The sequence below is a fragment of the Falco cherrug genome, chromosome 9 (assembly GCF_023634085.1).
Source record: "Falco cherrug isolate bFalChe1 chromosome 9, bFalChe1.pri, whole genome shotgun sequence".
In the NCBI taxonomy this organism is placed as follows: Eukaryota; Metazoa; Chordata; class Aves; order Falconiformes; family Falconidae; genus Falco; species Falco cherrug.
The window spans coordinates 10,410,537-10,480,376 of NC_073705.1; the positions used below are offsets into that span (position 1 = coordinate 10,410,537).

At 45.8% G+C, this 69,840-nt stretch overlaps 2 protein-coding genes across 13 annotated transcripts in view; one reads left to right on the forward strand and one right to left on the reverse strand.

Annotated features, from left to right (window-relative positions):
* The first annotated feature begins 8,154 nt into the window (after positions 1-8,154).
* CAMSAP1 (calmodulin regulated spectrin associated protein 1) lies at positions 8,155-36,847 on the forward strand. 5 transcript variants are annotated; one of them, XM_055720194.1, is made up of 20 exons: positions 8,155-8,287; positions 9,133-9,295; positions 18,873-19,135; positions 19,328-19,489; positions 20,366-20,446; positions 21,420-21,452; positions 23,508-23,567; positions 24,950-25,091; positions 26,058-26,197; positions 26,300-26,396; positions 26,825-27,002; positions 27,741-27,835; positions 28,626-28,710; positions 29,083-31,519; positions 32,888-33,024; positions 33,112-33,320; positions 33,402-33,504; positions 33,890-34,005; positions 34,246-34,364; positions 34,680-36,847. In XM_055720194.1, the coding sequence occupies exons 2-20, from the start codon at positions 9,133-9,135 to the stop codon at positions 34,980-34,982; spliced, it is 4,923 nt and encodes a 1,640-aa protein (XP_055576169.1). In that variant the 5' UTR covers positions 8,155-8,287; the 3' UTR covers positions 34,983-36,847. The 5 variants fall into 5 exon arrangements, with proteins under 5 accessions (XP_055576169.1, XP_055576166.1, XP_055576168.1 ...); XM_055720191.1 differs by lacking the exon at positions 8,155-8,287 and adding an exon at positions 8,520-8,608; XM_055720193.1 differs by lacking the exons at positions 8,155-8,287; positions 23,508-23,567 and adding an exon at positions 8,520-8,608.
* A 9,978-nt stretch (positions 36,848-46,825) lies between these two features.
* Positions 46,826-69,840, reverse strand: part of KCNT1 (potassium sodium-activated channel subfamily T member 1) — a 90,624-nt gene continuing 67,609 nt past the window's right edge. For 3 of the 8 annotated variants that reach the window (XM_055720196.1, XM_055720202.1, XM_055720200.1), the window contains exons 8-32: positions 69,378-69,452; positions 68,961-69,044; positions 68,357-68,451; positions 66,357-66,537; positions 66,097-66,261; positions 65,068-65,204; positions 64,764-64,827; positions 63,835-63,943; positions 62,560-62,668; positions 61,576-61,725; positions 61,167-61,405; positions 59,359-59,575; positions 58,379-58,484; positions 58,081-58,253; positions 57,787-57,858; positions 57,361-57,495; positions 56,985-57,096; positions 56,219-56,320; positions 56,015-56,098; positions 55,502-55,630; positions 55,118-55,138; positions 54,043-54,346; positions 51,975-52,037; positions 48,925-49,009; positions 46,826-48,482 (exon numbers count right to left, since the gene is read on the reverse strand). In XM_055720196.1, the coding sequence (XP_055576171.1) occupies positions 48,362-48,482; positions 48,925-49,009; positions 51,975-52,037; positions 54,043-54,346; positions 55,118-55,138; positions 55,502-55,630; positions 56,015-56,098; positions 56,219-56,320; positions 56,985-57,096; positions 57,361-57,495; positions 57,787-57,858; positions 58,081-58,253; positions 58,379-58,484; positions 59,359-59,575; positions 61,167-61,405; positions 61,576-61,725; positions 62,560-62,668; positions 63,835-63,943; positions 64,764-64,827; positions 65,068-65,204; positions 66,097-66,261; positions 66,357-66,537; positions 68,357-68,451; positions 68,961-69,044; positions 69,378-69,452 (3,132 nt within the window). In that variant the 3' untranslated portion in view covers positions 46,826-48,361. Of the gene's footprint in view, positions 48,483-48,924; positions 49,010-49,325; positions 52,038-54,042; positions 54,347-55,117; positions 55,139-55,501; positions 55,631-56,014; positions 56,099-56,218; positions 56,321-56,984; positions 57,097-57,360; positions 57,496-57,786; positions 57,859-58,080; positions 58,254-58,378; positions 58,485-59,358; positions 59,576-61,166; positions 61,406-61,575; positions 61,726-62,559; positions 62,669-63,834; positions 63,944-64,763; positions 64,828-65,067; positions 65,205-66,096; positions 66,262-66,356; positions 66,538-68,356; positions 68,452-68,960; positions 69,045-69,377; positions 69,453-69,840 lie in introns of all 8 variants that reach the window. The other 5 variants (XM_055720199.1, XM_055720201.1, XM_055720198.1 and 2 more) reach the window with 4 other exon arrangements.

Below are 69,840 nucleotides of genomic sequence, written 5' to 3' on the forward strand. Positions count from 1 at the left end.
ATCTTCTCCCCTCCTGACTCCGTGGGTCTCCTGCAAAATAACCCTGGGACCCCAGCAAGACGCTGCCCGGGGGTGTGTGGGGGGGTGTCTGGGTCTGGATCTTGATGTTTTTCCTGCACAAAACCTTTCAGTTTTAAGCAACAAAACCAAACCACGAATATCTGCACCCTCAGCCCCCAGCCCCCTCCTCCACATCTCTGATGTCACTCATAAATGAGTGTGAGTCATCCTGCAGTTGCCGTGGCAACGGCAGCGATGCTGGGGAGCACAGTACTGCCCTGCTCCCCCCGGCCCTTTCTGGGGAGCAGAGGGGACTGAGCCCCTCGGTGCTGAGCCCCCAGGATGTGCCATGGGCTCCCACGCCACAGGCTGCTGCCCGGAGCCCCCTGTGACCCCTAAGGCTGCGGGGATGTCAACAGCTGCCACCAGTAAGTCAGCGCTGTCGGGGAATTTACCTGTCTGGGGGGTGATGGGGGGGTGTCTGCTGAGGGTCTTACAGCGTCTGTGTGTCTTGGCCAGCAGGACAGGCAGCAGCACCCAGTGCCCCAGCCCCACAGATATGGGTGTCCTTTGCAGCATCCCCTCTCTGTGCGCTCCTGGCAGTCCCAGGGGTCTCGGTACCCGAGTTCCCATGGCCAGCGGGGGGGTACAGGCTACTCTCAGCCAGCTCTGAACCCCAGGGGGTGCGGGGAGCCTGGGGCAGAGTGGTGCTGGGCAGGCACCAGCCTCAGCATGCGTGGGGACTGGGGTGCTCTAGCACTGTACATGAGGGACCCCCCATGTGTGGGTAGTACACACATGTACAGCCCCACATGTGTGGGTAGTATCCATGCCTGATGGCCCAAGTCACCAGCACCGTGCCTGCTTCGACCAGGACAGCCGCAGTCACCCCTGTCACAGCAGGATGGGACCACTATGAGCCACGTTGCGTTTCAGCCCTGGGTGCTGGCGGTGTCATGGCCTCTCTCCTCATTCGGATCCATCCTGGCACAGAGCCACCAGCTGCCGCCACCAACCTTGGCGTGTGCCAAAGCCTTTGGGAGGGATTAGAGGCGATACCTCGTGCTGGGTACCCTGGGGTGTGCAGGGAGCCCCTGTGTGCCAAGCTTTGCAGCAGGGAGGGACATGCCGTGTGCTCCAGGGCATCAGCACACCTGGGGAGCGTGGGGACCAGGCTGGCCCTTGCCCTCTCCCCTGCTTGCTCCTGCCAGCTGGAGGCATCTGCTTGGAGGTCCATCAGCCAGAGCTTGCTGCTGGTGGCTCAGAAGTGCTTGATTTTCCTGTTCCTGCCTGTTTCACAGTCAAGTTTTTGCTGTAAATAGGACCTGGACAAGCAGGATTGAGATGTTTCAATTACTCTGACTAATTTGTACATTGACATATTTCTCTGGCTACAGATTTAAGAGCGTTCAAGCTGGCAGGGAGCCAAGGGAGTGAGGAAGGCAGTGGTTGTTTTGCACCTCTCTAGAGGCAGGGCAAGAGGGGACGGGGCTGCCAGGTAAAGGGCTCAGCTGTAGCACAGAGCTGGCAGCGAGGTGAACCGGGAGCTGCATCCCACCAGAACAGCAGGAGCTAAAAATACTGAATGAGAATGAGTTGAAATGTAGTGGGAAGCTACTGCCCACCCCATGCCAGACCCCGCTGTGGTGGAATTAGAGGAGCTTTAGTTTGCTTTTGAGGGAGTTTCTGCTCTCTAGAAGCTCTCTGAGCTGAAGCCTTGCACATCAAAATCACCTGGAGCAAGTTGCAGTGCTGTTCGCTCAGCCCAGGGCTGCCTGGTTTGTATTGATGGAGGAAGACTTAAACCCCAGAAACGACAGCTCTTTCCTCAAAATACCCCCTGTATCTCGAAATCATAATGCAAACCTGCCACAGCAAAAGGGAAACGCCTGGGTCAGGAGGCAAGGATGTCCCCCTGTGTCTGGAAGAGGTGATTTTCCAGGAGCCGGCAGGCAGCTTTTGCCTTTGTGCATCCCCTGGGGGACCTGGAACAAGGCGGCCCCGGTTTTGTTCCCACGCAAGCACCTCCCTCCATGCAACAAATGTAAAATGTTCTGGTGAAATAACAATGTTGTAACACATTTTTGGAAAGGGTTGGCTAGAGTCTGCTGCAAATTCCCAAAGGTAACACTTCATGTTGGTTCAGGACATTGCTTTTGAGCGTAACCACGCACCGGCTCATGGGGAGAGAGGAGGGTCGTGTGCCATTTTGCTGGAAGTCAGGTTATCGGCGTGCCAGGGCTTTGTACTGCTCTGGCCACAAACCCAACAGCATTTATTGGGCTGCAGATGCTGAGTACGTTCAGCCTTGCTCTTGGCTATTGTACCTTGCAAAGTGCAGCCGGGAGCGGCAGGCAGATGTTGCATTTTGGAATTCAGTTAGATAATTTTTTTTCTTATTCATTTCTTCTGTCTTTCAATTATTCATTGCTTTCCAATAATGTTTAAGTAGTGGTGAAAAAGTTGGAGATAAGTCATTCACTCTTTGCGTAGTTATACATTTGTGGCAAATACAGTTTTACTTTCCAAAGTGTCTGTAGGAAAAAAGTGCGTTTTAGAAAGAAATCATCTCAGTAAAGCAAATTAACAGTTCCCATTGAGATTGATTTCTGCCTGAACACCACCCAAATATGACTGCAAAAAAGCATTTAATGAATATAAAGATACACAGAAATATCGAAAAATCTCATTTGCTCATTAATTAGATCATGACAACACTACAAAGCCTTTCAGCACTCACCCAGCTAGTCCCTAGGGTCTCCCTGGCTGGGGTTGCTCAAGGAAGGACAAGGCATAGGGAAGGTACACCCAGACCAAACCTCTTGGTGTGCAAGTCTCTCTGGAAAACTTGGCGGGCTGTAAACGTTATTGACCCATCACCCTCCTAAACACAGTCCAGGGACTTTAAAACTAAATAATCTCACAGATGAAAATATCTTACATGCTAAACCCCCTCCTATTATTAATGCAGGCACTTAAAACCCACCACCAGCGCCTCCAGAGCTGTAATCGCTGCAGATAACCACAAACCTGGTGAGAAAGCATCCCAGGAGCCAGGCAGGCAGGGCAAGCTGTCACCCCTCTCCTGCCAGCTCTTCCCCCTGGCAACCACACAGCCATTAATGAATGTTTGTACAGCACTTTGAAGGTAAGTGCTGAAGAGATGTATTATTTTAAATGCCATGGGGATTGCCTTCACACGGTGGGCGCCAGCCGGGGAGAAGCCCCTCTGTGCAAGGTGCAGAGCTGCCACCAGCTCGCGTGCCTCCTGGAGCAGGGTGGGCCCCGGGTCTGGAGGGGCAGGGGTATCCCTGGAGCAGCCCTCTGGGCTGCCAGGGAAAGTTCAGGCAAGGCCCAAACGGCAGGCAGAGGTGTGAAGTGGTGCTTCCCCTGGCATCGTGTGATATACATCAAATGTTTTAAGCAAGGGGAAAAGAAATAAATCTGAATAACTTGTTGTGCTCATCAGCATAATAGCTGAATTGCATGCATATTACCCTTAAAATAATACGACTGCATGAATTAAATAGTCCTACTATCTGTACTTAATTTGCATTCTTTATTTACATGGAAAATATTGCTTGTTGCATGCGGTTCCTCGATGCATAAGGCCATGCCACTGTATTTACAGAACTGGATATAAGTAATTACTGGCAACAGCATTATGCCTTCAACACCATTCCCGTGGTGTTGGGAATCGTGCTGAAGTGACTGTTCTATTACTAAGAATAATTCTGCTCCTTCTTCCTTAAGGCTGGCTGCACGATGAACTGCCTTAGGAAACTATTTTGTACAAGGGAGAAAAAAAACACCACATTTTGAGCTGTCAGGGCAGCAACTGAACGAGGAGTCTGCCAGCCTCCCCTTCACCCTGGCATTACAGTACCCTGGCTGCGTTCATCCAGGTGACACTTTAGATGTCTTTTTGACCCCGTCTCTTTTTCTTTAGTGAATTTCTAGTAAGACATAACTTTTTTTGAGCTTTGTAGTATGTGCTGGGGGTTACTAAAACCTACCAGCACAGAGATGTCTCTGCCTCGCGGAGAGCCTGCAGCGGTGGTACCAGCGTTCACCCCATGCAGTGACCTCTAGAAGCTCCCGGGCTCTGAGTTGATCCCAGCTGGGGATATTAAGTGCTCAGCACTGGGGCAGATGAGGCCTTGTAGAACTAAGCACAGGGAAGCAGATACAGCCGTGTTCAAAATTAGTTGAGAGCTGAAAATAGAGCTGTAAGGAGAGGGCTGCAGGCAGCCTGAGCTGCAAGAGTGCACGAGCTTCTCCGCACTGTTCTGCCAGGGGCGTCCTCAGCACTTTTAACCATCAAGGAAATTCTGCAAGGATAAAAGGAAAAAAATCCTGTTCATTCATATGACTGTCTGCTCCTGAAAGCACAGGCAGGAGCTGTTGAGCAAGACCAAAGGCAAAGAACCTCTCCCCAGGTAGAGCCACCCGCCGGTACTCGCTGCTGAAGGGCAGTGGAACGGCGAGCATCCCCTGCAGTACCGAGGGGCAGCGCTGGCAGCCCCAAGGAGGGGGGTTATAAACTCGGAGGGACGAGGAGCGCAGAATGCACCAGGCCAGAGCGGTTCCTTCTCGTTTGCTCCATCAGCAAACCTGCCTGCAGTGTTGGGGCCGGGGGTCCGGCCGGCCTCGCCTGGCCGCGGGCAGCGTTCGAGGAGCCGGGGGAGGGAAAGGCGCTTCCTCCTGCGAGTGACTGCTCTTTGCCTGGCAAGAGAGAAAGGAGGTGAAAGATGGGAAATCACCACTTTGGAAAGTGCAGCGAGTTCTAATGGAGGAAAGTAAACGAAGCAGAAATCAGGCGGCCCAGCGCGCCATAATTCCCAAGTCGTAGCCCCCCTCGCCCCCGCCCCCGTCCTGCTTTTTTTGCTGATTTTAGCACTAAGAGCATTATGTGATGGGTAGAGACATCGCATGGAGACCTCCCTCTCCATAAATAGCTACAGGGAGACAGTGAAGCATGGGCTTCATGCAGTCTCCAGCAGATACGCTTTTTCCTTTGTCTGAAGGTGCTTTTTGTCGTGCTGAGGGAGCATCCCAATTCCCTGATGGCTTTTCCGACTGGAATGTGCCACTGACGGGTCAGCTCTCGCTTCCTCTGCATACCCGGGAAGTATCTCCACCCTGTATGATCCCAGCGCACATCACATTTGTATCGCTACAGACTATGCATCTTTTTACAGGTATTCTTACTCCACATGCAGCCTCCCATGTTGATAAATGAAATGTGGTGGAAGAAACTGAAATTCCAGGCGTTCTTCCAGGATGGCAGAAAACAAGCACGTGGGTTTAGCTTTGTTAGATGTCATAGGTGTCGTGTTTGAATGTGGTAATTTCTCAAAGGTATTGCCTCCTAGTAATTAATCTCAGAGTTCTGCTGGAAGACAGGTTGCGCAGTATTTGTCAGTTCACATGTACACCCACTTTGGTTAAGGAATCCAGGAGACTAATAGGAAAATTATTTCATATAGAAAAGCAATGTATTAACATTTTTCAGTAGAAAAGCCTTGAAGTGCATTTAGTAGTGGAGTGCAGGAAAGAAATAAGTGCTATGCAAATTAAAGATGAATTTGCTGCTACTGAATATGGAAGTCATTTATTTTCTCATGGAAAAAGCAAACACGTTTAGCAATCCACTGATGACCTTCCCATTTTAAAAGCAGGCTTTTTATCTCCAGGACAATTTTGAGGATGCTGGTGTGGGATGGTGCTGAGTTCTTGACAAATCACTTCATCACCACCTACAAATTTTCCTGAAACATTAATTCCAGCTTCCACTTAAGGACATGCAAATGCCCTAAGTCACAGAGTTTCAGGGTATTTCCATTGCGGAAGAAGCAGCAGCACATTTCACATCAGACTGGAAGACAGCAATACATAAATGGAGGCTAGTGCAGTGAAAGGGGTAGGACGGGAGGTAATTCTCAGGTCAGGATCCTAAGTGCAGCAGAAGCCTGTAAAAGGAGAGCACTCTCCTCACCACTACTCCTCTGCGTATGTTTTTGCTCCACAATGTTCACTTTCTTGAGCTAAACTTTCCCACTTTTTAATGCTGAGAGTTTCAGGGATCCAGGTAATACTGGTTCAGTTTTGCGGGGCTATTCTGCCACCCTCTTAAAACACATTTTGTTCCTAAGTGTTTCTGATAAGTTTAACAGCTGGATGCATTCTTTACCTCTAGAAAAAATACGTCAGAGGAAGAAGCGGGTCAGTTTTCTCCTGGCTGCACCTTCACCCTCACATACAGGTCACCTGCTCTAAGAGTCCAAGGGACATTCTGTTTCTGCAGTCTTTAATGCTCGATCCACCACGTAAATGAAAACATTCTTCTTGAATTTAAGGGGATTTGGATTTGGCCTTAATGCTTAATCTAAAAACAAGAGCAGCTTGTTATAACGATAACGTCACAAAACAAAGGTTGGTAAAAACTGTATTGAGAACCAAGCTCTTCGAATGGAGATTATAAAACAACTAGAACGTTGTTTGCAAAGGACATGTACTTTAATTGCGTACATTCCTGCAATATGGAAGAGTGATAGAGGCTGGAATAACCTTTGAACGCCAGACTGTATTTCCTGATGACATGAAGCAGAATGCTCTCCGCTTGCACTTTGGAAAGACACAGGGAAATAAGTGTTGCATCTTAAGACAGACCCAAATTAATCTTTAATGATGTTGAAACATTTATATAATCCACCAGTTACATGCAGCAAAAAAATAATTTATGAGAATCATAACAAAATTAGCTAGAATAAGGTCAGTCTGCTATTGCTGTTGTGCAGCTAAACTTATAATCACATTTTCAGTAGATGGATATTAAGATAATTCATCCATCCTGCAGAGGCATTAAAAGCTCGAACCCCTCCTCATCTAATCATGCAGCTTCACTTTTCAGATGAGCCCTGAAACTCACTTGTCAAGTGAGTTAATCTGCAGGATCTAGTTTTGATCACAAGGCCAGAAACGTCAGACATTTCTCCCTGTTGTCTATGGCTCATGACCTAAACCAGGGGAAGAAATTCTGTTTGCTAAGAAACACACAAGATGTGCAAGCCAGGCTTCTGCCTGAAAACCATCTTTGACGTCGTTTGATCGTGAACAGACACTAACGCACCTGGTCTTGAGGGAGATTCTTTGTAATAAGTCGAAGGAAAGTACCGCTGATTGTCAGCCCATGTTTTGCTGCGTGTGGCTGGCAGCAGAGAGAGATCTCAACCCTTTGTGCGATGAAGCAAACACCTGATTTTACTACAGCGGCGTTCGCAGTGCCCTAAAGGTTTCCATGGCTAGCCATTTTCGTCAGGAGGCAAAGGCCCCTGGGGAATCGTGCACCCTGCACTCGGTGGGAGCCCAGGTGTAGGTGACAACAGTGGTGACAGGGCCGGATAGGGCACACCAGGGCGAGGAAGCGAACAAGCGGCTGGCGGTGGCGCAGCCCAGCCAGGTGGCTGGTCCCCGCGAAGCCCCCGGTCCCCTGACCCCGTGCAGTCCCCAGCCTGCGGGCCACCGGGCCCGGGGCCCACCCGGCGGCGCCTCAGCAACACGGAGCTGCTCAGGCCGCTCGCTCCCGGCGTTCTCGCCGCCGTTCACCAGCAGGGCTCCCGCACGGCGGGCCCCGCGCCGCAGCCCGGGGTCACCACCCGGCCTCCCTCCCCCCCTCACAGCGGGGAGGCGCTGCGGCCTCAGCAGGCCGGGCCCGCCGCGACCCTCGGGTGTGAGGGCTCCCCCGGCACCCCGCAGCCCCGGGGGCCGGCCCAGGGCCCGCGCCGCCGCGGAAGGGCCCGCCGGGGCCCTGGGGGAGGCCGAGCAGCGCGGCCCCTCTTCGCCGTCCCCGCGGCAACGGTTGCCTAGCGAGGGCGGCGGACGGCCGGGCCCCGCGCCTGCGCACTGCGGCGGCCCCGGCCCCGGCGGCGCGCGCGGGAGCAAGCCCCGCCCCCCTTCCCGCCGAGCGCGCGCCGCCCCGGCCGGCCGGCAGAGGAGGAGGACGGGGAGGGGGGGGGGGGGAGAGGGCGCGCGCGCGCGCGGGGCGGGCGCATGCGCGTGCGCGCGGTCCCGAGCGCTGATAGCCCCGGCCCGACGGCGGCGGCTCTCTCCGTCCCTCCCGGCCGCCCCCCCCCCGCACCGGCCCCTGCCCGCCGGGCCTCCTTCTCGCCTCTCGGCGCGCCGCCGGGGCCACGGGCGTGGCGGCGGTGCTTCCCCCTTCCCGCCCACCCCCCCCCACCCCCCCTCCATCCCCGCCCCGGGGATGAGGCAGCGGTAGCGCGGCAAGGTGAGGCGGCGGGGCCTGTAGGCCGCGGCGGGCGGGCGTGAGGGGGCAGCGGCGGCGGGGGCGCGGCGGGCTGCCGTGTGCCGAGCAGCCTCCCGGCGCCGGGTGGGCTGCGCTCCTCTCCCTCCTCCTCCTCCTCCTCCCTCTCCTCCTCCTCCCGGGTGGGGGCGGGGATGCGGGCAGGGCCGCGGCGGGGTGGGGGCGCCGCGTCCCCCCTGCCCTGCTCGGCGCGGCGCGGCCTCCCGGCGGGGCGGCACGGGGATGGGGGTGCGGGCCAGGACCCTCTGCTGCTTCTCCCGGGCCAGGCGGGGGAAGGAGCCGCAGGTGCTGCCCCAGGCCTGGCCCCGCGGGGCGGGGGCGGGCGGGGGCCGCGGTACCTGCCCGCATTGTTCGGCTGCCAGGCGGCCGGGGGGGCCGGCGGTACGGGGGCTGCGGAGGGCGTGCGGAGGGGCCCAGCCCGCCTTTCTTCCCGCGGTCGGGCAGGTGCTGGGGCCGCTCCTTTCTTCTCCCGCCAGCTCCAGCCCGTAGCCCTGGCCAGGGGCTCCCTGCCAGCGGATCTGCCGCCCTCCTGGAAAAGGGATGCTCTTGGAAAAGGATGCTCCTGGGAAAGGGATGCTCGCTCGGGGCTCGGATGGCCCTTGATTTCCGAGTGGATTTGCAATGGCTAAAGAAGCCTTGCCGATGGCAATCCTGAAGGATGGTGGGCCTGGGGGGTTCAGCCCCACCGTGTTGTGCCCGCCGTGATGCACGCTGGCCAGCCATTCAGCCAACTCCTCCAGTGCACTGTTGAAAAGGCGGTGGGAGTGATTGCGTGTGTAAAAGTCCGCTGTCTTTTGTTTTTCTTTTAGATGGTGGATGTTGATATTTGTGCGGGTGGAGACAGTACCAGAAGAAAAATGGATGCCCTGACAGATAGCGCGGTTGAGATTGTCCCTTTGGAGCTCTATGATTCAGCCCGAGCCAAAATAGCTGCTAATCTACAATGGATCTGTGCTAAAGCCTACGGAATAGGTAAGATCACTTTTAGCAGGAAGCCCTCCTTGGTTTTTTGTTCTTGCTTTTTCTGCCTTCCCCTGCCATTCCAGCAGTAATTAAATTGAGCTTAAATCACCTTTGTTTTAAATATCAATAATATGGCAGTATGTTCTCTTGTAATATTATATGTTTCCTGGTGCCTTTGACAGGAGTAATGGAACTGTAGGAGATGCCCTGAATCAGCAAACATAAAGGTGAACGCTCACAGATTGCACTTGTGAAGAATGCATACCTAAAAATGTATAAATTCTCATTTTAGTTAAGTAGGCTTTCTTCCACAGAACTGTATGTGAACTTGCAGGCCTCGAGCAGGACAAGCTTTTGTGTCCACTTGGGACTCTAATTTTTTTTGTCAGGTTGTGGTTTTGGTTTCAAAATGATCTAAAAAGCAGTTATTTTATGATCAACATTCCTTTATGTAAAAGAAAGGCTGAATGAGCAGGTACATTTTGTGTCCTGTGACATTAAACAGCAAGTTGTAGGTGACGGAGGAGTTCTTTGCCTTATGTTGCCATTAACCATTACAGACAAACATGGGAAAATAAAGATTCTTGCAGTATCATTTGTATGGTATTTTCCTCACATCTATTGGCATTTGTTTTTTCATTTTGAACTATATCTATCCGTGTGTTCTAAATTATTGTTACTGGATACGTCTTAAGTCTAAATAGCTTAATTATGAAGAAATATGATGGAATACTTGCGTTTTTTTGCTTATCCAGAACAAAACATATAATAAAAACATGTAAGAATCTTGTTTTGGAAAATGAGGTAGCCCTGTTAATCTAAGTCTTAATTTGCCAAACTCATAATATGCTTAATGGATTAACACTAGCTTACTTGGTGACAAGGCTGAAGAAAAGCAGTCCATTCCTGCAGTTAAATATTAATCCTTTTGGAATATTTTTAAAAATTATTCTTCTTTTTTAGTATTTCCAACTCTGTCAGTGTGCTCGTCATCTTAACGATTGCAGGGAAAATGGAAAATCATGGGTTTATAATCAATATTAGCAAAGATATTTCATTACAAGAGACAAAAAAAACCCCATTTATCAGATGATGGTTTAAAAATATGGGAATTTGGGGAGAGTGTTAGTGAAACATTGGTAACTTAAAAGAACTGAAAAGGCATTTCCTCATGTAAATATTTTTTAGTTGCTGGAATTGTTTGTAGCGTTCCTGAAGACTTTTCAGTGATCAGAGATAAACTGGATATTCCAGACATGGAAATGCACTATTTATATTATGGCTTTGTTTCAGAAGAAACCTAATCCTAAATTAGAATTGGCTGGCATGGATCCTGTGCTGCAGAGGAAGCTTTATGGCCTTGTGTTTCTTGGTAGTGTCTTTCGGGGCTCCAAAACTCAGGGTTATGTCTGTATGTCTTGGACCAGTTAACTTTTGGTTAACAGTAAGTCTGTCTATGCACTTGACGATGCAGACTTATATTGAAAGTATTTGGGTTTTCTTTGACTACAAAGAAATACAACTTCCATAATGACAATGATGTGATCTCTAGCGTAGAGAAGGCTGTAGCAGCATTTGCCAGTTTTTCTGCTTGCATTTAGGCTTGTTCAGATTACATTGTAATAGAAGCTAATTGCCATGAACAGCAGGAAAAAATATTTTTTGCTGGGGCTTTTGGTGTTGCGTTGCTGGTCAGCTCCAGTGAGTATGGGTTCTTTTGTGCGCGTATCTTTGCAGGACCATGGCCCATGGAAGTTCAGTTTGATTTTTGAAATGGCTTCTGCAAGGCGTTGTCTCGTACTAACCATTACTTCTGGAGTAGCATTGCAAAATACTTAGAAATTTATAAGCCTCTTTATTTTGTAGAGAGATGTTTTAAAAGGTTTCCTATGTGATTATAATTGTGAATAATATTTGAATGCAATACATTAATTTTTCTCTCTCGGGGTTATGTTTTTGGTTTAAGATACTGGATGTTGTTCAGTGAGTCTTGGGCGGCTACCACGTGATTGTGAATTCTATGTAAAATATCACTATGCAGATGGAAGTTTTAGGGGGGCTTTTTCATTATTTTATGCTTAGTTCTGTTCAACTTGGTGGAAAAAAAATACTTTTCCGGTTATAATATTAAAACACACTTAATGTTCTGAAGTAATTCTTATCTGATAGGGTTTCCATAATTGCCTTTGAATGGCTAAGTGAAGAGTGGTTTTCTGAAATGTTAATTTGGAATTGATGGATGTGGTTTGACATAATTTTGTGCCTTAATCTTTCAAATGATGGTGCATATCCTGGATTTCATTTTTATCTGAGTAAGGCTAAGTTCATAGTGAAGTGTGAGAATGGTCAAGAGCAGGAATTTGATTCTAGTGTAGGCTGTTACTGCAGGTCATTCATCACTGCAGGTTTTACCTGAAACTGTATTTTCTATTTAGTGTTAAAGGATATTTTAATTCTCAACGTATAAGTTGGCGTCTAAATAGGAAAGTTCTTTATTCTGTTCCTTTTTTTTCTCAAGGGCAAATTACTGAGAGCGCTCATGACAAGTAATTTGAAGTCGTAGTTTGGGCTTTGTTTCATTTGATGATGCATTCCTCCTTTTTTCTCTTCTGGCCATGAAAAGAGAATTTTGAGTGCCGAACAACTGGGCACAGCTACCTCCTCTCTTCAACACAAGTGCTGCTAGTGAGACAAGGCCTTTTCTTGCAAGGGAATTGGGCTGAAAGATTTGTTCCGGTTTGTTCCTGTCTGTCTGTGGTGGATGCTTGGTTGTCAGAGATGGACTCTGGAGGGAGGTCTTACAATTGTCAGAATAGAGGGGAAGGGTGCTGTGAAGGAAGGTGTTTCCCTATTCAGTGTCATCAATCTCCCCAGATAAATCTGGGAGTACTGACATGGATTGCTCTAAAAGTCTGTGTGCAAACATCTGGAAACTATGCACTTGAAAGATTATGAAGTTCATGTAGCTGAGACAGTAGTTTGAGGGAATGGGGTTTGATTAGAACAGAATTATCAGCAAACCTTTATTTAGAATCAAACATGCACTTTAGGAATTCTAGTAGCAGTGTGAAAATACAATTCATAACATGTAAGTGGCCGAGCAGCAAGGGTGCCGCAGAGTTTCACAGGAGGCAAGTGTGGGAGGTTTAGAGAGGCTTTGCAAGCCATCCACAGGAGACATCGCTTTCACAGTCAGTGCAATGAACCAGATAGCCCAGCGGTAACAGGGCCACATGCTGCACAAAGCTGAGCAGAGGGAAGCGGACCTGGTCCTTCAGTGCCACTGTCCCCTCCGGCACTGAGCAGTGGCAGCAGTCAGAATGAACACCTAGTATGTTTTTGTTTGGTACAACTTGGGAAAGTAGGCAATGACAACAAAAATTTTTGATTTCTCAGCAGATTTAGTTAGTATAGTGTTAATTTGTGTGTAGAAATTGTTTTCTGTCATCACTGTTACAATGTTAAAATTTAGATAGGGAAGGGGTATATGGAAGTTTCTTTGTGTTGCAGCTTGCTGTGGGCTTTCCATAACAAATGTTGTTGCGTCTTTAAAAGTGTTTAAAATTTGGATTTTTCCAAAATGAACTTGGTCAGTTTTACTTACTTACTAGGGCTAGGAGCTTTACATAGTTTCCAGAATCTCTGCTAACATTTGCCTTAGACATTTGGCAAGAAAGTCAAGGACTAATGTTAATGCATTGTAGGGGAAATGCTAGTGTGGCTTTTTTTGGTCTTTGAAGTATTTGCTGCTTACCTGTTAAATAATTTTTACAGTACGGTAATGGCTACCCACAGTTACTAGCTGGTAGAGGCAGTGTGAGCATGCTTCCAGGGCTAAATCTCCTAAATACCTGCGTTCCCTGCTTCTGTTCCTTGTCAGCTTTCTTCTCAGGCCCATAGTAAAAATATTCTTAAGAAAGCTGTTGTGTTTTGCAGATCTTCAATCATTAAACATCTGTTTCTTTTATAATGCCTGTTTCATAAACACTTACTTGTGTGAAGTTTACAGGGGTGAAGAATTCCATAATTATTATTTTCTCTCCTCCATTCAGGTTTGTGGCTTTGTGCTTGATCAAAAGATATGATAATGAGAGCGCGGTCACTCTCACCAGCTGTATACAAAGTCTTTAGCATGTTTTTTTCCTGCCTGTTGTATGTAAATTTCATTGTGTAATATTATAGATCACTTACGGACTTTATAATACAGTTCTGTAATGAGAGGCAACAAAGAATGTTTTTATTATAACACAGATTGGCTTAGTTCCTGAGAACATGCAGTTTCTGCTCATGGTCTGCAGCATAGAACACTTCCATACAGCACTAAATAATTCCGTGAACAGATACGGATACTAATGAAATCCTGCTCAGAATTTGAGTAACCTTCGTTCTGTTTACCATGATGCTTTGGCTCTCTTTCCATGTGAAACCAGTTCTTCGTGCTTCTGGAGGTAAAAAAAAAATCTGGGGTGTATCCACTTCTGCAGTTCAAGGGATAAGTCAAATTTTGTTCAGATTGCTGTATTTTGCTTTATCACATCATTATCAGGTAGTCCTCCTTGAACAGATGTTTGTAGGTGAGATGACAAAGAAATGATCCCTACCCTAAAGTGATGAGTGTGATAGTAATTGTGTCTCTGATGGTTGCTACAAGTGAAGTTACTTCTGTAATCCTGTACGCTATGGTGTACACAATGATCTATGCTTGGAACTCTCAGGTTTTTTGAGAGATTAGACCATTGATGTGACTGAACAGACCTAAAGAATTGCTTCATGAGAAACTATGACCGTTTATTTTTGAGCCCTTCATCTCATAAAAATAGCTGGTAAGAGGTATCTCTCCAGTGGGGCAAGAATGCTTGAGTCTATGCTGCTGAAACGTGGAACAAAATAAATTATTACTTTGGTTTTGTAAGCTTGGCAAACAGCAAAAATGAGCATTTTTAGTAATAAGCTGACTACATGCAACGAAGTAACATGGTATAAAATTTATGTGTGAAAGAGATCTGGTCAACTGTGATAGTGAGTGTAGCCATGGTAAATTCTTCGACAATTCTGAACAGAGAACTTAGGACAAATTGATTTAATGATGTATGCCTTCACAGATCTGATTTATCAAGTTATGTGCCATTGTTTTTAAGTTCCTATAAAACCACTGGTAGGTTTTTAAGCTTTGTCTTTTGAGCACCTGTTTGTCTAAAACTGGCAACTTTAAAGCTTGCATTGAAGTTGATGCTAACATTTTCCTGGGTCAACAACTTGGAAAGCACATTAGGGAAAACAGAAGGTGTTTGCAAGCTTCTTGATAGCATGCAACAGTAACATAAAAGTGGCTTACTTTTAGAACGAAGATGGTATTGGGAGATGTTTTTATAAGCAAAAAAAAAAGACAGTTTAATTGCTTTTGGTTTGCTTTGGTACGATTTGTTAAACTGTGCGAGTAAGCATGTTTGTAGCTATAGCTTACAAGTTAATTGCTCAGAAGATAATTATTCATGTTGATTTTTCAAAATTCCCAAGCATAAATATGTAAAAGTACAAGTTTTAATGAAGAGAATTTTTCTAACATGTAAGTTTAGTTTTAGGTCATGAAAGTAAGGTGTTGAAAAAGGTACTTATAGAAACTGGGACTTGGAAAGACTGGGACATTTTCTTCTTTTGACACATTCTGTAGTGAGGCAAGCAAAAAGTGTATGACATTTGGAGTTTGCCTGATCCATGAAAACCAGGGAGAAAAGCTATCCGTAATAGGGGTGGTTAGTTGTGTATCCATAGTGTTATTTAAATTAGCATTAGGTTGACTCTGATGGTGTATAATTGTCCCAAAACTAGCAGTGTATTTCTGAGATTTTTGGCAATGTGGGAATTTTGACTTTTTTTAAGGGGGTTTTGGAGAATGAGCAGACCTGGCTGCTGCAGGTATTCTGTGTGGTTTTATACTGCAGATAAGAATAATTAGCAGAGATATGAAAGATAAGATAGGTCTTTTATGTGGCACTTTCAGATGCGGATTTAAAGTATTGAAGATACCTCACAAACAGAGCACTTCTTTTGTCTGTGGCTACCTAGGAAGGCTGTTACCCTGCTTGAGATAATCGCATTGTGTACAGGACATCTACAACTCATGATATTTGGAAGTTTCTCAGCTCAGTTCTATACATACTTACAGCATCCTTTTTGCATTACATTTTTTCCTGCCACTTTCTCATTTATTTGTGCCCGATTATGTTCAGCATGAAATACATTTGAATTAAATAGTAAAGTTAATATTACCACTCTTGAGCTTTGACATGGTTCTTATATCTTTAAAATTTCTGTGGGCCTTTAGTCAGGACATCAAATTAGTTCCTTTGTCACAGATGGGCAAATTTACCCAGCAGAAGTGTTGTATACAGTAATGTAGGAAATAAAACTGAGCAAGTGTTCACAGTGAAATAAGTTGCAATGGATTAATGTTTCTGAATAACTTTTTATGATAGCATTCACATTATTAATCCTGGCACTAGAAGTTATCCCTGCCCACAGCCGTCTTTAATCCTGGTCAATCCAAATCCATTCAGTCCTTAGGCAGTTGTATGGAGATCAGAAACATGATGTTAGAGGGTTCTTCAGCATATAAGAAAAAGATTTCAGATCTCTTGATGGGATGTTTAGACTAAAGAACAGTAGCCGAGATAAAAGGTGTGGTGTTTTTTTGTTTGTTTGATTTGGTTTGTTTCTTTTTTAAAATATATTGATTTCTGTGACATGGAACCTCATCACGAAGAACTAGATCCATTTATTGCTAGAAAAGGCTTTAAAAAAATCATTACAATGTTGCTAGTTTAAGTGAAAATTAATGTTGGAGGTCTTACAGCCCCGTCACACAGGAAGCTGAGCATCATGTTCCAATAGTCTCTTCAGTTTTAATAATGTGTGTAAAGATCCTAATCCAATAGGTTGTATCCCTTGTGGGTATGTTATGTTGAAGAGGAAGCTTTTTTGCTTTCTGTAGTTAGTCTATATAAACGTGTGGAAAAGGGACTGAGGAAAACCCAGAGAGCCGTTTGCTGATGCAGTGGGATGCAGGGGTAGCTGGACAGCTGAGGAGGAACTGCAAGGTTCTTTGTCCAGCATTACTCACAGCGCAGTTTCAGACAGTCACCTCGGTTACCCTGCTCTGTGGGGGTCTGCGGAGCTGGAGGAGGGCAGATGTTCGTACTTAAAACCCTTATCTAAGTACTTCAGGTTTCAGACATTTTGAATTCGCTTTCTTTTGTTTGTTTTAAAAAAGCCTTTAAAACTTGGAGTGGTGCTAATGCTTTTGCCAGAAATGTACTACTTCATGGATATTTTATGAGGTAGCATTCTATTATTTCCTTTCACAAATACTCTGATTGTTAAAAGGTGTAGCTGCTTGTAATGAAGCTGAAATGTTGAATTATATGAGCTGCTTTATGTTGGGATTTTTTTTTTTTTTGGATCTTTCCTCAGTCTTTACAAATGCAAGCTCTAGTTCTCTTCCTGGAAATGGCAGTGACCATTAAATAGAATTAGCTTTCAATTGCGTTTGATTTTAGGTCAGGTTGTCTGATGTTAAGAAGATTAAAAATATTTGAATTTATTACCTATTTCACTAAAAATGGACACCCACATTAACAAGTGCTACTTATGTAGTGCCAGTGGGGTTTTAGTGTGTCTCTTCCAACCATCTTCAGTATATAGACTGTATATCACAGCATTCAATGTCATGTAAAGGAAAAATAACGATCTTGATTTTTTTAAAATTAAGAAAGCTTTCCATTTTGAAAAATAGGGGCAGTGTTGTATGACTAACTGGGTAGCTGTTAGAGCTGTTACAACAACACTGGTTTACTACGTATTTTTATTTAAGTGAGATGTACTTCTGGCTCATGTAATTGATAACATTCTGTCTGAGTTTCTCTTTATGAACATTAAGTGCTCTGCAGTATATACATACTGTGGCTTGTTTTGCAGTTCAAAGACATGCTATGGGTAGGAGTGGTTTTGAATGGGGAGATGTAATTATTCTGGAAATGAGCTGAATGAAAAGTAAATATGCTGCCAAATTAATTCTTTTAACTGTAGATGTATGTATTTAAAATGAACGGTGGAAGTGACTCTGGGGGAAGATCTTCAGAGTGACTGTGTGGCATAAGATAGAATTTAATGTTTGAAAATTATGAAATGTCAGGCTTCTATTAAGACAACACACTTGAGGCTAGATAATATTTTTCCTAGACTCATTATTACTTCTAGGCTGTTACAAAGATCAATAGCTTCTAGTCTGATTACCGAATATTTATTTTGGGATATATCTGTTTTGTCTCATTTTATGACTTTTCAATAATATCAAGAAACTGTTGTTTACAACAGCATTTCCTTTCACTTTGAACTGTTGTAATCAGTTGACATTTGCCTTGTGTTGTAGTGTTACAACCTTTAACAGTGGCAGTGGTTCAGCTAGCAACGTATGGTTTTGAAATGTCTTATTCTGAGCCCTCTAAACAAGTCTGTTAGTTGTTGTTAGTGCCTTTCTTTCCTGCCAGCTGTGAAACTGCACTGATTAGTAGCAAAAGTGTTTGAGGGTTGGGAATGGGTGTGCAAGGATGAAGTCTTCTGTGTTAATTTTAACTTGCATGTAAATTGCTACATTCAGGATCTGTGTTCAGCTTAAATCATAAGACAACTTGTGGAAATTCTGCCATTCCAAAAGAAGTTAATTTTAGACTTGGCTTAAAATTCACTTTGGATCCAAGTTCAAGTGGAGTGGTTTTGCTACATAGGCTTGAATTTTTATTTAAAGGCTGAAAAGCTGCAGTAGTTTGCTTCAGCACTCTTGTCATCAGAAAAAATACACAATCAGCTTGCTGGAGACTCAGTTGTTCTGCAGACGTTTTGTAAAATGCCTAAGGTTTTAGTCAGGTATTTCAGCCTTTCTATGAACTTTGGTAGTTTAGAACCAAGAAATCGGTGGCTTAGTTTTCTTTTCCAATTTGAGAATGTTTGGCTGACCCCTCTCGGGGACTGAGCACTGTGGTTATTCAATTGCTGTGCACAGATGTTTCGGGATATTGCTTGCAGTAGCTGTAAATTTTGCTTTGAAAATATGTAAACTTTGCCCATCTGATGCACAGAGCGTTTTAGCTTGTGATCTAAGTAAATGATTTATAATTCCAAACAAAATTAGAAGTATTAGTAATATGTACTAATCAGTAGAAGTGATAGTGTGTCATTCTGATTAAGCTGGGTCTTAGTCAAGGAAACAGCTAGAGATGTGTAGAGGACAGTGGGACTTTTGTCCACGTTGAAATGCTTTCTTGAAAGGGACTGTAATGTAGGGGTTTTACTGAGGTATGTATACGGCAAATTATATGTGCTTTACCTGAGCAAAATTTAAGCACAAAGACCTATTGAAAACAGTTTACAATATGAAATTGCAAACTATTACGTTCAGTATTTTTTGTGCTTGATTTTTTGTTTGTTCTTTTACATGCTGTCTTTGGATGGAGTTAACATTGTTTACTTTTGTTTAGATCACATGCTGCTTACTGGTGCTACTTGTTGAAACTTTTCTTCCTTGTTTCAGATAACGTCCCAGAGGAGTTAAAGGACCCGTTTTACATAGATCAATATGAGCAAGAACATATTAAACCCCCCGTCATCAAGCTGCTGTTATCCAGCGAGCTGTACTGCCGTGTCTGTAGCCTCATTCTGAAGGGGGATCAGGTGGCTGCTCTGCAGGGACACCAGTCGGTGATCCAGGCTCTGTCTCGAAAAGGGATTTACGTCATGGAGAGTGATGATACACCTGTGTCTGAATCTGATCTGGGCTGTGCACCAATCAAAATGGTTAGCTTAATTAAATCCACCTCATGATCTTCTTTTTATTTAACGCTATTTAAAATAGTTAATGGAATGAAGAGCTCCTAATTTCTAGGTCACTAATCTCAGGAATTTTTAAATTTTAAATACAATTAAAATATATAACATTTTTTCTTGAAGGATTTTATTTTTTAGTACTCATTGTTTTCTTCTTTATAGAGTTCTCATATGGCAATGATTGATGCTCTTATGATGGCCTATACTGTAGAAATGATCAGCATTGAAAAGGTGGTTGCCAGTGTCAAGCGTTTTTCTACGTTTAGTGCCTCAAAAGAACTGCCCTATGATTTGGAGGATGCAATGGTTTTCTGGATTAACAAGGTAAAATTTACTTTGAGAAAAGTGTGGCTGTTTCTTATTGTTACTTTTCAAGATTTTTAAGAAGTTCCTAATGAATGTCTGTATTCCATCTTTCTTACCTGTGCATGTCTTTCATCTTTTCCACCTCAGATGAAGAGAACTGCTTTAATTACTGTGTTACTTGTTACCTCAAGTCCAACAGTAGTGGGTGTAATATCCTTCTAATACAGATTATTATTAACAGTATTTGGTTCCATTACTGCTGTAGTGTGTTGTGATTTTGTCTTCTTGCTTGCCTTCCCAAAGTTTCCCTATGCATTAGGAAAAAGAATCAGGGAATCAAAGTAGCAGGGAAATGCAGTTTCTTTTTCTTAAAGATGCTGTAATAAAGCTGGTAAATTTTTCAAGGCGAATTTTAAATTAAGATAATTAAGAACTAAATTAGGAGAACTGTAGAAGTCGAGTTCTTTATTTTCAGACAAGCTGCTGTGAGGTGTGGCTTTTTTGTTTGCTGTTTTTTAAGGTAAAGCATGTTAAATAACAGGATGGGCTTAACATGTTAAATAACTGGATAGACATACTTGAGACTAGCTCGAATACACTTAACAAATACTGAAACTTTTCAAAGGCTAGAGGTTAAGTTACTGAAACACTTTCAAGTGACAGCAGAGTCACGTTCCAAAGAGAATGTCTCCTTTGCAAACCTGGGATTCCCTTGTGATTGTAGCTACTGCTAATGAAAAAGTTGGTCTTAAACTGTTGTAACATGATTCTATGAAGGTTTTATGTTTGTAGAATGGATTGACCACTAAGTAAGGGGAGGAAGAAGAAAACTTGACTTGGGGAAACATGTATTTGGATGTATTTGAATATCCTTTCTGTGCTGTGCCCTTTTAGGTGAACCTTAAAATGAGAGAGATAACGGAGAAAGAGATTAAATTAAAACAGCAGCTAATGGAAAGTCCAGGGCACCAAAAGGTAAAACAGATTTGTCTTCAGTTGTGATTTTTGTGTCTTGATGATTAATAGATTTAAATATAAATATCTCCAGTAATTTTTTTGTCAGAGAAATGTGAGGCATCCAGTGCTTGAAACTCTGAGATTTTGTGCATGTGATTTTTGTGTCTTATCAGTGCCCTTCCTTACTTTCAAGCCCACTGGTATCTTCTGACTTTAAGTTTCAGTTGGACTAAACCAACTTGTTTCAACTTAAAATAACTTGTATCAACTTTACATGAGTAAATATGACTCAGCTTTCACAGCACAAAATACATATTATATATTTTGAAAGCTCTTGGCGTATTCATTTTGCATGGGTTAATTGTCTGATGTAATTCAGAGGCTTATTCAAGTTACATCTAGTAAGCGTACTCTTGGCATTCAATTGTTATGTGTGTGTTTGTAGTTTTTTTTCCACTTTTTCCCCTTGAAATTATATCACAATGCACTAATATTGAAAAATATAGTACACTTTCATTTCTGGAGAATGTAAAGCAGATCTTTCTCAAATATAATGTATATTGGCTATCTGAGCTCCCAACTTCTGATGTAACGAAGCCTTAAGAAAAGCTGCTGTGTACTTTTCTCAAATTGGCATTGCTGTGCAAAAGAGATAAGTGACATGTGAACAAGGCACAACCGTTTAACTTTCATATTGGTGGCAAGACTTTTTATATGCTTTTTATGCAAAATAATATACTATCCATAATATTTTATGTAAAATAATAATTTGCAAGTTGATGAGTGGTCTTGAAGGATCCCTTTAACTATTTGACTCTCTATTGACTTCTGGGTCACATTTTAATATTTTAAAACCTAAATTTTTAAGATACAAGCCCTCTAAAATATGAAAGTGTTTATTGCTGAAGTGCATTTAATTATTACTGCTTTTAACTTGCATTGCTGATGTTCCTTTCCTATTCCTACATTCCGTTCCTTGCTTCCTGAGCAGTCTCCTTCCAAATGGTATTGGAAATTAGTACCTGTAAGTGAACTACTTTTCCACCAGTTGTCATCCACCACAGAATCATGGCTCTTTAAATTTCTTCAGAGTGTTTGCTTCCATTACAATGCTCCTTAGATGATCTTTGAAAAAAAACACCTGTGCAAGCTTTTGGGTCATCAGGCTTTGTTTCCATAACATGACTTTTGCATACTGTACAGCATATAGCATAAACACTTCACAGCATTTCAAAATTGTTTCCACAGTGCAGGAGTGAGGGATATGGAGTAGCAGCAAAAAACTAGAAAATTAACAACAGTTGAAATGGTTGCATTTACTATTTTTGTTGTAAGTAGGCAATTGATCACAGCACTAAGGTGATATAAAAGCTGGTCGGTTTAAACGGTTATTTAATCTTTGAATCCATAGGTAAGATAGTCACATGTTTGCAGTAGTTCATTAAATAATGCTCTTGCACTGTTTTTGCACCTGCTCTTGTGCAGGTTTGTAAATCTGTCAAAACCAGAACATCATTATTCATTGAGATGGGGTTAGAAGATTTGACAAACCAGTTTGGACCCGTTATGACAGCTGCTGGAATTGTATGCTAAATTAATGAGACTAAAGCTGGCATAATGGGAGGAAAGACAGTTTACATATAAGAACAAAATACTTTCTTTATGGTGGAGTGTGAGAATGGAATATCAGTTCCACACTCTATAAAAAAAAAAAAATGAAATTGTACTTGTAGTATACAAGTCTGCTTTCTTTTGGCTGAGTTTCCTGGCTTTGTTTCAACTTGCAGAAATATTTCTTTGTTCCTTTGCTTTCCTTAGCCTTGATACCCTTTCTCCTGCACTTGCTGGATTTGGTGGTTTTCATTTTCTCTCTGTGAAGATGAGAGCTGTTATCTCAGTTGCAAATTCCAGAGAGCAGTGCAGTTGGAAAAGGCGGGAGCAAGGGGGTGGTCAGGTGTCCCCACAATCTCTGCCTTTCCACAGAGAGCTCAGTTGCACCCCTCTGCCTCCTTTATTTGTTTGAACCAAATGTGTGGACCGCAGTATAAACTTTATTTATGTGAAATAAAGGAAACTGAGTGGGGACCAGCAGGCTAATAAAACCTGTGAGAGCGCCCTGTGTTCCAGCCTCGTTTAATGACCTGTGCCAGTGTGTAGTGAAGTATTGACATAGTGCTTATCACTTGCGTTCTAGTGTGCTTAAACATCTCATCTGTATTTGAGGCATACATTTGATAGCCTTTCGAGGAAGTTGGGTAGGTTTACGTTTTGTTTAGAGACAACTGGGTGAGAGCAGAAGAAACTACAGGAAGGGAATTGACTTGCAGGATATTGTTGCACAAGTTGGTGGTAAAGGGAAGAGTAAAATACTCATTGCTAGTCTAGGACCACTTAAGTTGTACTGGTTTACTGACAGATTTTGAAGTCTGCATAGTAGTTGTCACGCTGTGTCACTTCTGTACTACTTGGGGTTTTGTGTGATTTGTTTGAGTTTTTTAAATGTGGAGTTATCTACTTCAGTAGCACCCATTTCTGCACTTTAATGCATACAAAAGTTGTTACTTGTATGCATGGGCAGAGGGGAACAAACCACAAAACTTGGGTTAAAATATAAGAAAGAATCCAGAATTTTCAGTATGAAAGACTTGAATGGGAAAGAGAATAATAGTTGAGCAAAAGAATAGGGATTAAATAAAAAAACCCTCTTTGATAAATTTGTGGTTTTTTTCACCAAAGCTAACATAAAAAAGTAATTCTCACAGATTTTAGTTCAGTATTGACTGTAGTCAGTTTAAATTCTGTTTAAGCCTATTGAAAATGGAATATTTGTATCTAGTTTAAATACAGGAGTAATTCAATTTAGAAAGAAATTTCTAAAGTTTGTCTTTAATATACTTAACTTGACTAAGTGGATAAATGATGAACCTTTTAAGCTAACCAGTTCACCTTGGTGTGCGTACTTATTCTATCAGACTTGATGACAACATTTCCAGTGCATAATGGATGTTGCTAATGCATTTGATTTGTTTCTTGTTTGAATAATCACCATCGTATATCTCACTATTTCTTTTTGTGTAAGCCTGATCTGATGCATGCCATATCGCACTGCATGCTGGAACCAGTGGAATATGCTCGTGTGGTACAGTATGATTCACATTCCATTACATATTTGTGGAGTGCTCCAGGCTGGGGAAAAAAATAATTTGCACCTGGTAAAAGGATAGGAAAAATAGCATTAGCATATAGAGATAGCTTTTAGAGTTACTTGCCTTTGCCTGGGAAACGTAACATAAGATATTTATATTTGTGCAAAATAAACAAACAAAACTGGTTCTTATTATATCTATATTATATATATATAAAATAAGTGATCTTCATTCCTTTGAACAGATTTTTTTCTCAGCCTGTGCCATCCTAAATAGACACATACGAGTATGTGTGTGTTTGTGTAGAATCTTCCCAGGTTTTCTTGGAAAGTATACGATACCGTTGGTAAAATCCAACTTTCCTCCGATGATTAAATACTTTCTCTGTATATCTGCATGTTAAGCCGGTATATCAGTCAAGATAGTTTGTTAAATGATAAGTGTTGTTGATGCACTGAAGTGTAAAAGGAATCTCTTTTTCAGTATTGAAAGGTATTTCTGCTAGGCTCTGTAGCGTCTTGTTCTTTCACTCGCCCAGTTGCTTTGCTGCTCAAGCTTAGATACAGCCTTCTAGTCTAGCTAGCATGTGGCTGCTTAGTAAATATCAGCACTAAAACTTCTCTTGCAAAAATTGCAAGAAGCAATGCCAAGATTTGTTCTTCAGTTGACTGGCTTTAGCTCCTTTTCAGTTATGCTCCAAATTACATGAGGGCCAGGGGGGTGGTTTGCAGAAGAGTTTGATACTGATCCGTAGTGAAATCACAGAGAGTTTTGCCATTGATTTTAAGGACCTACTTGTTCCTCACTGACTATTTTTGGAAAAGTCCATGGTTTTTTTCTCTTGCATGACATTAGTATTGTGTACTGGCTTGCCACACATACAGTGTTCTGAGTCTGAGAGAACTTTGTCTGCGGACATGATAGCAAGTCTGTGGATGTAGGTAACGTATGAGAAATCACTAGCTCATCTGAATTATTTTTTTGCTGTGTTTTGTTTTGTTTTTCCCAAGCTTTAAGTGTTTTCACGTAGTTTATCTGTATCTCTTTCTTTGGATCTACTGCATTCATGCATCCTGTGTGGAAGGATTTTGACTTAAATTGCTTGTAATAAGTTAAAAGGTGTGAATGAAGCTAGGAATTCAACAGCACGGATTGCTTCCAGATATAAGGAGAATGATTAAGAGTGAAGCACTGTATTCTTCAGAATTGGCTTCCATTGAGAGAAAAGTATAACCTTGTAAATTGGTTTTGACTTAGAGCAGAATGCTATAAAGGATCCACCGTAAAGAGTTTTCAGTGCTTAACAAAAATTCCTTTTTTTTAACCTTTTTTTTTTTAGCATCATATGACACAAACACTGGTATTCTTTTTTTAGGTACGTTACCGAAGAGACCATCTTTCAAGCAGACAATTACCTTACTTTCCTTTGCTTGAAGATTTGATGAAGGATGGTAGTGATGGTGCTGCTCTTCTTGCTGTGATACACTATTATTGTCCAGAGCAAATGAAACTAGATGGTATGTAATAAAGGCTTCTAAAAATTTTTTTTTCCTTTCCAATCTTTGAATGTTGAACTAGAAGTACATTACTAAATAAAAATTGAACACATCTAATGGGCAGTGGACTACAGCAAGTTAATCAGGTCATGTGTGGAATCTTCATCAGTGTATTTAAAAAGTAACCTGCCTTTGACTTTGGTTTTTTACTTACTGTATTTAGAACACTCTGTATATCATGCACTGCAAAGTGATCCTTTCTTTTATAAATCTAGATGATAGTTTTCTGTATTCAAATAACTGAGCTTGGTTTGAATAGACCATAAAAAAGGAATGCATGTCTGCTGCTGTTAGCTGATAATTCTCGTGTTCTTCTGTAGAAGTACATAATTTGACATTTTAAAGTCTAGATTTTAAAACAGTTTCTCCCAGTCTTCAGCAATTGTCACTCTTCAGCATTGCAAACAAGAGTGTTCTTTCCCAGAAAATGTTTTTCTTTATAATTCAGTGTCCTCATTGCATTTAACTTCTACAAATCAACATTTTGTATTGGTTTTTAAAATCTCAGATATGCTGTACCTTGCAGAGCTCCTAAATGTTTTCAGAAGGAACCAGCACTGTGAATCCTAGGAGTAACCTTTTATTATTTGCAAATCAAGATGTCTGGTTTTAATTGCTTTTGCATTCTGTCACTGTGTGTGTTCTTTGTAGCCTTACTTTTTCTGTCGCTGTGATAAGACAGAATCCTATATGGATTATAAAATGAATGCAGAATTGATACTGTTTTGTCTGTGGCTTTCTTCCTCCTTTTCTTGTCCCTCTGGTATTTGACAGTAGAGAAATGTCACTGGTAGCCAATAATTATTAAATGATGGTGTGTATAAGCAGTCCGTGAAGTTCCTGTATGTAGTGGTTTTGTTAGTTGTGGATGGAAGGTTAGTACATTGGAATAGTGTTGCAACTTACTCATCTTTCTCACCTTTCTAGATATTTGTTTGAAGGAGGTAACATCAATTGCAGACAGCCTCTATAATATTCAACTTCTGAGAGAATTCTCAAATGAATATCTAAACAAATGTTTTTACCTCACGTTGGAGGACATGTTATATGCCCCTTTGGTTTTAAAGGTAAGAAACATAATGAAGGATATATTTTTAAAGAAAACTTGGGTAAATCATAAGTGTTTTGTTACTGTGAGGTGTGATTTTGCTTTTTTTTTTCTGTTTTAGCCTAATGTCATGGTATTCATTGCGGAACTCTTCTGGTGGTTTGAGAATGTCAAACCAGACTTCGTACAACCAAGAGATATTCAGGAAATAAAAGATGGTAAGTTTTCAATTTTTGATAAGTGTTAGCATGTTATTTAAAGGAGACTTGCATTACAGTGAAACTCTTGCACAGCAGTGTTTCCTTTGGAGTTTTGTTTCTACCCAGACTTTCTGCTTGCCTAGGAAACTTTGAAAGCAGTAAAAATGAAAGGAAAGTTAGTGCTAGATCCAATTTAGTTCTAATTTTTTGAATGAGAGAAGTAGTTTTTTTTCCCCTAAAACCACTAAATATTTACTTGTAACTTTCTTTCCATTAAGGTCACCATAAGATACGTATTTTAAATAAAGACTAGCACTTAAGGTTCCATTTTAGGGTTGCGTCCTAAAACTTCCATCTTAATGTACTGCAACCTGAAAGCTTCCTGTTCTGTTTTGTTATTTTAATGGCTAGTATCAGTTGTGTTAACATTATAAATATATGCACAGTTAAAACAGTGTTGCAGCAGAAGAGCAGTCGTCCACCGGTTCCTATTTCCAATGCAACTAAGCGCAGTTTCATGGCTAGCCCTGCTAGTACAAATCCAGCAGACGTGCAGCCCTCTGCTCAGACAGGCCCCGAAACTTGCAGTAGATACTACCTGCACCCTGAGGAGTCTGACTACCTGTAAGTCTTGTCTTTGTGTTATTTAGACTAATCTTGAATTTATGCTTCCTTTTGGGTAACCTAGGCATTTCTGCTGCTAAATGTTCCGATTTCACTGCAAACTGAGTGCATTTCGGTTGTGTACAGTCAGTCTCTAAAATATTCTTAATTCTCAAGTTCAGAGAAACACTTTGCACTGTTATGGTTGACCTTCATTTGGCAAATGCCAGTAAGACCTACCAGTAAATGTCACCATTGGATGAAATAACTTCTATTTCGAGGGGGGAAAAAAAAAACCAAACACCAAAAACTCAAAAAAACCCCCAAACCAACAAACAAAGAAATGTGAAACCTGTTCAAGCAGCTCATCTTTACTAGCTGTATTCTATAACTGGTGATATGAAAACAAATAGGATTTAATGTACAAGAAGGTTAGTGACAAGGCTTTTCAGCTGACTTAACTTACTGGTTACCATCAAATTTATTTCAGCCTTTACTTTATCTCTGTACTATTTACGTAAGCTACATTTTAAATCTGCTGTTGTTTAGCAACCTAAACAGTTTGGTTTCAGGTAGTAGGTTTACTTTTGTATTGTTACATGTGAAAACCTTTTCCTCTCTTTAATTAGCTTCTTTAAAATTAACATGTTATTGTGTTTTAAAGAGGAGTAACTATCAGCAGTGTAACTTTGAAACTACAGGATTTCTCTCATAGAAAAAAGATGTTTGTAGTAATGAATTTTTGCTTTTCTGAATTAGCGGCAAAGGAGGGAGCCCTGCCTTTAGCCCTTCTCATCCACTGCTCCCTTTGAGACAAAAGCAACAAAAATCTTTACAGGGAGAAGACAGCCCTGGTAAGTCTGCTTCAAATTTGCATTTCAACAGGCAATGACCATCAATGTTAATACAGTAATGAATAAAAATATAAGTTCATATATGTGATTGATCTAAAATTGAATTAAACTGCAGCTGCAGTTGGCTAAGTGGTAAGCGTGTTGAGTTTGAGTAAATCCATCCTTGTTTGCATTAAAATATTTTAAAGATCTTTTAAGAAAGTTACTGAATTGTTAATATTTTTTCTTTCACAAAATTTCTCAGAATCTCAAATGCAAGAAGTTAAGACTAATGTCAGTTCTATGGAAAGAAAGGAAAAAGCCACTTGTCAAATGTTTGTAAGACTAGCAAAAGTCCTAGGAAGTAAGATAGTAATCTAGACTGACAAATACACTCTCGTACTTGACATATTTTGCCTAAATGTTTTTTTAATTACTGAAAATTTAGGTTTTATAGTTACCCAGAGATGCTCAGAATTTCTTTTCTGTTGTCAGCTGAGGTGCCAGCCAAATATTCCAAATGCTTAGACTCTAACAACATGCAGTAAGGACTTTTTTTTTTAAAGTTGGGGGGCTGACAGGAAAAGCAAATTGAATGGTCTCATGTTTGAAAATTCAGAAATCAGATATGCTTATGTGGTCACTTCTCACTGTATATTTTCAGGCTTAGACTGTCTTGTTAGTATTTCAACAAATCTGTTTTCTGCTGCCATCTCTTGGTGAAAGTTTATGGTGTTTGCTATTAAATAAGGTAAAAGTACTAGTTTAAAGACAATTTCTAAACTGTTAACAATTTAAAAAAACATTTCAGGTCATCGGCATCGTTCTAATTCTCTGACTCGTGTTGATGGGCAGCCACGAGGTTCAGTTCTTGCATGGCCAGAGAGGAAACCCAGGTAACAGAGGCATTGAAGTATTACAATACTGTTTAGTGAAAGGACACTGTGACAACTTCATTGTAGTAATGTGGTATCACTTCATCGGAACTGGACTGAGAAGTTGCTTAATTTTGTGTTTTTCTAACGTACATTTTCAGAGATGATTGATTTTAGGGTTGCAATTGAAGATACTTTAAAAATTATTTTCAGTAAGCAGTGTTGAAAACTGAAATATCTGAAGTTGCTATGTAGTATTGCTGGTCACTTTTGATGCAGGATACATTTTTCAAATGAAGCAAAAATTTTAGCTGTCTATATCATGGGTCCTTAGTGGAACAAATTGTAAGTTTTTGTGCTGAAGTGTCAGTAGATTGTTCTTATCTTTTCTAGGCCTTTGTCTCAGCCAACACCATTTGCTCTTCATCATTCTGCCAGTAGTGATGTAGACCCTGGGTCTGGTGATAGCATTAGTCTGGCTAGATCGATCAGCAAAGACAGTCTTGCATCAAACATTGTTAATGTAACTCCAAAAAACCAGCCCCATCCTCCATCAGTGAAAACTAACGGGAAGAGCTTGCTGAACAATGTTGAAATTGAGGATGAAGATGAAGAGCTTATTGCAATAATCAGATCTGAAGAAAGGTCAAACCGTGATGATCTTGAATTGCAGAATGCATCAGCCAGGGTGCCCAGCGTAGTTGCAACTGCGTGGTCTCCAAAAACAAATAGCGAGACTTCAGAAAGCAAACCAGAGAGTTTTTACTTGGAGCCTTTAATGCCTGCCATTCTAAAACCAGCAAAGGAAAAACAGATAATCAATAAAGAGGATGAATGCGGGGAAGGGAAACAAAGGAGTTTTATAACCAAGAGATTAAATGAAGGACACTTGCCTTTGATCCGCAAGAAAACAAATAGCAGTCATGGTGAGCATGACCTCAGTAGGACTTTTACTCCAATTTCTAGTTCTGATTTCACTCCAGTTGCAGATCCTAGTGCTGCAGATTCAGTGGCACTGGCGGAAGCCAGCTTAGAAGCTTCCAGACCTTTGGCTAGTAGCAGTTTAGATCCTTCCACTCAGGAGCTATCTACTGGAGGGTTTTTTCTTCATGCTGCTAAATCAGATGATGACATAGCAAGTAAAGTCAATGCAAGTTATGTGAGAAGTCTCAATTTGCATGTTACAGATACTACATGGACTATGGTGAGACAGGACTCTGATTCAGATCTCTTAGACATAGAAGACACTGAACAGGATTTAGTAGTCATAGATGACCATCCTATAGTCGCTAAGTACATTGGCGAGGAAGAATCTGCAAAATTGCAAGAAGATATGAAGGTCAAAGAACACGAAGATAAGGATGATGCTAGTGGACGCTCCAGCCCATGTTTGAGTACAATTTCTCAAGTCAGCAGTGTGTCGATGGCTAGTGGGAGTGTCCGAATGACTAATTTCGCAGAACGAAAGCTTCAGAGACTTAACAGTTATGAAACGAAGTCCAGCACGAGTAGTTCACAGAAGACCACGCCAGATGGATCAGAAAGCTGCCCGGCACCACTAACCACATGGAAACAAAAGCGAGAACAAAGCCCCAACAGACAAAATAAAGATAATGTTAATCTTTTAGCTTCTGAATTGGTGCAGCTTCACATGCAGTTGGAAGAGAAACGAAGGGCAATAGAAGCTCAGAAGAAGAAGATGGAAGCCTTATCAGCGAGGCAGCGACTAAAATTGGGCAAGGCAGCTTTCTTGCATGTGGTTAAAAAAGGGAAATCTCCTGACGTTCCACAGCCTCTCAAGCCAGAACATTTTGGAAAAGAATATTGTCGGCACAATGGTGAAGACTTAGATGAAGTTTCTTTGGGTTCCAAATCTGAGGAGTTTCTTGTGAAAGAGGAGGAGAGAGAAGAAATGCTTAATGATTCTCAAGAAGTAGCAAAAGTAAAAATGCAAGAAAGCCTAGCTTTTGCGGAGCAACATAAACAGAAAGACTCTGCTGCTTTACATGATTTGGAAAAAAGTAAAATTATTTCTGTTGCCCTCCTGGATGACAGTGTTACAGAAGTGGATATAAATGAATGTGATCTTTCTATCGAAAAACTAAATGAAACAATCAGTACACTTCAGCAGGCTATATTAAAGATTTCTCAGCAACAGGAACTACTTATGAAATCTCCATCAGTGCCATCGCCAGGAGCCAGAAATAACTCTCAGGACCAAAAGGTAAAACCATCGATTCACTTTGTTGAGCCCTTATCTCCAACTGGAATGAACAGTCTTCGTAAACCACCTCGGTTTGGTCAAGGAAGGAGTTCTCGATCAGGAAGACCAGCTGATCTGAAAGTCACTAAAGACAGACAACAAAATTCAGCACGTGTTAAAACCCCGACACAAAGTCTAGAAACCTTACCACATTTAAGACCATTTCCATCCAATAGCTTGGCAAAAACACCAACGGAAATCGGCTTGGAAGGTAGTCCTGATTCTGGAAATGGTTCTCAAGAAAAGTGTTTCTTTGATACCTACAGACTTCACGATGAGAGCAATCAAAGGGCACTTGTTCTCTCCACCTCCAAAGATGCAAATATTATTTCTGAAATGAGCAAGGAGGTGAATAACACCTTCAAGGAAACAGGGCTAAATTCATCTGATGGCTCAGGAAAAGAGAATGTCCCAGTGGATGAGCCACTGAGAAGCAAGGCCAATCTCATTGAAGTAGACTTGTCTGACTTAAAAGCTCCAGATGAAGGAGAACTTGAAAACCGGGATAGGTCTACGGATATAATTAGTGAAGGTGATCAGAAGTCTGGTGTGGGTTTTTTCTTCAAGGTAAATATGATATCTTTCTATATTTGGTTAATGTTGCGTATTTTCCCAGCGTTAGAACTGATTTTGTCCACTTCATTCTTCAGACTTCTGATGGAACACAGAACATTCTGGTTGCAATATTAGGACTTTAAAAAACTCTGTTGGAAAAGGATTGCTTGTGTAGAAAAGTTTTTGGCTTGATGTAAGGAATCCTGGTTCTTGTTAACTTTACTTGGAACCAGGGTTAACCTTGCTTTTCTTCTTTCCCTTAGTTTTTTTTCTGTCTGAGAAACTGACATACAAATATGTTGTAAGTACTTAGCACAAAAGAATCACAGAATGAAAGGGAAGAATTTACCATTCTGATATCCCAGCATTCTATGAACCTGTATCAACTGAAGGAAAAAATTATGACAGGGTGCATGTATCTAGTAGAAGCCTGCTGAACAGGTTTGGAAACTTGGTGGGGAGCTGAGAGTCTGAACTGGGGGGTTTTTTGCATTTGTGCCCAGATTTCTCTGATTTTTGAGCAGCCTCACAGGCCAAAAGTCAAGGGCTGTAATGGAGAATTTAGCTCTATGGCTGTAGATGCTACTGAGAAATGAGATGCTTCAATGCAATGTTGGAAGAAATTAATGTTTTTCATGCAGCTTTCATTTTTGTCTTGTAATGGTAGTGTATAGGGCTCATGATGAAAATGTATTAAATTTAAGTAATTTCTCTCATTTTGCATCTAACTCTGCCTTGAGGAAGAGGTTATTGTTAAGCTGTTTGATTTATTTAGTACAGTGATATTTCTTATATTGTGAGGTTGGATGGTTTTTAAATAGTGTATCTACACCTTCTAGTGAAGTTCAGAACTGCTATTGGAACATTTAGTATCTTAACTTGTGCTTAGCAATGAATGTTGTAAATATCTCAAATGTGCTGACGTGACAATACTTTCTTTTTTAATTTCTTTCTCAAGGAAGTTGGGCTAGGCTGTCTCAGTCCCCGTGAATTTAACTTCTGGTTTTATGTAGTGTGATTAATATTGGCTGACTCAAAATTTATTGTTATGCTGGGGTTATTTGTGCTGTCCATCCTAGCCCGTGTGACAGTTGCGTTCTTTGCGCTTCTGGAAGGTTTTGTGGTGATTAAGCATACTTAAAAACAAGTCCAGAGTAAGATGGGACTGTTTGGTTGGGTTTTTTTCTCCCCACAGTCTTAAGGGAAAACTAAAACTGTCTCTTCAATACAGTTCTGATCTACATTCATCAATTCTAAAAATGTAAAGATTTCCGAAAGTAATAGCTTACGTTTTCCTGGAATCCTCAGCAATCTTGTGATGTCCAGCTTAATATATATTCTTCTAGTCTTTAAAACTCTTTACCCCTATGAATTTTGCAGGATGAGCAGAAAGCAGAAGATGAGCTCGCAAAAAAACGTGCAGCGTTCCTTTTGAAACAGCAGCGCAAAGCTGAGGAAGCTCGGATTCGGAAACAGCAGCTGGAGGCTGAAGTTGAGCAAAAAAGAGATGAAGCTCGGTAATAACATGTGGAAAAGAATACTTTTTATCTTTAAGGTGAGGAAAACTATTGTATGTTGAATATAATGTTATATTTGCTTTTCAGTCGCAAAGCTGAGGAGGACCGAATACGGAAAGAGGAAGAGAAGGCTCGAAGAGAACTTATCAAACAAGAATATCTAAGGAAAAAACAACAGCAAATTTTGGAGGAGCAAGGGCTTGGAAAGCCCAAATCAAAGCCCAAAAAACCCAGGCCCAAGTCAGTCCATCGTGAAGAATCTTACAGTGATTCAGGGACAAAGTGTTCTTCCACACGTAAGAATTTTGTTTGCTTTTACAGAGTCTGCAAATCTGCTTTAACAAAACGTGTTTCACATTTTCTCTTTTGCTTTGTAGCTGATAATTTGAGCAGTGCTCAGTCTGGTTCCAGTCTGTCTTTGGCCTCGGCAGCAACAACTGAACCTGAAAGTGTGCACTCTGGTGGCACGCCGTCTCAGAGGTAGAGTGATAGCCTTAATTTCAATTTTTTGATATTTTAATATGTTATGAAATAGTGTTGGGGTTTAGTGTTTCCTGCTTCAGTTTGCTGGCATAGAGGCACAACAGTAATTAGTGAACACATCTTCTGTTTTATGTGGCTGCCAACTCTGATGTTCTGTACAAACTTACAATTTGGTTTTGTTGTCTTCCAAAGGAACAATAGATTTTTGCTTTGATAATCTAGCAGGAAGAATCTGACTGTTCTGGGGGAGGAAAAGGGACAATAGCCTATTCCATTCCGAGCCAGCAACTGGTGAATTTACTTAAGATTGGAGGGGGGAAAACCCCAAATCTTGGCATATAATTTTTATTATTTTTTTTTATTCTTCCCCCCCACCCCAAAGAGTTGAATCAATGGAGTCCTTACCAATACTGAGCAGAAATCCTAGCAGAAACACAGAAAGAGATTGGGAGAACGCTTCGACAGCATCTTCTATTGCTTCAGTGGCAGAATACACAGGTGACTATTTTGTTTTACTTTGAGCATTTGTCATGAATATCAGGTCATAAAAAGCTGCCGTATATTTGATGTGACACTTTTGGGTTTTTTTGAGAAGTCGTCAGGTGTATTTTGATCTAATCTCTCTAAAAGTTTGTTATTGTAGAAAAATATTTGAGGAGGGGTTGTCATTTTGATGAATGACATTTTTAATGTTTGTAAATATAGCGCAAATAATTTTTACTTGTTTATCTTCTTTAGGTCCAAAATTATTTAAGGAACCCAGCAGCAAATCAAACAAACCTATTATTCACAATGCTATATCTCATTGCTGCCTTGCTGGAAAAGTGAATGAACCACATAAGAATTCAATATTAGAGGTAAACATTAAAATACAAGATCAGTAATGCACTTAAATTAAAATGTATCTGTAATACTCATTTTGTAATCCCACATTGTAGCAAATTTTCCTAAAATGTACCTGTATTGAGAATCCTTTACTTCCCTTGACTGTGTGGACTTGTGGAAAACACGATCCTGCATTTAGAGTTGAATTTGTGAGTTTATAAAAACTGAAAATCATGTTCCAAAAACTTCAAACACTTAATCAGCTATATGTGAAAGCTTAAAGCTTGGCATAACATGGACATTTTCACTGTGAACAATCTAAGTGTGTCTGTTTATTTTTAATGCAGGAACTAGAAAAATGTGATGCCAACCACTACATTATCTTGTTCCGTGATGCTGGCTGCCAGTTCAGAGCACTTTACTGCTACTATCCTGACACTGAAGAAATCTACAAGCTGACTGGAACAGGGCCAAAGAGCATCACCAAGAAAATGATTGACAAACTTTATAAGTACAGTTCGGACAGAAAACAGTTTAACGTGATCCCAGCCAAAACCATGTCTGTCAGTGTGGATGCTCTTACTATTCATAACCACTTGTGGCAAGCCAAGCGACCTGCAGTGCCAAAGAAGACTCAGACTCGTAAATGACACTGAGTTCTTGGGGAGAAGATTGCTGAATGGGGTTGCATCGAAAGAAGACACGTTTACCATTTTCCTGCAGTTTGGTATGAAATGTGCAGAACCATAAACACTTTTTAAGAAGCTTCTAAACAGAAACCGTGGATGCAAGTTAAGAATGAAGGAACATTGCCAGTGTTTTTTATGAATAAATCTGCTGTTACACCCAATGCTAACTACTGTGGCTTTCAACTGATGAGGGACTGTGCATGTAGCAAGATCGTTAACAAGTGGATTTCCTTTTACTTGAAGCTTTTCATCGGTACAAATTGGGAATAATTGAGTTCTGTTTCCTCTCCACCTCATTCCCTCCTCTTTCCTGTCATTCTTGAAGGTGGCAAGCTCTGAACTTCAGTAGAAGGATTGAACAGATCTTGGGTGAAGTGTTTTGGGTTGGGTTTGGTTTGGTTTGGTTTTTTTAAACAGTCTTTAGGGAAATCTTCCTTTCAGACTTTTTTGAGGAACTGTTTAATACATCAAATTGTTGTACTGTATCTACTGCCAACGTAAGTCCAGCTCTCAGATTTCTGAAAAAAGCCCCAACATGTGCTGCTCAGAACAGAGTTTACTTGCAGTATCTGTTTAGGATAAGCATTGCAAGGATTGCAAAAGCCAGTCTTTTTTTTTAAAAAAATAATTGTTCGCAAATTTAAAGATCTCTGGAATACAATCGTGAAGAGGCATACAGGTGCTACTACTATAGCTGGAATGTGCCTGACTGAAACTTAAGTCAAGCTGAATGGAGCACAGTTATTACTGATTTCAGTTTCAGGTAGTGTCCTAAAGATTTGTTTGCTTTGTTAAAGATGGATTCTGGTAGGTATAGAACATTTCCACTCTGAGCACGCTACTCCTGTACAATGGTGCACTTAATGATCACAAATTTTAATGTTTTTATTACATCATGAAATGTAATTCTACTTCCTTTGTCCTGTCTTTATTCTGAACGAGCAGCATGCTCTAAAATGAAGAGTGTGTTATGTTTTTATTTTGGGTGATATATATCGATTTGTTTTTCTCATTTAAAAGCAATTTTTAAACAGACATTTGCATTTGTTTCAGAATCCCAAATAAGTCGAATGGCTTGGATTTCTTTTCATGTTGAAATATTAAATCTTGAGTTATGACCTTAAAAGTCTTTGTTTCAGCAGATTAAGTTTTTGTCTGTGGTAACAGGGTATATTTGCAATTCAGTTCAATTTTATTTTTTTTTTTAACACTCCCATTTCTCATTTTTGGTCCAGACTACACTTCTGAGTAGGTTTCTGTAGCTATTACCCAATTTAATCCGCTAACTTGCGCCCGCTACGTGCGGCTTGACACTACTACTTGCAGGTCATGTAGGCTTATAACTTTGGTTTGCACATGTTTACTTTTATTTGAAGTATATACTTGAATATGTATCTCTTGAGTGCAGAAGGCACTACACCATCCTAGAGACAAACTGAGCTCTAAAATACAATACAGTGTCATTATTAAGCTTTGAAAATAATGGAAGTTAGTTGTGTACATAAGGGGAAAATAGGGTACATAATAATAAAGTGCTAACTAGACAGAGCAAAGTGAAGGTCTTCCATTGCAGTCTCTCAATTTTTTTTCCCCCTTCCATTACTCCTTGACTAGGCTGCTGCAACTTTGTAAATTATGTTAGATAGTTTGCTGCTTGTAAATAATTAAAGGCTTTATGGTTTCTAAAGTGCTAAGTATTAAACACTGTCATGAGTGTAACTTTTGTTACCATGCTTTTCATGCTTGTGCTTTATTTCTCACTGTTTGATATTATATACCATATTTATTTTATGAAACACTGAAATTTAATAAAAATCATTAACTGATTTAGTTTTTTTCATGTGTACTTCTGTTGTTGTGACACTTCATCCCCCTCAGAACTAATATGCTTTAAAGATGTGCTATTCTATGTTTAGTTGTGCTCTTAGAAAGCTTCATCTGTATGTAGCTGTAATAACTTTATGACAAGTTTTCCTGACCCTGATTGCGATGTGCAAAAATTCAACCAGAAGGCTTTCAGAAAGTTAACAGTCTATTTAAGGATTTATTTGATCAGTCTTCAGACTCTTGAATCTGGCAGGTGGGTTTTCTTTGATCTATGTATTCAGTTAGTGACAGAATTTTGGAAGCACCAAGAGAATTTCTTTTGTAGAGCTCCTCAGTATTAGCTTGCTTGTGATTTGTAAAGACAAGTTGCCTGCAGAATTTAGAAATAAGCTGGTGGTTTAAGCTTTGTAATGAATCCATATTGGTTGCACAGAAGTGAAATTTGCATTCTGAAAACTATGGATTTTTTCCAATGCAGAAATAGTTTTCTGTGACTATACAATAAAATTTTCAAAGATAGTCCTTGTTTGTAGAGATTAAAAAAAAAAAAATAACCAGTGATTCTGGTGATTTGTACTTTTATGTATTTCATTCAGGCTGAGATATCATTGCCCATAGAAAGGACTGGAACAACAAAGGCGATGTCACCTTCAGTGTCCTCCTGGATCTCATTGCACTAGATCAGGTCCTTACTTTTCCTGCTGCAATGTGGCCTCATTTACTACTGGAAACAATAGGAGGTGACATCCATTTGGAGAGGGAGAGGAGGCCAAGGAGTTCTTCATCTTACAGGCAGCATGTAGCCCCAAGCTGAGGATCAGAGGGGAAGTAGGAGTAAGTCACTTTCTAAGAGATTAAATTTTCTGAAGAACTAAGTTTTAGTTATATAAAAAAACCCCCATTAATCTCAAATACCTTGGCAAGGAATATGCTGTATTAATTTGGTCTGGAAGCAGGAAGAGGGAGAACTTATTTGTAAGAACATGATGCAGAATTTACACAGAGGAATGTGGATAAACTGTAGATGTGTAGAGGCAAATGCAATCAGCATTTTGTAGAAGGGAGAAAAATTCATTTTCTTACATAGGTTTTGTATAATCCAGAATGCCAGCTTAAACTTGGTTCGCTGCTTGGTGTCGGCCCAGGGTGAAATATGGTTGTAGGACTGTGACTGCATATCTTTGTTAGCATAGTTCTTTGTCTTAAGTTTATCGAATTCTGAATACGTGGCATTTCTAACTAGTTTTAATGATGTTATGCTTAATGCTTCACTTACAGTGGCTGAGAATCATTACGTGTAGGGATAGTTAGGTGATCTGTACACTGATAATTGCCATGGAAGATCTCACCATCTTCTTTGCTGTTGTCTCTTCTAAAAATCACTGCTTAGAATATGAATTTTTGTCCTCTTCACAGCCACCTGAGGGTACTGTGTAAATACCCTGACAGCTGAAATGCGAGGAAGGTTACTGGCTGTTCCAGTAGAGTGGTGCTCTGCTCTGTCTGGGTGCCTCCTGTAGATAAATAGCAATCGTTTGTCAACCTGCAGCTTTAAGAAGTTTAGTTTGTTTTTCACCAGGATTGATTGGAGCCAGGGTTGTTCCTTCTTCCCGCTTCCCATGTAAAAGCGAGCAGAACTGGCTTTGGTTAAAAAAAAAAAAAAAACCAAACAAACAACTTTCAAGCTGTTCAAAAAGGTTCTCGTGCTTCCTGGGAGTATGGGCAGGAAGAGGGAGTGGGAGCTTTAGGTACAGCTACGCTATCAGCTTTTCCTACTGACTGTGGGGCTAAACTGTAACAGCTGTCTAAAAACAAGGGAGATACAATTTTTATTTTTTTCTTCCCCACTGAATTTTCCAAAGATGTGCCGAAGCCAAACAGCCTTTGTAGCGCTCCCTGGAAACGGACCACAATGCTCTGGCTGTGTTTGCTCTGAGCTAGAGAATTTGTTTTCTATATAGAGTAGTCTGCAAGTAGGTCTGCCTTTGACCTCTCTCGATTTCTTACTAGTTTCTTACATGTAATAAATACAAGAATGTACATCTTTAAAGTGCTTTTAAATGCAGTTTCTTTTTCTCAAACTCCCATTCATCGGTCTGTTGCGTATTTGCACATGCTGTTTGCATCTGTAGATTTAATGTGTCTTTGTCTCATTTTCATCATGCTTTCTAGTAGGGTAAGAGTTCAAGCAAGAATAATCTGAGTTTTGAAAAGCCTGACTTATTTTGAAAACCTTAATACAGTTGAACACTATATGCTGGGCTGCTAGAACGGTTCAGTTTGCAAAAAAAAAAAAAAGTAAATCTGACTTCTTGCCACTAAACTGGAGAGTTCAGAGCGTAGACACTGGTGATCTCTTGAGTTTTCACTTACTACAAGCAATAGTTTGGGGCTATAGTATAACACGAGTGACATGAATGAGTTCTTGGCACTCTAATTTTGTGTTCCTTGTGCTTTTTTTCCTTACAAGTCTTCAGAACTGAGCACTAGAGGCAGTGTCAGAACACTGGAACCCCCCTGGCTTTGATTTTTTTTTTTTTTAGGTTGTTTTGGGTTTGGCTTTTTTTTTTTTTTAATATAGCAACAAACGGGATGCGTCATCTTCACTCTGAACTGACTGTCCTTGGAATCTGGGATCTGCTCTGCTTTCTGACAGCAGGATCGTACCTGGGGTTTTTCCTCAGGCATACATTGATATAGCCAGTCTTCATGGTTGTGTATTAAGCTATTATCCACGCTGTGCTTATCTAATTAAATAGCTTTCAGTTAATTAAGCTTTTAAATTTAATGTATTTTAAGCAGTTCAGTGAAATGCAGCTGGCTGCGTGCTGGTGTGACTGAGGATGGCAGTGGCAGGGTACGATTTCTGCCCTGGATTTTGTGGCTCGGGTGTCAAACAGTAGCTGAATTCTAAGACTTCGTAGGAGGCTGGTTTTGCTGTGACACTCCAAGGACGCTGCAGCCGAAAGTGACCTGCAAAAAAGATTTTTGAGAGGTTGTTTTTGTACCCATTTTTACTGCTATGTTAGGTATGCAGAACTGGAGAATCTGTGAAGTATTTTGTGGGGGAGGTGTTGTGTGTGCTGCTGCTACGTGAAAACTTTATATAATATTCTTCAGGACAGTTTGAAATTAAGATATTCATGTGGTCGACAAGTATATTTTTTAGATGTCTAAACTACATATTTCGACACGTTAAAGCCAAAAAAATTGAACTCTTGTCCTCACATTGATCAGATGTTCTATTGTTTAATTATATATGTGAAGACTGAGTATTAAAAATGGAAGAAAAAGTTTACTTCATCTTATTTCTGTAATATTTTTTTGTAGTCTTGCGCGTATGTTAGGATATACTTTAAACTTCCGTGGATGGCGGGTCTGATCATGGATTTAGCTTTAATACATTGTTGCAGAAACCAAGGAACATTGATGTGATGCATCCCAAGAGATGCTCCACAGGTAATCTTGAGCGCTTGGAATATGTAGGCACATTTAATCTGCCTCTGACATGTGCCTCAGAACCTAAGAGAAGGGGACATTGAATCTTGACTTGTTTTTTGACAAAAGGGTATGACATGCATTGGTATAGTCCTTTATCTCATGCAGATTGTCAGGACAAATATACCAGAATTACAGGAGGAACTTTCACTCCATGAAATGTAAGTAATTGCCCATATTGGATTTAAATTTTTGCACTTAACTGGAGATTACCATTCAGGTGATGGACTGCAGTTATCATGTAGTAAGCAAAAAATCCTTAGTGTGGTTTTGAAATTTTGTTTGAATGCATTGTCAATATAAAATTATTATATAAAGAAAATATTTCCCTTATGGTTCTGAGCTTTCTGTTTGCAGGTACATGAAGGTTTATTTTGGTTTTAGGGGTTTTGAAGATCTCAAGATTCCAGTGTACATATGAAAAAGTGTATTTTTGCTCTTCTGTTCCAAGTGGTAAGTTAGACTCTTATCTTCAAAAATTAAACCAAACTTTGATCAAAAATGCCATTCTTTCCACTTAAACTTTCTTAATTAGGAATATGTTGTTTGTTGAATCTTGGTTTTTTTGTCTGTTAGGGTGACCATAGATTATTTGTCAGTGATTTGGGGATTTTTTTTTTTTTTGTGTATACAAATGGAATTGAAGACTGTAACTACAGTGTTCCGCAGAGTTAGCCAATGTCAGAGTTCTTTACAGCTGGCTGTATTAATCAATGTTAATATAGCTATATTTTAAAGACCTTTCTTATAATTTTGGTCTATTTTTAACTGTTTGTTTAGGACTGACCTTAGAATTGGGAAAACTTTGCTATTAAAAAACAAGCTTATGCGTTAGTAACAAGAGCTTAATTTTTCACATTCACGTTCACATTTCACCATCCAGCTAGAACATCTTGCTTTAATCGTTTGTCTTTGTTGAGGAGATTCCATCCTGATATGTGAAAAGAAATGATGTGTCTGTATTCGTGCAAGCATTTCTTTGCCTTGTTCCCTAGCTTTCCCAGGAAGCCTGGCCTTGGCTGTACATGTTGCAACCAAGGCTGGAGTTACCAACTGTACCGCCTTCAGCAGCCCGTTTGCAGCCTGTCACAAGCCTCCCTCTAGCAAACAGCAGCATCACAAGGTTAACTTCGATTTATCTGTCTGGTAATACCTACTTTATCAAGGAATGTGCTCAGTGGGATGTCTCCCGACAGTGAAACTACAGTCCACGGAACTGTTCAAGTCATCTTCAGGATCTGGGATTTTCTCTGCCAGGTAGTAAACACTGCAAGTTCAGTTTTCTGAAATAAAGAGGAAACAAAGTACCTTCAAATGATGAAAACTCACAAAACGAGAGCTAAGCACTGCTGTAGAACGTCCCGTATGAGCTGAGCACTAAAGATTTGGGTATTACAGATTCTGACTTGTAATTTTATATGTGAATGCTTCATGCCATTTTAAGTGATTTCTGATGGTGTTACAGTGTCTAGTACTGAGCATTAAAGATGGCAGTATATTCTAGATTCTGTATTATAGATCTGTTTCCATACTAAGTGTATTGCTTGCGATAATACTGAAGATTAGGAGGAGTATGTGACTGAGTTTATACTGTAAAAAGTGTAGCAAAATGGCTGTTCCTTCTCTTTTGTTTTACATTGACAGTTTGACTGCCAGAAGTCCATGATATGAAGTTATCCAAAGAAAGCTGCTGTGGTAACTATGAATCTTCATATGAACGAAATGGAATGGCCCTTATGGATGAAGGTCAAATTAACTGAAAAGATTAGCTAATTTAAATGCTGCTTTTTTTTTTTTTACCCCTGGTTCATAAATGATCCCAAATCTTATGAGTAGCTATTCTTGTCCCCCAGATTGCAGACAGGAATTTACTCCATCCATGTGCGAATAGAATAATGACAAAAATAAGCTAGTATTTCAATAGTTGAACTATATTAAATACAGTCCATATGCCAAAAGGATAGATTCCAGGAATTGAAAGGGAATTGAAAGACTTGCTGTGATAGAAACGTGAAATAAAAAGCGAGTTACCTTTAGTCTATTCCCCCTTTACTTCGCAGGATTGATTCTTCCCATACACTTCACATTGCAAGACTATATTGTGTTAGTTATCTAAAGCATATTTAGACATTTGAGTGATAGATTTTTCTAGTGATACACTTTCTGGTGTCACAGAGCTGCTGAATGCTTCCCTCCTGGTAAAGGCTCTAATTACATCTCAAAGTCCACCAGCAGTGAAAGGAGCGGCTCTTGTGAACATCTCTGATTTTCAGCAGTCCTCAGTGAGGTGCTACCTGCTCAGGCATGTTTTCTTGATGGTTTAGTACATTATTTCATATTGTGCTTTTCAAAAAACACGTTTTGTGACAGCTAAGATACCTGTGATATTTTATGCACCTTCTTCTGTTCCCCAGCTTGCCTTTTCAGTGCAATGTTGGTGTGCACAGTGAATGCTGAACACAGTCCCATTTCTGTTGCAAAATTACAGGATGGATTTATTTGCTCGTCTTTGCTAAATGTAAATCTACTTTCAAATTACATCTTGGTGCTGAAGTACTGTCATAGTTTTCTGATACATCCCTCTAAACTTGTTCAGAAATAACGTATATTTATCATAGTGGGGGAAAAAAACTCTGGGGGAAAAGCATCTTAAACTGATGTGTGCAGCAGGGATGATTAAATATTCAATATACAGCATTTGTTAAAATTTAAATGAGGCACTCGAAAGAATGGTTTGAAGCATATAAAACACCCAGAATTGCCGTGGCAATTACATGAAATCTTACAAAAAAACCCCCTTACTTCGTTTGAACATATGTCTTCTCAGGGAATAACGATAAAAACTGAATTTACAGTAAAATAAAAAACCCTTCATGGTTTTTGGTTTCCTTTTTGTTTCCCAGCCATGTCAATACCATATTTTTTTCCCTTCCTTCTAATGTATATTTTAGTGCTCTAGAATCTTCTCTTCTAAAAGGAAGCTTTTAGTCCTAGAAGCTAATTTTTCTCATCTGGCACAAAGTTTTAAAGGACTTCTTGTTCATTTTGCAGGTTTTTTTCCTCTCTTACTACTGCTGTTGCTGTGGAAGGTGAAGCAAGATAAAAGGTGCAACCAGGTAAAGAACCTACTGCTGAGAAGCAATGAAGTCCTTTTGGTGTGGTGACGAAGCAACTGAGAAACACAGGACCTGGTGACAGTGGCACAAACAGCGGTAAAGCAAGACACAACCTGGGAAATTATAATGTGGGATGGTTATGGGGGTTGTTGGGAAATGAAGGTAGGCAGGGGAGATCTCACAGCCAGGGAGCTGTGAGGCAACCAAATCCAAGCCCATGTAAGAAATTTAAGAGTGCTGTGATGCTGTGGGCATCTGGACAAGTTTTCACAACTTCACTAGAGAGACCACCGTTCTTTTTTTAACAAACTTCAGCAAATGCAGACATTTCTGAAAAAAACACTTCAGTTTTGTGATGTAACTAGAAAGGCTTGTTCAGGATGAGCTGTTACCTGTGGCTGCTTGTACAGAGCATTGAATCCTGTTCTGCGGTCTTTGGGTTTTCATACCAGTGAGGGAAGCTATTGCTGGTGTTGAAATTACCTTCTTCTGGGTGTAATCATTACAATTTAGTTGTACTGGAAAATTGGAAGACGTTTATTCTTCATGTAAAGATTTGTCTTGTTTAAAGACAACAGTTAAAAAGTAATTTGAACAGGGACTTGGCTTCCTGCTGTCCCCCTTGACTTGGGTAAGTTTACAGCAAAATGACTTGATGGCTTCTAAATTTCTCACTTGTACACATATGTTAATCCTAGAGTTATCTTCACTATTTAAAGTATTTGTGTCCTGCAAGATTTTAAATATATTATCATTTTTACAGTGTTTGCTTAAAACACCTAACAAAAACAATCTCTAGTTGTCTACTGTTTGCATTTGATCTCAAAGTTAAAATCTACATGTGTGTTGTGCGCTGTAGAAATGGGTTGTCTTTCTGGAAGTCTTGGAATGCAGATGTGAACTGTAGTCAGTGAAATATTTTGAAGTGTTTGGGGGCAGAACATGTACTGAATCCTGGCTCTGTAAAGATATCGGTAAAGATAAAAAAAAGTTCAGTTAAAAAGCCACAAACTTTAATGTGTGTGTTTTAATCCTTATTTTCTATGATTCAATAAATGAATTAAATGACCTTTAAATATAATGTTGGAGTTGTACTGTTACTGTAACACAACAGCAAATCTAACATCCCCTTTGTGCATGAATGCAGAAGAGTTCTGAAAGCTGAGGTTAAAAAACTTTTTTCATGTGTCCCAGCTTTGGAAGAGATTACTTGAAACATGGGCTTGTAAATCTTAGGACTTTGGCACTCTAAAGCCACATCTTGGCCATGGATTTTTAAGCTTAAAGTTTGCTCCCAGAAACAAACCAGACAGCAGCCTCTAGTCTTGCTGCATGCAGCTCTTTTATTTTCATTTGTCTTTACAGAAATGTGAAGTATCTTCACAGTAATTGTACAAAAACACCTCTGGTTGGCTGTCTGCCGTGCATCCCAGCAGATCATCTCACAAAATTAGGTCTCGGAGAGGAAAGATGGGAGTTTGATCTGCTGTTGTGGATAAAAATCCATGCATGAGCAGACCTTGAGAGATGTCCAGTCTCTTGCTCAGGGGAAATAAGTGTCATGTTCTATATAGATTGAAGTAAAAAGGAGTTTAACAGGAAATAAATATACTCTAATATTTGTTTTAATATTTGATTTTACTTTAATGCATGATAGATGGATTTAGTCCATATTTAGTGTATGAAACCGTTAGTGGACACATAACATGCGATGGAGCCGTTTGCTGATAAACTTGAAAATATCGCAGCCTTCCTTGTTTCTGCGTTCCCCAGGCTTGTCATGTCTCTGCATTGGAACACAACTCCTTCCTTACAGAAAATTGTTTTTCTAAGTTTGTCAGCAGCTGGAAGTAATAGCCATTGTTATCATTGCCCCAGGGGGCTCCGGGGGAGTCCTTGCTTGCACACCCATCCCAGACAGCCCTTTTGTAAGCAGAAATGACTCTTGATGCATCAATGTTGCCAGGACCATTACAAAAATAAAATACTTTTGTTTTTACATTAGTATTGTAACTGTGTCTAAAGAATTAGAAAAGTTAAATGTTTGGTTTTAGACTTGCATTGACCACAGGTAAGTATCTACAGTATTTATTTCAACATCCCATTAGAATGTCTGCTATAAATTTACACCATAGAAAGAACGTCTGCAAAGTGCGTATGGTTTATACACATAGCTTTCTTTTTAAATACATGTATTTATACATTAAACAAACAGAAGCGTTGTCAAAATACAGTAATATTGAGGGTTGTTATTTTAATAGGATCACAAACCACATATAGTCTATACTTCTTTTGGTATGTGGGTTTCCTCTTATGCTAATTATCTCCTCCACTTAAAGGTCAATAAGAATTGAGGAAGGCGAGGGACCTAAGGCTGAGCTCCTGCCGCAGCACCCGATGTCTTTGCATCTGATGTAGGTGCTGGGGGCATGTTGCACTTGGGGGTTGGGGGGTGGGTGTTGAGTGGGGAAACACGGCGCTGCTGGAGCTGTGCTCGCTGCCCTGTGCTCACTAATGCTGTGCTTACAGAGCTCGGTGCCCCAGTGGCCAGGCAAATGGAAAAAAAAAATAATTAAAAACTGTTCTGAGTAAACGTGCAGATAATCACATCATCCATGCTGCTGGGGCCTTTGGTGTGGTTTTTGCTTTTAAACCTGTAACACTGCTTTGTTCCACTCTGCCTTGAAAGTTAAGTGGGGATTGGAAAATCATCTGTCTGAAATCTAGGCAATTAAATTTATTAACACTTGATGAGGCATTTCTGGAGTTATCTTGAACTTTTAACACAGCCGTATGCTTTTGTACTTCAGCTGCGCTTGCTTTTTAGCCTACAAAACTTATTATTTTATTTTAAATGGTACTTTTGGCATGCTAAGTTGCAAATGGAAATGAATAAAATGCGTATCTGCCTTAACCCAATAGATACACAAATTCATAATTAGGAAAAAAAACAAAACACACCCCACACCCCCCAAAAAAAAAAAAACCAACCAAAAAACATCAGAGCCAGTTCTGGTTGTGCCCACAGCTAAGTGCAGTGGCACCGTCGAGCTGGCAGGCTGGGCTTGTTGCTTTTTAACCGCAGTAGCTCTCAGAGCCGTGACGTTCCACCAGCTGGTAGTGCCTGGTGCGGGTCACCCAGGGCCTCGTGACCAGCACATCAGGAAAAAAATTAGGATTAAAATTTAAAAAAATGACCTCTTTTCCCCCTCCAACCCCATCTGGACACAGAAGGTCTTTCTCAACACCTTCTCCAGATGATGCTGGGCTTGGTATGGGTCCTACCCTGCGCATCCTCCTTCTGGGATGGGACATCTCCCCAACTGCTTAAAACTGCATTTTTAAACAGGTTATGGGGTTTGGGTTTGTTGTTTGGGGTTTGTTGTTGTTGTTGGGGTTTTTTTGTAAACAACTTTTATTGGGGGTGTCAAGAGGAATGATGGCAAATGTTAATGGCAATAAACCATTCAGTGCACAGCAAGTCCAGGAGGGAAAATTTCATGGCAATGTTGTGCTTTACAGGCTTCTCTGTAAGAAGGAAAAAAACCCCAAAAAACCACATTGGAGTTTTAATATATGGATGTAAAAGTATATAAAGTTAACAACCCAGCTAGTCCCTTGGCAGTCAAAGAAAACCTTTATGCAGCAACGTTGTAAAGTGTGCAAAAATAGATGGGAAATACATCCGGTGTTTCTGCTATCAACAGGTCTCTGCAGGTCAGCCGCTGCTGCCCGAGAACAGCTGGGCAGCATGTGCGATGCTGTGGGGTGTGAGGTGACACCTCTGTACATTCATGTACCTTGGCTGCACCATTGTGCCGGGTTATGAAGTGAAGCAAGGATGGAGGGAGCTGAGGGGGTGGGGGGCGGAGCAGGCAGGGGGTGCAGGCAGGACCTGCTGCCTTTAGCTGGCACGGGTCCAGGACCCGGGGAGGGGAAGGAGGGAAAGCCACGGGGGTTTGTCGGGCCCCAAATTCCCCCTGGAAGGAGGGGAGGGGGCTGAGCCGAGATACCAACCCACGTGTCCCCAGCCAGCCTGCCCCATCACCCCCAACCCTGGCACAGGGACCCCACTGTCATCCCCCCAGGCAGCTCAGCTCCCATAGCAGCAGTGATGGGGGACAGGCTTGGCAGGGGACACAAACGCAGGGGCACCGTGCCCGGGGCTCAGGCTAGAGCTGGGCACGTGTGACGAGAGGCACTGCCACAGGGATGGCACAGCTTTTGGCCACCTGGCTTTGGGGTATTTTGGTTCGAGAGACGGCAAGATGCACTGGAGGCAGGGTAGCCCCTGCATGGCACCGGTGGGAGCTGGATGCCCCCCTCACTCTCCCCATCCCATCCCATCCCATCCCATCCCACGGCCACCAGCAAGTCCACTGAGTGCTCCTTACATCAGTGCCCATAACAGAAAACCAGCAGAGAATGAAGATGAGCTGGGTGAAAGAGCAGAAGTTTGGGTACCCCAGGGGATACCTGGCAAAGGAGGAAGAGGAGGGTTTTGGGGCAGTTTTGCTCTGGAATTGACAAGCCCCATCAAATGCAAATCACCTGGGGGCAATATGAAATGCAGTCCTGCTCACACAGGGTCAGTTGTCTGGTTTCAGCCACGTCCCACCAGCACCAGCGAAGACTTTCTCACTAGTTGCGGTATTCATATAAAAAGTTAAAAGCCACGGGGTGTACGACTGCTGGCTGTCGGTCTGTCCGGCTGTCCCATCCCTCCCGGAGGTCCAGGCATCCCTTCTGTGGCGCAGAGCCAGGCTGGGCATCACCTTCCGCTGGGGCAGCAGGCACCCGTGGGCAGCAGCCTTCCCCCCGGCTGGCCATCCTCTTCTTCACCGCCTCTCCCCAGAGCCCGCCGGCCCCTGGCAGGGGTGCGGGGTGCGGGGGGGCTGCTCACAGCTGGGTCTCATCGCGTGTTTCGGGGTTGCAGGAGCCCAGCTTGTTGCTGCAGCTGCTCTTGCGGCTGTGGCCATCGTTGGCCACATGGGCCAGCGGGTCGGAGCGGATCAGGTACCTGCGGGGCACAGCCCAGTTACACCGCTGGAACCCCCGCTGGTTCCCCGATGGCAGGAGGGAGCTGTGCGACCCCTAAATTGGGGTCTGGCCCATCCTGGAGGCTGGGACATGCAGGGATACCCCATCGCACCACACTGGGAGCTGCTGCCCCTGCCAGCACAGCAGCTATTAAAATAATTCAGAGTTATTTCTCCCAGTGCTGCCTGACAAAACCAGGGGCCAACCTCGGCACTGCAGGTTGGAGCAGCGATGAGCAAAGGTGGGGCTGGGGGGGGTTGGGCACCGCTCAGGATCACGGGGAGGGGGAATGGCCTGGGGAAGAGGCAAAACCCACTGGTCTGTATGAGAAATGATGGGAAGCAATGGGCCAGGGCAGCCGATGGCACGGAGGCGGGTCTGGGGGCACAGGGAGTGCTCGGGTGGGTGGGTTCAACACCTACACGATATCATTGAGCTCCAGCCGCGTGTCCGGAGGGGGATTGATCAGGACGTAGGACAAGGTGTTCTGGTGGTCATTCATCTCGTCTGTCAGAGGAGGGGAAAGGGCTGATGAGGGATGCTCAGACAGACGCCCCGTGGCCCTCGCTCCCACTGCAGCGTCCCCTGGCACTGAGGGGTCACGGCTCATCCCCAAGGACAGCAAATGGGTCCCATCACTGGGGGAGGCCATGGGCAACTGCATTGCCACTGGGAGAGCACCAAGGACATCGCTGCCACCTCCCTCCACACCTCCCCAGCTGCTCCCCCACCATGGCCTGACCCAGGGGACTGGCAGATGTAACTATTCAAAGACCCCGCTCCCCTCAAAAAAAAAAAAAAAAAAAAAAAAAGTATATCTTACCTTGGTTTAGTGCAAAAAAGGGAACAGGTTAGTCTTGCTGTGTTAGGTATAGCACAACGACTCCAACCACCGGGTCAGGGCAGCCAAACCCCCCCAGGCCGCTCGAACGCTCTGCCCACTTCTCCCCATCTTGAGTTACTTAATTTAGCATCATCCAGCAACAGGATTTAGTTCAACGATTGCTTCTTTCTCCTGCCCAAGGGAAACACCACCTCCGTGGCGTTTCAGAGCCCTCGATGCCATTCGGGGACAGCTCTGAACTACGGTGACCTCCTGGGAGGGCTCGGGGCCACCGAGAGATGCACCCATGGGTGCTGCGCAGGGCGAACGGGCGGCCTCAAGGCCCGGGGGGGAGCCCTGCGCTTTCCGAAATAGCCGAGAACAAGATCATGGGTGAAATGAATGGGGGCGGGGGCGCGAGGCTGCGGGCGGCCGGGGAGGGGGCAAAAGCTGTGACAAATAACACCATTTACAGACTGAGCGACCGGGTGCGGATGGACAGGATGGCAAGGGGCGGACAGACGGACGCCGGGGCAGCATGAGGAGCATAGCAGGACAGCAGCTCGCTGCAAGGCTTGTCACTGGGATGCCTGGGAAAGGCCCAGGTGCACACCAATGTTTGCCGATCTCACACAAAGGGAGCTTGGTTTGGTGGGCAGCAGGACCAGGGACCAGCCACCGGGACAGGCGTTAGCTCCAGGCTGGGGGCTGCTCCCTGCAGCTCTTCCTGCTGCTCCCACCACCACACCCCTGCCCTCCCCTGCCCGGGGTGGGGGGATCCCCTGGTCACAGGCTGCCCTGCCATACGATGGGACACAGGCTGTGTCCTGCTGTAACGACACCCATGGGTGTGCGAACACCCCAGGCAGGGGAGGGTGGTCAAGGCAGCCTGCGGGCGAGGAGTACCGCTGCTCTTCAGCCTCAGGACTGAGGTGGAAAGCTCTGAAGTGGGGCTTTTCTCCAGCTGTGACATGAGCCACAGCAGCTCAAGCCACTGCAGCCACCTGGCCTGGCATCCTTCACAGGGATTCAAACAGGTTCCCCGCCCCCCACCCAGGGCTGCCTTCACCATGCATTTGGCCAGTGTGCATCCAGATGGGCCCCAGGGCATCCCCATGGCTGGACTGCACCGGTACCACACTACAGCAGCGCTTGCAGGGGGACACAAGACCCTTGTTCTGCTGTTCAGACACCTCCCTGGCACTGCTGAGGCCACAGAGGGTGCTGCAGCTGGGCGATGCTCTGTGGGACCCCCCGACCTGTGCCGGGGTGCCCAGCCCCAGGTGCTGGCCGGAGAGCTTTGGCCATCCCAGTGCTCAGCCTTACAGCGAGGCGGGGACAGGGAGTGGCAATGCTGGGGCACGGGTGGCACACGGACCCTGGGACCTGGCGGGAGACACGGGGAGGGGGTTGACATGACGGGGGAGGCGGGGAGGGGCCCTGGCTCACGGCAGGTTTCCCTGCTCCATGGAAGCACCTTTTCCTGACCCCCCATGCAGCCGAGCCAGGCACTGCTAAACCCACCAAGTATATTGCCATATCGTCCCCTGCGGCACGGCTCAGCCCAGCAGCACCCACCAGCAAACCAAAAATTTACATCTTTTTTTTTTTGGAGGGGGGAAACCAACACTGAGATCCAGCTCCCCAACCCACGCAGCCCCCAGCAGTGATGCCACCACCTTGGACGTTCACCCCCAGGGTCTCCTGGTTTAGCAGGTGGCTAAACTCAGCCCCAGCTCTTCTGTGGGAGGGGGAGATACCAGCAGGGGTCTGAGCTCTGCCCAGCACCCACCGGCCAGCTGGCAATATACTCTGCTGGCATGGGGCTTCCATGAGCCCCAGCTGGGGCTGCTTCTCTGATGAAGGACAGAGTTTATAGGAAAATGCCAACTTTTCACCTTAAGCATGGGCTAGTGAAGCCTTCAATACAGCTAGGTCGGGCTACTGCTAACCTCTAGGCTGCTGTGGTAAAAAGAGGCCTTTCCAGGGCACTCTACACCACTGTGTAAAGGTGTAAGTGCTGCAATAACCCTGCAGGTGCCAGCAAGGTGCCCCGGGGTGTCTGCAGGATGGGCAGCACCAGCAACCTCGCTCTACCCCAGTTAGAAACAGGGTCTGCTACGCCTAAGGGTCTGCTTCCCCTAGGGAGTTGTCCAGGACCACGAGCCAGGGATTACAAAGGGCTTTCCGAGTGCTGCCTTGCCCCGAGCTGTGGCTGACCCCTGTGTGCCCGAGAGGTGAAGAGGCTGGCGCAGCAGCTCCAGCGTCTCATCGCAGCACACACCAGCAGCTCCGCTGCGCTCGTCCCCCCGCAAATCCTCTCCTCAGATTGCCACAGGCTTTACAGACCAAAACGAACTTGCAGAGCAGTGGAGGGAGGGTTTCTTTTAATGACAGCTGAGGGCTGTGATTTCCCTGTAAGGATTCAACTACAAAAGGGTCCCTGAGGTTTTTCTCTCCATGACTTTGCAGAGCCCTACGTTTGTACCGCTGTTGCAGGACGGTCTTTTGTTTTCCAATGCCACCCAACAAATTAGTGCTTGAAAGGCTGGGGTATCTAAGGTGAAAACCGGCAAGGGTGTGATTTGGGCTTAGCTGGCATGATCTTGTTGTATGCTGCACACGGGACTCTCAGGGAAAGGGAATTACCTTGCAAATATCCCAGGTTTACCCGATTCATCACATCACTGGCTGTTAAATTTGCTACATCCTCTACAGAACATACAGGGAAAGGCACAGACATAAACAGAGAGAGAGAGAGGTGTCAGCAAGCCATGATTCGGCAAATACCAGAGACGAGCTCCTGCACTGCAGCAATAAAATGAGCAAAAGAAAAAGGGGAGAAGGCAGAGCAACGTGTTCTTCCAAAACGCCATGGGTGTCCAGACACTGACGGTGACACACGGTGACAATGCACAGTCCCAGCACAGCCGGCCGCAGACGTGCCACAGGGGCCAGGGAGCTGCTGGTCCCCCCGCCGTGCCCAGCGCCCCGCTCCCAGCCAGGCATTGCCCTCCCACCCCGACCGGAGACGGGTCCTGCAGCGCCCACTGCCTCTTCGCTTGCCAGAGCTCCCCCGGTTTGCTCCAACCACAATTTGCCCGATCGACGAGGAGAAGGATGCAAACTCCAACGTTAACCCAGCCAATGGTGCCCCAGGCATCCCGGTGGGGCTGGCTGCAGGGTGACCCCTCGGGACCCTCAGCTGAGGCCACACAGGCAGGGAAGCTGCCTCTGCCTTGACCTCTGCCTGCATCTGCAGGGGATGCCGCGCCGCAGCCTGCCCTCAGCAGCACACGCCACGGCAGCTCCTGCCTCGGGCACATGGGCTGTTCCTCGGGTGCACCCTGTCTCCCAGCTCCCCGTATCCAGCAGCTGTGTAAAACACCTGATTGCCACCAGCCGTCCTCCGGCTTCTGCAGCAGAGCTGCAACAGAGCTGAAGAACCCCAGAAAAGCAGCAAAAACTTCTGGGATTAGGAAAAAAAGATGGGTGGGATACAGCACTGCAAGCCCTCACCTGGTGTGCCCTGTGCCCGCTCTATCCAGCTGCCAGCCGGCTGTCCTGCCTCCCTCCCCAATGCCACCACCAGCCTGTCTGCCCTCCACTCCACCCCCCCTGTTGCGCTGCATTTCTTTACATTTTCTTCTCCTCTTTCACGTGCCTGAAGGGCTGCGAGGGAGAAGTCAAGATGGGAGAGGAGGAATCCCCCTTCCCCACCTCCCAAAGTGTGCTCCCATCCCAGCTGGGGCACGGTGCCAGTCTGCGTGTGGGTGGACGGACGTTTTTCCAGGATGGAGCAAACAGGCAGCAGCACAGGATAACTTAAAAGAAAGAAAGGAAAAAAACCACACAACCACAAACCAAAAAAAAACCCAAACCAAACCAACCAAGAAAGCTGTGGGCTACAGACTTTGTCATAACCAAGGGGTGGGGAATCGTCCTGGGGGGGACACAGACACCAGCACTGATGGGCAGGTGAGAAGCTTCACAAGAAATGCGGCTGCACAGCGGCACCCCGAGCGCTGCGAGCGCCCTGGGACTGTGCGGGCTCATTGCAGCCAGACACCGGTTTCACACACAATGAAGCAAACCGCTCAGCCAGCACTGCTGCTACCGAAATGTTTTCCATGGAATAGTTTTATGAAGTCTATCAGAAAAGGGGTCTGTGCCAGTTGGTGGGGCTTCACCTGTCCCTGCCGCGCTCCGGGGGGCTCTGGGGCAGAAGGGTTTTGGTGACTTGGAGTCAGTGTGTCCTGAGCCACCGTTTCTGCAGGGCCACAAAGCCGGGGGCAAGCGGGGCCCAAGAGCTGCATGGTGGCACGGGGTCCCGCTGCAGGCAGGAGGGCGAGGGTCACCCTGCTGCGGCAAACTCCTGCCTGGCCCATCCCAGAGCCCTGCCATGGGGGTGGCTGCCTGCCCTCAGCAGTGGGGGTGGCAGGCGGTGGGGCTCTGCGCTGTGGGACCCCAGCCTTGGACGCGCTCGCCTGCAGAAGCACAAGCAAGCTGAGGAATGGCGCCGCTCGGAGCTGGCCCCGGCGGTGCCTGCAGGGTTAGGCTTGGCGTGGGGGAGGGTTGGTGTGGGTTAGGCTTGGCATGGCGTTAGGCTCGGCGCGGGGTTAGGCTCGGCACGGGGTTAGGCTTGGCGCGGGGTTACCTGAGGAGCCCACGAGTAGGATGCACCACCGCAGAAGAAGCGCAACCGAACGGCACTTACCATACCCGGTGGTGGGCAAGCCCAGGTGCTTCATACGGTTTTTAACGAGCTCGGAAAGCTCCTGCCTCTCGGAGCGCCGGTACAGGCTGAGGCGCTGCTGGCTGATCCACTCAGCCGTCTTGCTGGAGTGCTTGTTGCCCTTCCTGCTCAGCCGGCGCGCCCACTGCATGCTCTTGCGCCGCAGCAGCGGGTGCTCGGACTGGTCACTGGAGCAGGAGTTCCTATGGTGGCTGGTCTTGATGCCCCAGTGCTCCTTGACGTCCTTTGTGTCCTCGCAGTCCTCAACATTGATTGAGATCTGTGACTGGAAGCCCAGCAGGTCACGGGGGGGGGCAGGGGAGAGGCATAAAGACCCTGCCTGTCTCTGATGGGGGGGATCCCACCCATGGGATGGGATCCTTCCTCTGACCCCCACGCACCCTCCCAGCACATCATCTCTGGACTGCTACAACTACTTGATCGGCAGATTTGGGCTAAGCGCCGTCGAGTGGAGTCTAACGGGCACCCGACATCTCTCACACGATGATCTCTGGGCTGCCCAAGGCACAGCCGTGCCCTTGTCTCCCTCTCTTTCATCTTACAGCCGACATGCTGCCGCATCTCCGATACAGCAATCCCCACTGGTGAGCAGGAGTTCATTAATAAAACAGTTTAAAGCATCTCTAAGAAAGTGGCAGATTGCATTTAATTAAATATTGACTTTCGGCTCCTTGTAGCTGCTTCCTACAAAGCTGAAAACAGAAGGTATTTAAACTGGAGCCTGGCTCAGTCTCCTGCTCCTTATCCCAGTTAATTACACTTCATGGCGCCAAGGACTTTGTCTTTCCAGACTGCCAAGGCTCAGCCAGCATCGCCTTTCCACAGGGATAGGCAGCACCATGCTGGCAGCGGGGTGACAGCTGGCACAAGGCATACGGTGGCTCTCAGTGGCCCTTGGTGGCCCGAGGAGCCGCTGGCATAAGCCAGCCTAGTGCTTGCCCATGGGCAGCCCCCCAGGTGGGGGAGGACCAGGGGGCGGCACTGACAGCCAGGGTAATGCCGGAGCGCCCGGTGGCTGGATGTGAGCGGCACTCACCTGTGCTCTGATGTCATGGGGCTGCAGTGGGGGAAAAGGAAGGAAAAATAAAGTGTCAGCCCAGTGAACGGTCATCCCTGCTGCGCCACATCCCACCTGCACCCCGGGCACTCGGTGCCACGCGGCACTGCAGAGCTGTGCCGAGAACATCCCCCCGCCTGCCCGCAGCCAGGCTACTGCCCAGAGACCACCACCGATACAAGGCTGCTAACAAAGCAAAGGCAGAGCTTCCCCTCCCCTCGCTCCTCCCCACCACTGCTGCAGCCAGGCCCAAGGGGCTCCATGGCCCCAGCCAGCCTCATGGACCGCATCTCTGCCAGGCGGTGATGCTCGGCTGGGACCACCAGCAACCCCTCCTAGCACATGCTGCTGCCATGCCCCTACCTCAGAGGTTGCAAACATGTGTGACTCTGTCCTGTAAATCCCGATGGGAATCTCCGCACTGGAGGAGCAGAGCTTCTGGAAAAGGCGACCGTATGTCCGGATCCACAGGTCATCTTCAGTGATCTTCATCTGAGCAATACAGGACAAGCATCAACCGCCCTGCACCATGCAGAACTCACTAAGGAGCACCTCGGGCTGCTCCTGAGCTTCACCCCGGCTCATCCATGTCAGTCCCAAAGGTGAGACAGACTCCACAGAAAGACCAGGGGCAATTTCCAACCTCAGCCTTCAGAACAGGGGCTTTGGTCCTTGGCAGCTCTTGGGCTTTTGGGCTCTCAGCAGCGCTGAGGTTCCCTGCACACAATGGAGGGGAGCGATGTCCTGGCAATGCTGCCTCCCCCCTGACTCCCCAGAAGAGGGGAACCCTCCACCCTCATGCGGAGGGTGACAGATCCCACCAGATCCACAAAGACTTGCCCTGATGGTTTCAACCCAGAGGGACTCAGCACCTACCGCACAGAGGTAGCCGGAGCCCGGCGTGGTGTCGAGGCCCAGCAGCAACCGAGTGATGGTAATCATGTAGTCCTTCACGAATGACTGGGGGGAGACATTTGGGCAAGAAACCGGAGAAAAGGTTTGCTCAGTTATTCATTGGGAGATGCAAAGGGCTGGCCACAGCTGCAGGGGTGCGGTACCCAGAGCCCGCCAGGCTCTCACCTGATAGAGCAGCGTGTCCAACATGCTGATGCTGAAGACCCTGCCAGCCGCGAAGGGCAGCCGGAACATGAAGGCCAGGTTGGAGCCGTTCTCTCGCTCTTTCTGGAAGAGGAAGGGAAGACATGAGCACACGCAGGCAAACACTGTTGGCAGAGGGCTTGTTCACATGCCTCCAGGGCATTTAGCAAAGCCAAGCCACGCAGTCTGCCCCGCACTCAAGTTGCACAAAAGCTAGAAGACTCATGAAAATGGGAGGACACCAGCACAGCATTTCTGGTGGGTGTGCCGGGAGGGAACCAGGACAGCATCCTTACACTGGGTGGAAGGGTTTTTATTACTGCATTTAAATGTGTGAGACATGGTTGAGTTTTTTGACATGGGCTGGATGTGGCGCTTTCACATGCCCCAGCATCTGGTTCAGGGGTATTTTCTCCCTTGTCAGAAGATCTGTCTCAGCACAGTGACTCCTTACTGCAGCCACAGCATTAAACCTGATTACCTGATTCAGAGGGCCAGTGTACCCAGCACAGCAGTAGGCAAAGCAGCACAAACTCCAGCCACTGAATAAATAAATACACAGGAGGAGGTAGCTAATCCGAAGATGAACTACCCTCTTATTTGTTTGCTGCAGGTTATCTCAGGCAGATGCGCACTAGCTGTGGTAGCTGCAGCATGCAGAAGAGCACAGGACCTTGAGGAGCTCAAATGTAGTCCCTCTCAGCGCTGACTTCCCAGGCCCCGTGTGCAGAGGAAGACCTTCTCTTACCTTTTCTAGCTTGGAAAGGGCAAGAGAGTAACTGTCCTTTGCTCTGAATTGCATGAACCTCATGTTGGAGGGGTGGGTCAGCTCTGTGATAATGCTGAGGCTGGGGAAGAGCCTGAAATGGAAAGAGACCTGTTGACCTGCAGCTCACTTAAAAGTGAGAGCGCTCCCTGCATTTAAAGCTGAGGAAGACCAAAACCATCCCTGTGCTCGCCTGAGGTCAGAAATAGCTGATTAGATGCTGTTTCTTATAGCGAGCCCAGCCACAGCGATGTCTCACTGCCCGTAGCCACCACCCCAGCCACGGGCACCCTTCCCACTCTGGTCTCCAGCAGAGGTAAGTGGCCACGACGGAGCCGGAGCAGTGGTCACTCCTCACCTGAACATGGTCTGGACGTTGACAATCGTCTTTGCATCTGCCATGTAGTCCTCCTCGGCACTCATCGTGCTCTCCTTGTCCACAACCACCAGGTTGTCAGCATAGATGATGCCACACTGCAGCAAGCTGTCCAGGCTGGGCAGTTCCCAAAGAGAAGAGCGCAGGGTCAGCCCTTGGAAAGGACACAGGGAAGCAGCACGCTGCGACGCGCAGCGCTACAGCAAGCCCAAGCTGCTCCCAACCACCAGCTCTTCACCTGCTCCCATCTACCGGGGGGGGGTGACAACCCAAGAAGCCAAGGGTGGGATCAGCTCTTATAGTACCAACCCTGGGGCTTCTCCAGGGATGACCTAAAAGTCTGGACTGGGCTCAACGCAACACATTTAGGCAGCACCGTAAGTCACAGGCACACGTGCAAACACCTACTTGTCGATCGTGCCCTCCATGTAGTAAACCATAGGGAAACAACAGATGGCTTCCAGAAAGTGGTGCTCAGGCCTGGAGGAAGAGCAACAGAGAGCAAGGGGGTTCAGCAAGTCCATGGGGCAAAGATAGACAGACACAAAACTCACGCAGGACTCCCCAAGGGCCAACATCAGCTGAGGTACCCAACGGTGGCACTGCCATGCCCCCACACTCCCATCCCCACAGTATGAGATGCCCATAAAAACACAGGGAAGGGCTCGGGGCAATGGAAAACATCCGCGGAAAAGTACTTGCTTGTTGTCCAGCAGCAACACGATGGGGTTCAACTCCTTGCGGGACCGATAGTATGCACGAAGGGGGACAATGAAGTTATACAGCCCGTTCCCAGCTGTCTCTGCCGAAACGATAATCAGTTTGTTCTTAAACCCGTAGGCTTTGGCATCTTCAAAGCTGTTGTGCTTGCAGCCCTGTGTGGTGGAAGGCAAGGCAGGAACTCAGTGTGTGGCTCGCAGCTGCCCACCCACCACGCACAGAGTCGTCCCGTTCCGGGGAGGCTGCAGCCCCCGGCAGCCGCACGCAGCCCCCGTCATACCTTGTCCAGCCTCAGGCAGCAGAACGGGGCTTTCTCGGGTAAAAGGTGGCACAGAGTCGGGGAGCTCCCAATGTAGGGGGAGTTGGGTGGGTAGCCTTTGACATACCTGCAGCAGAGAGACAATCCAGCAGTGTGAGGACACGGGGAGAGCTTTCCACATGTGCAACACTCAGATGCTGGGAAAAACATTTAATAGAAGCAGCCCAAGCGCATTGCTGGCAAACGTTTTGCAAAACTCTCCTGCGGCAGCTGGAAAATTTCCAAAATAGACATATTTAGGAATCATTTTGGCTATGCAAAGGATCATGAGATTGTAAATATGCAACGTTCCCAGCATGGCTGGAGAAGGTACAGATAGGACTATTGAGTGCAGTAGAAAAGAGACAGGCCAGCAAGCTCCAGGAGAGGAGGGCAACGCTGAGCCATAGAAAAAGGCAAAAAACCTCACAGTCCATTTTTAGTGTTTGTTTTGGTGAAGAGCTATTTAAAAGACAAAACCCACCATTTTTATTGAGGGAATCAGAAGCAAAAATTTTCACTTAAAGTGTAGCTAAAAGCGGCCATGAATTAAAAGCCGATTTGTGAGAGTTTGCAGATACTCTGTAAACTCCTCACATTGCTGTGACAGCATCCAAACAGGTAACCAGTTGTATTTCTAATTTATGTGCAATGAACGGAGAACAGGATCCTCTTCACGTCAGTGAATGAAAGGAGGCAAGAGGACTGATGCACAGCCTGCCCATCCCCAGCAGTGTCTGCCTTGGTGCAACTTGCTGATACCTGGATGAAACATCTCCAGAGAAGCCCACAAGGCTTGTGGCCAAGCAGCGCTTGCCCGTGTTATGGATGCTTGTGTGCTCACACAAAAGCCGAGGGGGCTGAGCCGGAGCCTCCCTCGGGCACCACTCAACACCCATCACTCACAGCGGTCCCTGTCTCTCTGAAACAAGGGACAGCTCGACCGAAGGCGGGCGACTCACTCCACAACTGCTGACCCTTCCTCGTCTGACTGTGTCATCTCATCTTCCGACTGGTCGCTGAGCAGGTCGCAGGGCAGCAGGGACGAGGTGTCAGCCAGCTCAAGGACGGGCGCGATGCTGGGCCGGCGGTTGCCCGAGCCGTTCTCGGCCGGCAGAGCCAGCTTGCTGCTGTTAGCGGGGCGGCACTCTGTGTTTTGCAGGTCCATGGCTACTGTACCTGGACACGGCGGGGAAGGAAGCACAGCAAACATGCTATAAGGAGGTGGAGAGAGCTGCCTCAGCAAAGCATCGTGCCCTTGAGCCCTGCGCAGGGACGAGGTGGAGCACACAGGGCCATGCACCGTGCCTGTTCAATACAGCCCAGAGGAAGCTAAACCATTTGTAGGCAGGGGGGGTGCAGGCAAAGCATCCACCAGTGACATCCACCTGGGCACTGCTGTGTGGAGCATCTCCCTGAGGTGACAACTCAGCTACTCCCATGGTGGGCACAGGCTGCTGGCCCCGGGGCCTGTCACCCTCTCTGTCCCCCAGCTGTGACCACCTCCACTGCACCAGCTGAACCGCTTGCCCACCTGCTGCTCTTGAACCTGCAAAACCTGGTTTTACCATGGTTTTTATTATTCTGATGTATCTCAGAGATGACAACCCTCCAGCCTAATCTACCTGCAGATCTTTGCAGGCTCTGGGAGATGCAAGCCAGGTTAGGAAGAAGCTGATGCTACTGTGTTTACCCCTCGCTGGGATGCTGCCATCCCCATGGACACTCCTTCAACCTGCTGGTCCTCAAGCCCGCAAGGAGAGGCAGGTGGGCAGCCCCCAGCACAGTGCATCACCCTCAACCACCTTCTGCATCCCCTTCAATCAGCTCCACATCTTTACATGGAGCAAGAGAGGCTTCTTCATCCTGTCCTCCAGCAGCTTCCAAAAGTCACACATATTTCAGGAATATTGACCTGGGCCACCAAGTCACCATCAGAAACCCCCACCGAGGCTCTCATCTGACTGTTGGCCAAACAGTGACTTTCAGATGCTTGGGAGCGCAGGGAGTTTTGCAGTGAGCAAAGCCCAAGTGCCAGGCTCGCTGGGCACCCCTGCCCTGCTTGCTCCCACACAGTTTCTCTCCCTCTCATTACTCTTCGCCAAAGGTCCCTCTGCAAACGAGTCGTGTAACGAGAACACTGACAAATGCTGTTCAGCAAAGCGCTTTGTGGCTTGGCAGGAATAATCTAAGCAAATTGCTGCTCATGAGTACAAACGCATAAATTATTTGCCTGAAATATAATCTGCTCGTGTAGCTCAGCCTCCCCAAACTTCGCTCTCCCCAGATACAAGCTGGAAGTAATGACTCATGGTATTTTGTATTTGCGAAAATGCGCCACTCGCCGCAGAGCCATCTATGCTCTCCATCGGGTTGTGAATCATAAACGTGATTTAGGATGCGGCCAACGACATTTATTCTTCCAGCCAGGGCTTGGGGGATTTACGCAAACACCCTTAATGATAATGGACATCACAAGCTCAAATAATGATACTTGAGCTTGTTGAGAGCACCCAGGGTGCAAGGAGCAGCGGGTATTTCACTGGTGAGACAACTGGGACAGGGGATGGAAAAGGATTTCCAGTGGCTTCAGCAAAATCCAGGTGGAGGGGCATGGCAAGGAGTTTGCAAAAAGCAAAATAAAACCAAACTTGGGGAAGGAAATGAAACCAGACCCGGGGAAGGAGATGGAGCAGTGCATGCAGGCTGCTGCCCCCGCTCCTGGGGAGCCCCAGTGTCCCCCTGCCCTGCCAAGGCCCCACCAACTCACCCATGCTGGCGATGATGCTGTGCACCGGCAGGCGGGATGGACCATCATAGGTGCCTCTCCGCGCAAAGCCCTTCTTCTTCTGCTTCTCCTCCTGCTTGAAAATGAAGGCAGAGTTCTCCTCCTTGGTGATGTTGATGTAGAAGCAGGTGTCGGATGCTGCCATGATGTGCCGCGGGCCGGGATTCAGCAGGATGCTCTTGTTCTCCTCCCTGCGGATGCCGATCAGGCAGACGCCGTACCTGTGCCGGGAGCACGATGTGGGCATTCACAGCTGGAGAAAAGCCCCTTCAGGGCTTTGTCCCTGCACAAAGGCCCTAGCACTGCCCTCCAGCCCCAGCCCTGATGCCCAAGGGACAAAACCTGGCAGGTATGTCCTGCCCACCCCTGCCCGTCGCCCCCCTGCCCTCACTTCTTGTGCGCGTGGAAGGCAGCGTAGGTGAAGCTCTTCCCCTCGTACTCCATGAAGAACTTGCTGTCGCCCATCCGGATGTGGTAGACCTCGTTGCCCGAGCAGCGCCCATACATCCGCTGCCACTGCTCCGGGGACTCCTGGCCTTCCCTGCAACAACAGCAGCAGCATGCCAGGATGGGACCCCCGGTGCTGGGATGGGATCCCCACCACGGTGCCAGGACAGGACACCCCGGTGCTGGCGCAGCCCCTGGCACAGCATCCAGCTCCCCAGGCACAGCCGCATGGCAGGAGTGCTAATAAGCGCTGAAGCTGCCATTTAGACCAACCAACAGTGGTGAGATTACAGCCACGCGCCTCCACAAGCTGTCGGCGTTTGCAGGCTGAGGACAAGCTTGTTTTAATTTCTAAGTGCCTTTTTATTTAATGAGGGCTCCCAGGGGGGCGCAGAGGCAGGGTTCAAAGCCTGTGTTGGCAAACAGCTCCGAGCATGGGACAAGAGTCATTTGGCAATGACATTTTGTAATTCTTTTGATGGCGCTTTACCCAAAATTCAGACATTTCTGCCTGGCTGAGGAGTGCAGGACCCACAGTGCCGCTTTCCCAGGCTGGCAGAGCTCCTTCCAGCTGTGCCATACATCAACCTGCCAAACAGCCTGCGGGGTCCACATCTGCACCAGCTGTGAACGCACCCTCCCGCCAGCAGGACCATGCCAGTATAAAGAAAACCTTTTTACTCCCAGTCTCTGCAAAGGTGGTGTTGGCCAGCCCACCCACACTGCTATGTTCCCCCTACAATACTGGCTTTTGCTCCCAATCCAGCTGGGGGTCCTAGGTCCCATCTGTGCTCCCCCAGCCCCCCCGGCCCAGCCCCCTCCCCTCTCCCCCTGAGCTCAGAGCCCCGGGTTCTGCTGTCCCTCCACGCTTGGGCTGCAGGGCAAGGGCAGGCAGGGACAGGCAGGGCAGCATGCAGGCAGCACTCACTGGCCACGGGATGTGTGCACCAGCAGTGTGATGAGGGTGGAGGTGGCAGGGCAGACGCAGTTCAGTGCCAGCATGGCGTACTTGCACTCCTCTTCGCAGACGACGTGATCTGAAAGGCAGAGGGGACCGTCATGGCAGGGAGGTAGATGGATGGAGTCCTCAGCCAGCAATGCCTGGGTATGCAGTAATATTGGGGTGGTGTTTGGGGCTGGGGGCTTCTTCTTCCTGCCGGTCCAGGAGGGCTTTCAGCCAGATCAACAAACAGCCCGTGGGGAACACCACGAATGGGGTTAAAACAGGGATGCAGGATGGAAACCAGCCAGGTGGACACCAATCCACCATCGCTGTGTCCATGGGGACACACATCCAAGCACGTGTGGGACAGGTGAGCCCACACACAGTCCGGCCCAGGGCAGCCTGGAGCCAGCTCTGCCCTGGCCCCAGGCATGTTGCTGCGGGTTTTAGTGTACCTCATGATAAAGGGGCTGACGGCCCTAAAATATCTCCTGGCAATGAGGAGTCTGTCCTGGTTTCAGCTGGGATAAAGTTATTTTCTTCCTAGTAGCTGGTACGGTGCTGTGTTTTGGATTCAGGATGAGAATAACCTTGGTAATACACTGATGTTTTACTTGCTGAGCAGTGTTTACACTAAAGACTATTCAGCTTCTCACCCCACCCCACCAGCGTGCAGGCTGGGAGCACAAGAAGCTGAGAGGGGACACAGCTGGAACAGCTGACCCAAACTGGCCAAAGGGATATTCCAGACCATGTGACATCATGCCCAGTATGTAAACTGGGGGGAAGCTGGCCAGGAGCCGCTGCTCGGGGGCTTGCTGGGCATCAGTTGGTGGCTGGTGAGCAATTGCATTGTGCATCACTTGTTTTGTATATTCTAATCCAGTAGTAGTAACAGTAATAGTAGTAGTAGTAGTAATAATAATAATAATAAATAATAATAATAAATTAAATAATAATGATGATGATAATGGTAATAATAATAATAGTTCTCCCTTCTGTTTCTGTCCTATCAAACTGTCTTTATCTCAATCCACAGATTTTACTTTTTTTCCCCCCAGTTCTCTCCCCCATCCCACTGAGGTGGGGGGAGTGAGTGGCTGTGTGGTGTTTAGCTACCTGTCAGGTTAAACCACAGTTTAACAAGTCTCAACACCAGGTCACGGACTCCTCTGAGATGGAAACACTGCTGGAAACATCTGTGATGGCAGGAAGGACAGTCCGGACCAGCCAGGCTGCTGTGCAGCCCCTCTGACTCACCAGCAAACTTGACGTGAAACTTGTTTTCAGGCTTTAAGATCTGAACGTAAAGAGGACAGTTTGGAGCAAAATCTTTCACAGCCCAGGCTCTCAGGATGGTCTGGTGGTCCTAGGCAAGGAGAAGAGCAAGAGCTACTTGTCTGACAGCTTATTTTCCCCAATGCTTTGATACCTGGGATGAACTGCAAAGCACCTGGCCACCGCGGAGATGTACGGCAAGAGCTCCTCCAACGCTCACTGCTAACGGGGGAGAACAGCCCTCTCCTGCTCCCCCAAACCCAGCACCCCTGGGAAATTGGGACAGCAGAAGGAGGATGAGTCCACAGGGGCTCAACTGGCGTGTGCTGCTGCGTGTGCCCATGCCGTCCCTGTGCCATTCCCATGTTTCTCATGGGGACCCTTCGGCAGCTTCATTACAAGCAGAAGTGCCCAGTGCCAAAGCAGGGAAAGGCCAGGCAGCGCCTTGGCAGCAGGGAGGGAGCACAGCACCCCTTGCTCGGCACATTGGCACCTGCAGAAAAGCCTGTCGGAGGGACAGGGCTGTGCCGGCTGAGGACAGCACAGGCAGGCAGGAGCCACTGCCACAGCATGGGAAGCATCCCTGGCACCAGCCAGCAGCCGGAGCTGTCACCGGGTCTGCCACCACCTCCCTCTCCCTGGGCTCCAAACCCAACATCTTCCCAGCAAAGTCCCTGCCTGGGCTGGAATAAGGTTGCATAAGGAGAGGAGGTTTTGGGGTGGACTGCCAAAAGGATTGCGGGGTACTCAGCCCCCGTGGGTGCCCAGGGGACAGAGCTCAGTGCTCAGCCCCATGCTCTCTCCTGAGCTGCCTCCTGTGCCGGGCAGAGGCAAGAGACAGTGGTCACCCCAGTCCCTTCTTGCTGAGAAATGAATAATCTCTGACTGTGCCGTCCCTGTGTCCGGCTTACCGCCGCGGTGCGATCCACCTCATTTCGGCTGCTGAGAATGAAGCAGGCTTCGCCATTGTCCATCCTGCAAACAGAGCACAGTGACACCGTGAATCGCATGGGCCGGCAAAGCTGGGCATCTGCCTGTACCAGCCAGCCCCCTCCCAGCCCCCAGTGAAGGCATGCCGGGATGCCCATCATCATGCATCTGGGCTGGCATCACTGGGGACCCTCCCCTGCGGCTCCAAGGACTGCGGGCAGCTCAGCAGCGTGGCAGGACCAGCCTCGCCGTGTCTGTGCAGCATGTCCACATCCCTCTGCTCACTTGGCTCTCATGAGGTCCTGGTCCTTCAGTGCAGAGCCCTGGAGGTAGATCACTCGCTGCGACCACAGAGGGATCTGCAGAACCCTCCGCACCTGGATATCCATCTCTGTTGGGCAAAGTATCACCACGTAGTAATCCTGGAAAAGAGAGGCTCGCATGGGTCGGCAGGCTGGTGGTCCTGCACACGCCTGCCGCAGTGAGCCGAACCACAGGGGTGCGCTGCCTAGGCAAACAGCTCCTCTGGGGCTTCTGATTTTTGCTGGTGGTGTGTGAGACCCCTGCCCGCGCTCCAGGGTCCTGCAAGGGTCTTGGGAAACACATCAGCATCTTCTTCACGCCATTCTGCATAACAAAGCCAATGCAGGCACATCTGACTACAGAACTAGGGAAGATCTGCACACCCACAGCAAAGCAGAACCTCTTGCAATTACTGCAATGAGCAGGATTTTAAAGCTTGAACGTATGGAGTCAAGGCTGGGCGATGGCAACGAAGCATATGTGAGCGTTGGAATGAAATGCAGATCTGAAACACGTCTGTGCTGCTCTCATCCTGGGGAGCAGCAAAGGCACTTGCAAGTCATTTGCAAGAATATCAGTTATTATGTAGGGATACTCCAGTAAGAGCTGGGTATTCCCACCGAGGTTTAGCAACCACATGTTCTGTATCTGTCTGAGATTCCTCATTCAGCAAAGACATCATTACAATTAGAAAAGTCCCTCTGGTCCTTTTCCATGTGCTTTACACAGTGCTGTAACAGGCCTGGCCAGAAAATGGGATGGATCAGAGAGAGCCCCGCTACTGAGATGGTAAAGTGAGGTGGCCCTAGGGTACCACTTGCTACCTCTCCTTGGCCAGTGCAGCACGTGATTCCTGGTGCTGGGCTGGATGGTTTTTACCTTATTCTTTGCCACATCCACTGCAGCAGGACACTCACCACCAGCAGCCACTCAGCCATACCCAGCAAGGCTGTGAGCCCAGCAAGGGCAAGCGTTGATCGAGCACAGGGTGGCAACATGCCTGGTCCTCACCTGCAAGCGCGGGTGGGCGTAAAATTCGTTGAGGAAGTCCATGAGGAGATCAATCTTGAGGGAGCTGACGCAAAGGACAACGTGTTTCTCTGTCTGGGCACGGTGACGGCTGTAATTGCCTCCCGACTTCTGCCGCTCCATCCACAGGTAGACAAGCTCCTCAAACTGCAAACGAAGGCAGAGAGCTGATGTCCCCATCGGCAGGGCTGCCCCCGTGCAGGTTCTGCATCCCTCTCCATCCTCTGCTGCGCAGGTCTAACCTGGAGCGGCAGCACCACCAGGGCAACGCAAATCATGATCACAACGAGGAGCTGGGAAGGCCAGATCTTTGGTGTCACATCTCCATAGCCCACGGTGGAAAAGGTGACGATGCAGAAATAGAAGGACTTGAAGAGGGAGAGTTTCTCACCTGCTCTTTCTAAATGCTGGATGCCGCAGGTCCTGAAGGGAGAAAACACACATTACAGTGAGCGCTTCCCTGCTGCGGAGACAGGCAGTGCCCGTAGCACCTGCTTGAAGTCAGTGGGGAACCCTAGAAGGTGACTTACACCCATGTCCATGGAGGAAATTTGTCTGTAACATGCTATCAGCATCAGCAACGGATTTAAGTCACTGACAGAAATGATTCAGCTAACGGCAATTACAGATTGTTATTTGTAATTTGTAATTTGATGTGGCTGCTCACCAAAGCAACATGGGCAAGCCCAGGTCCCAGGTGATGGGTCACAGGTAAGATTATGCCATGGACAGCATGTTGAACATCACCCAGAGGCTGCCCTTGCATTGCAAAAAACCAAAATGTGGAAACAAGCAGCTGCCCCAGTAAGGCTCTGAGGGGATTCCAGCACATGGGAAGGGCGCTCAGTCCCCAGGGGGATGTGCTCCAGCAGGCAGGAGGCAGGTCCCATCACCTGCTTGTGACCCTGTGCTGCTGCCCTTGCAAAGCCGTGTCGCAGAGCCACCTTGCTCCCCGTGGATAGGCAGGTGACAGAACTCCACAACCTGCAGTTTCAAAGTCATCCTGCTCAGCACAAGTGTAACCTAAGCCATCCCAGACCCGAACTGCAGCCCTGCCACATTCACATCCACGGCCCCAGCAGGCAGGAGGTGCCTTGGGCAGGGAGCACTGACGAGCTCCAGAATGGCATTAGTCATTCACACCAGAGGATCATCTTTATTGCCAAGATTCATGAATGTAAAAACCTTCATTTCCTGCCCATTCAGCAACTTCATGGTGTTATACGCTTCAAGTCCAGACCAAGGGAGCCAGAGGAAGATTGAAGAAGCCTAATTCAAAGCCAAGTACCCAGTGATGAGAATGGGCTCCTCTATAAAGAGATGCCCTTGGTGGTGGTGATGCACAGGGTAAAGGGCCCAGTTCATTAGCAGGAGCTCCAGCAGCCTATTACCCAAATGAGCTCAGCAGCCACGCCAACTTGGTGGGGAGGAAGAGCGTGGTCAGAGCCAGCGAGTGCAATGGGTCCTGGTGAATGGACCATCACACCCCTCCGAGTCCACGTCCCTGAGTGCGATGGGTCCTGGTGAATGGGCCATCACACCCCTCCAAGCCCATGTCCCTGCCCTTGACCCTGCAGCACTCACAGCCCTGCTCTGAGACTGGTGTGTCCACACCACCCACCTCCCTCCGACAACGCCCTCAGCCTCACACACGCCTGTTAAAAAGTTTCTGTTAAAACCATATAATTAGGGAGGATAATTAGTTTCTAAAATAGGAATTGATCTTCCCAGTGTTCAGCGCACTGGGGAATGAAGCAAGACAGGGAGGAGCCTGGCGCCGGGGCTGCTGGTTCAGGGGGTCTTCCCGTAGCTCCAGCAGACGTAGCTGTGCCCAAGCCAAAGCCCACGGACAGGAGTGGAAACCCGGGGCACACTCCTCACCATGGCTCCCTGAGTTCCAAAGCTCAGCCTGAGGATCAGGGACTTGTCCCATTAGTGAAGGAGGGATGCCAGAGACTTGGGAATTCAATCCAATCAGCAGCCCTGAATAGTTACGCTTTCCTCAGTGTGTACAAACCTCTCAGGCTGAAAAATCAGGCTAGAAGACACTGCCTAAAAGCAGAACCTCCCCTGGCTTCCCCAATTGACACATTATGTCCTGGAAATGCCATCCCACCACAGCTGGGAAGGTCTCCCTTCATTGCCCTGCAAGAGCCCAGCTCCGCCAGCCACCCCGGGAACATGCAAAGCTGGTTTCCCTGGCTGAGGAAGGTGGTTTAGCAAAATGAAGAGCAACACTCACCCCGTGAAAACGAGACACAGGAGGGTGCAGATCAAAATGAGCACCTGGTTAAACATTGCAGACTGGGTCCTTTGTATGGCACGGTGCAGGTCATTCTGGGGAGAGAGGAGAGGGCTCTCACCAGCTCAGAGAGGCTGAGGATAAAATACTCCTCCAAACACCAGCTTCTGTCTTGCTGCCTCCAGCAATGCCCCCCAGATGAAGGTCAGGCCAGAATTCGGCCCTTGGAAAGGGATGTGCATTCTGTGAGCAGGTCTGGGCTCTGCTGCCGGTAGAGACAGCTCGAGTGGCCACGTGGGAACGGCTGGAACACCTCGTCCTGCTGTGATAGCATATCCTGCAGGCAGCCAGAGGCTGTCCCTGTTGGCACGCAGCCAACAGAGTCAATGTGGCTCAGACACCAAAGGGCTCCTGCTCCACAGCAGGTCACAGCCCAGCATCACCAGCTGGCAAAGCCTCACCACCCACCAACCCCAGCATGGACACACACACCAAGCACCAAAACCTGCCCAGAAGCTGGTGGCAGGTGAGGGATCCCCCGGCCACGCCGCCCTCAGCATCCCCAGGGTGAGGTGAAAGGGTTGGGATGTGTCCAGTCACTCACGATCATGTTCTCCAGGGCGTATTTGGCAAGCCAGCAGTTCAGAAACACAGGAATGAACAAATTCCGCAAAGGAGGCCAGAAGATCTGTGAAAGCAAGACTTACTCACAGAAAAACCCATGCTCTTTATCAAAAAAAGCCATAAACAGCCGATTTGAGCCCTGTCGGGAAGGACCAATCTCCAAACTAAGCACCGGCCTCTGCAGAGGCTGCCACCGAAAGCAGCAGCTGGAAATGGAGGATGGTTTTATGGGGTAATGCTCCAGAGAAAGTCGTTATGTTGAAAAATACCAAAGCAAAAATTCCCTGCCAGCTTTAAATACTACTTGGCCAGACATCCATTTTCTTTACTTCACCACCAAAACTACAGTCCTTATTAAACTTAAAGCCACTTTAAAATGTAACCGGGAAACACTCACTGTGATAATAAATGGCACCGTGTTGATCATCTCAAGGATAAATGAAATGCGAAAAATCTGTTCCCAGATGTTCCCCTGAGGAATTAAAAACAAATAATAATTAAATAAGCTTAAAAATCTGCCAAGGGACAATTAAAAAGCTCCCACTCTGCCACAGACCCTGCTAGATGGGGGAAATATGCCAGAGGAGCCAGAAAGATGCTCCGGTTTGCCTGTGGGAGAGAGATGCAGTGCTGGTGACAAGCACGCTGGAATCAGCAAAACCTTCCAGAATGTCCTTTCCACAGCCACGATGTCCCTCTGTCCGTCACTGCTGCTGCCCAAAGCTGGGGGGCAGCTACGCTTCAAGCAAGGATGGAGAATGAGAGGGACTGATACAGGTCACTGGCAACCAAACCAGGCGGGAGACACAGTCTCTTCTGCCAACTGTCCCAGGGACCCCAAGAAGATGCCATTTGTTAAG

What these genes read in the sequence shown, in the direction of transcription:
- CAMSAP1 (XM_055720191.1), top strand. Translation starts at nt 8,546, where the DNA reads ATGGGGGTGCGGGCCAGGACCCTCTGCTGCTTCTCCCGGGCCAGGCGG. An exon ending in GGCGGGGGAAGGAGCCGCAG is followed by an intron (nt 8,609 to 9,132) that starts GTGCTGCCCCAG and finishes TTTTTCTTTTAG; the next exon opens with ATGGTGGATGTTGATATTTG. An exon ending in ATAAGAATTCAATATTAGAG is followed by an intron (nt 34,365 to 34,679) that starts GTAAACATTAAA and finishes TTTTTAATGCAG; the next exon opens with GAACTAGAAAAATGTGATGC.